This window comes from Coregonus clupeaformis, chromosome 21 (genome assembly GCF_020615455.1).
Source record: "Coregonus clupeaformis isolate EN_2021a chromosome 21, ASM2061545v1, whole genome shotgun sequence".
Lineage (NCBI taxonomy): Eukaryota > Metazoa > Chordata > Actinopteri > Salmoniformes > Salmonidae > Coregonus > Coregonus clupeaformis.
In genome coordinates, this window is record NC_059212.1 from 46,030,254 (window position 1) to 46,097,566 (window position 67,313).

A 67,313-nucleotide genomic window follows, 5' to 3' on the forward strand; every position below is an offset into this window, starting at 1 on the left:
TTTAGTAGCCTAAATTAACTGTAGAAATGCTCATGACAGTTGATTTAGTAGCCTAGATTCTCATGACAGTTGATTTAGTAGCCTATATTCTCATGACAGTTGATTTAGTAGCCTAGATTCTCATGACAGTTGATTTAGTAACCTATATTCTCATGACAGTTGATTTAGTAGCCTATATTCTCATGACAGTTGATTTAGTAACCTATATTCTCATGACAGTTGATTTAGTAGCCTAGATTCTACTGTTATTTGAAATGCTCATGACAGTTGGTTTAGTAGCCTAGATTCTCATGACAGTTGATTTAGTAGCCTAGATTCTCATGACAGTTGATTTATTAACCTATATTCTCATGACAGTTGATTTAGTAACCTATATTCTACTAATGACAGTTGATTTAGTAGCCTAGATTCTCATGACAGTTGATTATTTGAGATTCTCATGACAGTTGATTTAGTAGCCTAGATTCTCATGACAGTTGATTTAGTAACCTAGATTCTCATGACAGTTGATTTAGTAGCCTAGAATCTCATGACAGTTGATTTAGTAACCTATATTCTCATGACAGTTGATTTAGTAACCTATATTCTCATGACAGTTGATTTAGTAGCCTAGATTCCCATGACAGTTGATTTAGTAGCCTAAATTCATATACTGTTATTTGAAATGCTCATAACAGTCGGTTTAGTAACCTAGATTCTCATGACAGTTGATTTAGTAGCCTAGAATCTCATGACAGTTGATTTAGTAGCCTAGATTCTCATGACAGTTGATTTAGTAGCCTATATTCTCATGACAGTTGATTTAGTAGCCTAGATTCTCATGACAGTTGATTTAGTAGCCTAGATTCTCATGACAGTTGATTTAGTAGCCTAGATTCTCATGACAGTTGATTTAGTAGCCTAGAATCTCATGACAGTTGATTTAGTAACCTAGATTCTCATGACAGTTGATTTAGTAGCCTAGAATCTCATGACAGTTGATTTAGTAGCCTAGATTCTCATGACAGTTGATTTAGTAGCCTAGATTCTCATGACAGTTGATTTAGTAGCCTAGATTCTCATGACAGTTGATTTAGTAGCCTAGATTCTCATGACAGTTGATTTAGTAGCCTAGATTCTCATGACAGTTGATTTAGTAGCCTAGAATTCTCATGACAGTTGATTTAGTAACCTAGATTCTCATGACAGTTGATTTAGTAGCCCATGATTTGCTCATGACAGTCGATTTAGTAGCCTAGATTCTCATGACAGTTGATTTAGTAGCCTAGATTCTCATGACAGTTGATTTAGTAGCCTAGATTCTCATGACAGTTGATTTAGTAGCCTAGAATCTCATGACAGTTGATTTAGTAGCCTAGATTCTCATGACAGTTGATTTAGTAGCCTAGATTCCCATGATAGTTGATTTAGTAACCTAGATTCTCAGTGACAGTTGATTTAGTAGCCTAAATTCTTATTTGAAATGCTCATAACAGTCGGTTTAGTAGCCTATATTCTCATGACAGTTGATTTATTAACCTATATTCTCATGACAGTTGATTTAGTAACCTATATTCACATACTGTTGTTTGAAATGCTCATAACAGTCGGTTTAGTAGCCTAGATTCTCATGACAGTTGATTTAGTAGCCTAGATTCTCATGACAGTTGATTTAGTAGCCTAGATTCTCATGACAGTTGATTTAGTAGCCTAGAATTCTCATGACAGTTGATTTAGTAGCCTAGATTCTCATGACAGTTGATTTAGTAGCCTAGATTCTCATGACAGTTGATTTAGTAGCCTATATTCTCATGATAGTTGATTTAGTAGCCTAGATTCTCATGACAGTTGATTTAGTAGCCTAGATTCTCATGACAGTTGATTTATTAACCTATATTCTCATGACAGTTGATTTATTAACCTATATTCTCATGACAGTTGATTTAGTAGCCTAGATTCTCATGACAGTTGATTTAGTAACCTAGATTCTCATGATAGTTGACTTAGTAACCTAGATTCTCATGACAGTTGATTTAGTAGCCTATATTCTCATGACAGTTGATTTAGTAGCCTATATTCTCATGATAGTTGATTTAGTAGCCTAGATTCTCATGACAGTTGATTTAGTAACCTAGATTCTCATGACAGTTGATTTAGTAGCCTAGATTCTCATGACAGTTGATTTAGTAGCCTAGATTCTCATGACAGTTGATTTAGTAGCCTAGATTCTCATGACAGTTGATTTAGTAGCCTATATTCTCATGACAGTTGATTTAGTAGCCTATATTCTCATGACAGTTGATTTAGTAGCCTAGATTCTCATGACAGTTGATTTAGTAACCTAGATTCTCATGACAGTTGATTTATTAACCTATATTCTCATGACAGTTGATTTAGTAGTCTAGATTCTCATGATAGTTGACTTAGTAACCTAGATTCTCATGACAGTTGATTTATTAACCTATATTCTCATGACAGTTGATTTAGTAACCTAGATTCTCATGACAGTTGATTTATTAACCTATATTCTCATGACAGTTGATTTAGTAACCTAGATTCTCATGACAGTTGATTTATTAACCTATATTCTCATGACAGTTGATTTAGTAACCTATATTCTCATGACAGTTGATTTAGTAGCCTATATTCTCATGACAGTTGATTTAGTAGCCTATATTCTCATGACAGTTGATTTAGTAACCTAGATTCTCATGACAGTTGATTTAGTAGCCTATATTCTCATGACAGTTGATTTAGTAACCTATATTCTCATGACAGTTGATTTGGTAACCTAGATTCTCATGACAGTTGATTTAGTAACCTATATTCTCATGACAGTTGATTTAGTAGCCTAGATTCTCATGACAGTTGATTTAGTAGCCTATATTCTCATGACAGTTGATTTAGTAACCTATATTCTCATGACAGTTGATTTAGTAGCCTAGATTCTCATGACAGTTGATTTAGTAACCTAGATTCTCATGACAGTTGATTTAGTAGCCTAGATTCTCATGACAGTTGATTTAGTAACCTATATTCTCATGACAGTTGATTTATTAACCTATATTCTCATGACAGTTGATTTAGTAACCTATATTCATGTACTGGTATTTGAATTGCTAATGACAGTTGATTTAGTAGCCTAGATTCTCATGACAGTTGATTTAGTAACCTATATTCTCATGACAGTTGATTTAGTAACCTAGATTCTCATGACAGTTGATTTAGTAACCTAGATTCTCATGACAGTTGATTTATTAACCTATATTCTCATGACAGTTGATTTAGTAACCTAGATTCTCATGACAGTTGATTTAGTAACCTAGATTCTCATGACAGTTGATTTAGTAGCCTAGATTCTCATGACAGTTGATTTAGTAGCCTAGAATCTCATGACAGTTGATTTAGTAGCCTAGATTCTCATGACAGTTGATTTATTAACCTATATTCTCATGACAGTTGATTTAGTAGTCTAGATTCTCATGACAGTTGATTTATTAACCTATATTCTCATGACAGTTGATTTAGTAACCTAGATTCTCATGACAGTTGATTTAGTAACCTAGATTCTCATGACAGTTGATTTAGTAGCCTAGATTCTCATGACAGTTGATTTAGTAGCCTAGATTCTCATGACAGTTGATTTAGTAGCCTAGATTCTCATGACAGTTGATTTAGTAGCCTAGATTCTCATGACAGTTGATTTAGTAACCTAGATTCTCATGACAGTTGATTTAATAGCCTAGATTCTAATGACAGTTGATTTAGTAGCCTAGATTCTCATGACAGTTGATTTAGTAGCCTAGATTCTCATGACAGTTGATTTAGTAGCCTAGAATCTCATGACAGTTGATTTAGTAACCTATATTCTCATGACAGTTGATTTAGTAACCTATATTCTCATGACAGTTGATTTAGTAGCCTAGATTCCCATGACAGTTGATTTAGTAGCCTAAATTCATATACTGTTATTTGAAATGCTCATAACAGTCGGTTTAGTAACCTAGATTCTCATGACAGTTGATTTAGTAGCCTAGAATCTCATGACAGTTGATTTAGTAGCCTAGATTCTCATGACAGTTGATTTAGTAGCCTATATTCTCATGACAGTTGATTTAGTAGCCTATATTCTCATGACAGTTGATTTAGTAGCCTAGATTCTCATGACAGTTGATTTAGTAGCCTAGATTCTCATGACAGTTGATTTAGTAGCCTAGATTCTCATGACAGTTGATTTAGTAACCTATATTCTCATGACAGTTGATTTAGTAACCTAGATTCTCATGACAGTTGATTTAGTAGCCTAGATTCTCATGACAGTTGATTTATTAACCTATATTCTCATGACAGTTGATTTAGTAACCTAGATTCTCATGACAGTTGATTTAGTAACCTAGATTCTCATGACAGTTGATTTAGTAGCCTAGATTCTCATGACAGTTGATTTAGTAGCCTAGAATCTCATGACAGTTGATTTAGTAGCCTAGATTCTCATGACAGTTGATTTATTAACCTATATTCTCATGACAGTTGATTTAGTAGTCTAGATTCTCATGACAGTTGATTTATTAACCTATATTCTCATGACAGTTGATTTAGTAACCTAGATTCTCATGACAGTTGATTTAGTAACCTAGATTCTCATGACAGTTGATTTAGTAGCCTAGATTCTCATGACAGTTGATTTAGTAGCCTAGATTCTCATGACAGTTGATTTAGTAGCCTAGATTCTCATGACAGTTGATTTATTAACCTATATTCTCATGACAGTTGATTTAGTAGTCTAGATTCTCATGATAGTTGACTTAGTAACCTAGATTCTCATGACAGTTGATTTATTAACCTATATTCTCATGACAGTTGATTTAGTAACCTAGATTCTCATGACAGTTGATTTATTAACCTATATTCTCATGACAGTTGATTTAGTAACCTAGATTCTCATGACAGTTGATTTATTAACCTATATTCTCATGACAGTTGATTTAGTAGCCTATATTCTCATGACAGTTGATTTAGTAGCCTATATTCTCATGACAGTTGATTTAGTAGCCTAGATTCTCATGACAGTTGATTTAGTAGCCTAGATTCTCATGACAGTTGATTTAGTAACCTAGATTCTCATGACAGTTGATTTAGTAGCCTATATTCTCATGACAGTTGATTTAGTAGCCTAGATTCTCATGACAGTTGATTTAGTAACCTAGATTCTCATGACAGTTGATTTATTAACCTATATTCTCATGACAGTTGATTTAGTAGTCTAGATTCTCATGATAGTTGACTTAGTAACCTAGATTCTCATGACAGTTGATTTATTAACCTATATTCTCATGACAGTTGATTTAGTAACCTAGATTCTCATGACAGTTGATTTATTAACCTATATTCTCATGACAGTTGATTTAGTAACCTAGATTCTCATGACAGTTGATTTATTAACCTATATTCTCATGACAGTTGATTTAGTAACCTATATTCTCATGACAGTTGATTTAGTAGCCTATATTCTCATGACAGTTGATTTAGTAGCCTATATTCTCATGACAGTTGATTTAGTAACCTAGATTCTCATGACAGTTGATTTAGTAGCCTATATTCTCATGACAGTTGATTTAGTAACCTATATTCTCATGACAGTTGATTTGGTAACCTAGATTCTCATGACAGTTGATTTAGTAACCTATATTCTCATGACAGTTGATTTAGTAGCCTAGATTCTCATGACAGTTGATTTAGTAGCCTATATTCTCATGACAGTTGATTTAGTAACCTAGATTCTCATGACAGTTGATTTAGTAGCCTAGATTCTCATGACAGTTGATTTAGTAACCTAGATTCTCATGACAGTTGATTTAGTAGCCTAGATTCTCATGACAGTTGATTTAGTAACCTATATTCTCATGACAGTTGATTTATTAACCTATATTCTCATGACAGTTGATTTAGTAACCTATATTCATGTACTGGTATTTGAATTGCTAATGACAGTTGATTTAGTAGCCTAGATTCTCATGACAGTTGATTTAGTAACCTATATTCTCATGACAGTTGATTTAGTAACCTAGATTCTCATGACAGTTGATTTAGTAACCTAGATTCTCATGACAGTTGATTTATTAACCTATATTCTCATGACAGTTGATTTAGTAACCTAGATTCTCATGACAGTTGATTTAGTAACCTAGATTCTCATGACAGTTGATTTAGTAGCCTAGATTCTCATGACAGTTGATTTAGTAGCCTAGAATCTCATGACAGTTGATTTAGTAGCCTAGATTCTCATGACAGTTGATTTATTAACCTATATTCTCATGACAGTTGATTTAGTAGTCTAGATTCTCATGACAGTTGATTTATTAACCTATATTCTCATGACAGTTGATTTAGTAGCCTAGAATCTCATGACAGTTGATTTAGTAGCCTAGATTCTCATGACAGTTGATTTATTAACCTATATTCTCATGACAGTTGATTTAGTAGCCTAGATTCTCATGACAGTTGATTTAGTAGCCTATATTCTCATGACAGTTGATTTAGTAACCTAGATTCTCATGACAGTTGATTTAGTAACCTAGATTCTCATGACAGTTGATTTAGTAGCCTAGATTCTCATGACAGTTGATTTAGTAGCCTAGATTCTCATGACAGTTGATTTAGTAGCCTAGATTCTCATGACAGTTGATTTATTAACCTATATTCTCATGACAGTTGATTTAGTAGTCTAGATTCTCATGATAGTTGACTTAGTAACCTAGATTCTCATGACAGTTGATTTATTAACCTATATTCTCATGACAGTTGATTTAGTAACCTAGATTCTCATGACAGTTGATTTAGTAACCTATATTCTCATGACAGTTGATTTAGTAACCTAGATTCTCATGACAGTTGATTTATTAACCTATATTCTCATGACAGTTGATTTAGTAACCTATATTCTCATGACAGTTGATTTAGTAGCCTATATTCTCATGACAGTTGATTTAGTAGCCTAGATTCTCATGACAGTTGATTTAGTAGCCTAGATTCTCATGACAGTTGATTTAGTAGCCTATATTCTCATGACAGTTGATTTAGTAGCCTATATTCTCATGACAGTTGATTTAGTAGCCTAGATTCTCATGACAGTTGATTTAGTAACCTAGATTCTCATGACAGTTGATTTAGTAGCCTATATTCTCATGACAGTTGATTTAGTAGCCTAGATTCTCATGACAGTTGATTTAGTAACCTAGATTCTCATGACAGTTGATTTATTAGCCTATATTCTCATGACAGTTGATTTAGTAACCTAGATTCTCATGACAGTTGATTTAGTAGCCTAGATTCTCATGACAGTTGATTTAGTAGCCTAGATTCTCATGACAGTTGATTTAGTAACCTAGATTCTCATGACAGTTGATTTAGTAGCCTATATTCTCATGACAGTTGATTTGTCCTAAATTCTCATGACAGTTGATTTAGTAGCCTATATTCTCATGACAGTTGATTTAGTAACCTATATTCTCATGACAGTTGATTTAGTAACCTATATTCACGTAGATGCTCATGACAGTTGGTTTAGTAGCCTAGATTCTCATGACAGTTGATTTAGTAGCCTAGATTCTCATGACAGTTGATTTAGTAGCCTAGATTCTCATGACAGTTGATTTAGTAGCCTAGATTCTCATGACAGTTGATTTAGTAGCCTAGATTCTCATGACAGTTGATTTAGTAGCCTAGATTCTCATGACAGTTGATTTAGTAGCCTATATTCTCATGATAGTTGATTTAGTAGCCTAGATTCTCATGACAGTTGATTTAGTAACCTAGATTCTCATGACAGTTGATTTATTAACCTATATTCTCATGACAGTTGATTTATTAACCTATATTCTCATGACAGTTGATTTAGTAGCCTAGATTCTCATGACAGTTGATTTAGTAACCTAGATTCTCATGATAGTTGACTTAGTAACCTAGATTCTCATGACAGTTGATTTAGTAGCCTAGATTCTCATGACAGTTGATTTAGTAGCCTATATTCTCATGATAGTTGATTTAGTAGCCTAGATTCTCATGACAGTTGATTTAGTAACCTAGATTCTCATGACAGTTGATTTAGTAGCCTAGATTCTCATGACAGTTGATTTAGTAGCCTAGATTCTCATGACAGTTGATTTAGTAGCCTATATTCTCATGACAGTTGATTTAGTAGCCTATATTCTCATGACAGTTGATTTAGTAGCCTATATTCTCATGACAGTTGATTTAGTAGCCTAGATTCTCATGACAGTTGATTTAGTAACCTAGATTCTCATGACAGTTGATTTATTAACCTATATTCTCATGACAGTTGATTTAGTAGTCTAGATTCTCATGATAGTTGACTTAGTAGCCTAGATTCTCATGACAGTTGATTTATTAACCTATATTCTCATGACAGTTGATTTAGTAACCTAGATTCTCATGACAGTTGATTTATTAACCTATATTCTCATGACAGTTGATTTAGTAACCTATATTCTCATGACAGTTGATTTATTAACCTATATTCTCATGACAGTTGATTTAGTAGCCTATATTCTCATGACAGTTGATTTAGTAGCCTATATTCTCATGACAGTTGATTTAGTAGCCTATATTCTCATGACAGTTGATTTAGTAACCTAGATTCTCATGACAGTTGATTTAGTAGCCTATATTCTCATGACAGTTGATTTAGTAACCTATATTCTCATGACAGTTGATTTAGTAACCTAGATTCTCATGACAGTTGATTTAGTAGCCTATAATCTCATGACAGTTGATTTAGTAGCCTATATTCTCGTGACAGTTGATTTAGTAGCCTATATTCTCATGACAGTTGATTTAGTAACCTATATTCTCATGACAGTTGATTTAGTAGCCTAGATTCTCATGACAGTTGATTTAGTAACCTAGATTCTCATGACAGTTGATTTAGTAGCCTAGATTCTCATGACAGTTGATTTAGTAACCTATATTCTCATGACAGTTGATTTATTAACCTAAATTCTCATGACAGTTGATTTAGTAACCTATATTCATGTACTGGTATTTGAATTGCTAATGACAGTTGATTTAGTAGCCTAGATTCTCATGACAGTTGATTTAGTAACCTATATTCTCATGACAGTTGATTTAGTAACCTAGATTCTCATGACAGTTGATTTAGTAACCTAGATTCTCATGACAGTTGATTGATTAACCTATATTCTCATGACAGTTGATTTAGTAACCTAGATTCTCATGACAGTTGATTTAGTAACCTAGATTCTCATGACAGTTGATTTAGTAGCCTAGATTCTCATGACAGTTGATTTAGTAGCCTAGAAATCTCATGACAGTTGATTTAGTAGCCTAGATTCTCATGACAGTTGATTTATTAACCTATATTCTCATGACAGTTGATTTAGTAGTCTAGATTCTCATGACAGTTGATTTATTAACCTATATTCTCATGACAGTTGATTTAGTAACCTAGATTCTCATGACAGTTGATTTAGTAACCTAGATTCTCATGACAGTTGATTTAGTAGCCTAGATTCTCATGACAGTTGATTTAGTAGCCTAGATTCTCATGACAGTTGATTTAGTAGCCTAGATTCTCATGACAGTTGATTTAGTAGCCTATATTCTCATGACAGTTGATTTAGTAGCCTAGATTCTCATGACAGTTGATTTAGTAACCTATATTCTCATGACAGTTGATTTAGTAGCCTAGATTCTCATGACAGTTGATTTAGTAACCTAGATTCTCATGACAGTTGATTTAGTAGCCTAGATTCTCATGACAGTTGATTTAGTAGCCTATATTCTCATGACAGTTGATTTATTAGCCTAGATTCTCATAGACAGTTGATTTAGTAGCCTAGATTCTCATGACAGTTGATTTAGTAACCTAGATTCTCATGACAGTTGATTTGGAACATATTCTAGAAGTTGATTTAGTAACCTAGATTCTCATGACAGTTGATTTAGTAACCTATATTCTCATGACAGTTGATTTAGTAGCCTAGATTCTCATGACAGTTGATTTAGTAGCCTATATTCTCATGACAGTTGATTTAGTAGCCTATATTCTCATGACAGTTGATTTAGTAGCCTAGATTCTCATGACAGTTGATTTAGTAGCCTAGATTCTCATGACAGTTGATTTAGTAACCTAGATTCTCATAGACAGTTGATTTAGTAGCCTATATTCTCATGACAGTTGATTTAGTAACCTAGATTCTCATGACAGTTGATTTAGTAGCCTAGATTCTCATGACAGTTGATTTAGTAGCCTATATTCTCATGACAGTTGATTTAGTAGCCTAGATTCTCATGACAGTTGATTTAGTAGCCTAGATTCTCATGACAGTTGATTTAGTAGCCTAGATTCTCATGACAGTTGATTTAGTAGCCTAGATTCTCATGACAGTTGATTTAGTAGCCTATATTCTCATGACAGTTGATTTAGTAACCTAGATTCTCATGACAGTTGATTTAGTAGCCTAGATTCTCATGACAGTTGATTTAGTAGCCTAGATTCTCATGACAGTTGATTTAGTAACCTAGATTCTCATGACAGTTGATTTAGTAGCCTAGATTCTCATGACAGTTGATTTAGTAGCCTATATTCTCATGACAGTTGATTTAGTAGCCTAGATTCTCATGACAGTTGATTTAGTAGCCTAGATTCTCATGACAGTTGATTTAGTAGCCTAGATTCTCATGACAGTTGATTTAGTAGCCTAGATTCTCATGACAGTTGATTTAGTAGCCTAGATTCTCATGACAGTTGATTTAGTAGCCTAGATTCTCATGACAGTTGATTTAGTAACCTATATTCTCATGACAGTTGATTTATTAACCTATATTCTCATGACAGTTGATTTAGTAACCTAGATTCTCATGACAGTTGATTTAGTAGCCTAGATTCTCATGACAGTTGATTTAGTAACCTATATTCTCATGACAGTTGATTTAGTAACCTATATTCTCATGACAGTTGATTTAGTAACCTAGATTCTCATGACAGTTGATTTAGTAACCTAGATTCTCATGACAGTTGATTTAGTAGACTATATTCATGTGTATTCTAGCAAATACCTGAGAATGTTCAATCAGCAAAGTCAGTTAGAAAAGACACGTGTCTTTACATGGCGGTTCCTATACACCAGGAGATGGATGATGGTCTAGCCTACAGTAATAACACTATTGACCACTGAGTGAACATTACATTATAATGTTCCTGTAGTGCTTGTTACCGACCTAATGCAAATGTAATGTAAATGTACCTAATGCACACCCAATCCAATTACGTTTTATGTCATTAATAGAGATGTGATAAGAGACATTAATGGAATGTGCTTCCAAGACTCAGCAAAAAACCAAGGGTACATCCAAAATGGCACCCTATTCCATATAGTGAACTACTTTTGACCAGAACCCTATGGGCCCTAGTCAAAAGTAGTGCACTACATAGGGAATAGGGTGTCCTTTGGGACTCGAGCCTTGATCGGAGTAGATGAGTTGATGCTCCCATTTACCTAAAGCCATAAGAGCTTTGTAGTAACCATATTAGCTGTGTATTAGCTGTGTATGTGTCACGATCGTTGAGAGACGGGTCAGACCAAGGTGCAGCGCGGTGTGCGAACATGTTTATTAAATCAAATAAACATTAAACAAAAACAAGCAACAACGTAACGTGAAGTCCTCAGGCTAAACACATACGAGCCTAACACGGAACAAGATCCCACAACTAAGGTAGGCAAACAGGCTACTTAAGTATGATCCCCAATCAGAGACAACGAGCGACAGCTGTCTCTGATTGGGAATCACACCCGGCCAAACATAGAAATACTGTCACGGTTCAGACAGGCGACAAGAGGACCAATTAGTCCACCAGAAAGTTTCCATTTAAACTTAAGGGGGAAAGGGATGTGGAGTGAGTGAAGGCTCCAGGGGTTATCCCGTCCGATGTGCTGGGTCTGTGCCTCCCCCAGTGGCAGCGATCGTCCCGATGACGCCGGTGGTTGGTGGTCCAGAAGTCCTGGGGGAGGAAACACAGACACACGGGGCGAAATGAAACCAGGCAGCAGTACAGTTCAAGGGAAATCCAAAATACGTAGTAGCAAGGCAGAAGGCTGGTCAGAGTTACCGGGATAGAAGAGTAGTCAGGAGTCGTAATGGCAGAAGCAGGTCTGGATCTCCTGAGGCAGAAGAGTATCCAAAAACCAGGCAGGTCCCGGGGGTCACAAAACCAGGGTGAGCCAGAGCGCGAGCAAACAGGTTCCCGGGTGTGAGCTTTGCAGACGATCTGACTACAGGAGAGCTGAAAGACAGGGCTATAAATACTGGGAGAGGTTAGTGGGTAATGCAGCGCAGCTGGCAGAGTAATTAGAGCCGAGCAGAGCAGGGACAGGTGGAGCTAGTTAGGCTGAGTAGAGAGAGAGAGTGGTGAGCAGAGTGGAAACAACTTAAGGTGGTAACCCAGTGGAGTGAGAGGGCTCATGACAGAACCCCCCAAGGGACGGCCCCAGAAGTCCCAAGAGCAACACCACGCCGGGCGGGAGGAGGGGAGCCGGAGGAGGGCTAGAACTCCTCCGAACGGTCCGAGCGAACGTCCTCATCCTCGGAGGAAGCCGGAGGGCCGTGGTCGGGAGATGGGACAGGTCCCGAGACAGGATCAGGCACAGGACAGGAAGCCGAGGCGGGCAGGACGGTTAGAGACCCTCTGGGGCGGCCCCTACGGATTGCAGGTTGATCAGGATGCCGTTGGTGGAAAGCGGTGATGGAGTCCTATCCACAATCCGACTAGCTGGCACCCAGGTCCTTTCTTCAGGTCCATAGCCCTCCCAGTCAATGAGGTACTGGAGACCCCTACCCCTCCGTCTGGACCGAAGCAGGCGGCGGACGGTGTAAACCAGACCACCATCGACGAGCCGTGGAGGAGGAGGACAAGGCGCAGCAGGGACCAGCGGACTCCTGGGCACAGGCAGGGGCTGCAGCAATCCGGCTGGGGGCTGGCAGGGACGACTTGTGTTGGTTGCAGATGGGGCAGGCTCGGACGAATTCCGTACATCCTTCCTCGAGAGGGCCACCAGAACCTCTGGGCGAGCAGGTTGTAAGTGCGGGTGGAGCCAGGGTGACAAGCTAGGCGGGAGTCATGTCCCCACTGAACGACCTGGGACCTCAGGTCTTCGGGGGACAAAAGGCGGTCAGCTGGGCAAGTGCTGGGACCTGGCTGGTTACGGAGAGCCTCCAGCACCTGTTCCTCAACAGCCCAGGTCAGAGCTGCAACGATGCAGGGACTTGGCAGAATCGACACCGGGTCCTTGGAGGTCAGGAGCGGAGTTAGTAGGTACTGGCCGAGGGGTAGTGCGGCAAGCAGGCAGGTTCGGTGGCAGTCCTCTCCCCACTCCCTGATCACCCCGGTCACCCAGTCGAGCTGAGGGGTTGTGCCGGCGGAGCCATGGGTAACCCAGGACAGGGTTGGCCTGGAGAGGGGAGCAGGTGAAACTGGATAGTTTCTTGATGGTTTCGGACAGACCCATCGAGACCGGGGCCGTGACATGAGTGACCGATCCGAGTAAGTGTCCAGTCAGTGCCCGGGCAGGAATAGAGGTGTCAAACGGAGGTTCTCCAGTCCCAGTTGGCGTGCCAGCTTGATGTCCATTATGTTGGCTTCGGGCGCCAGAATCCACCAGAGCAGCCAGGGTGTGAGTTGAGTCAGGAGGCGGAGGTGAACTTGCAGCAGGGGTTTGCGGTCGGAGGACTGGATGGTCATTGAACTCAACCGGACTCCCCTATGCCCGGTGAGCTTCGGCCCTTTAAAGGGCAGGTTACCACACGATGTCCATCACCTCCCACAATAGAGGCAGAGGTTTGAGGTGAGCGTCGCTGGCGCTCTGCAGGAGTGAGAGAGGCTCGCCTAATCTCCATAGGCTCAGACTGATCAAGCTGAACTGGGTGAGTGGCGTAGATGACAGGAGCCCAGTCGGATCTCTCCGAATGCCGGTAGTAGGTGGACCTTGGCGCCCCCTCTCTCACGACGACGGGTCTGTATCCCTCTGTCGATCCTGACAGTCAGTGCGATGGCTTCATCAAGAGTGAAGGCAGTTCATGGGAGACCAACTCGTCCTTGATATAGTCAGCCAAACTATGGAAGAACCGCGTCCCACCAGCGATGGTGTGTTCCCAAGAACTTCGTCTAGCCAGGGTTCGGAAGTCGGTGGAATGGTCTGCGACTATACGTCTGCCCTGTCGAATACTGAACAGTTCACTTGAGACGCCTCTGCGGTTGGTGAATCCAGGTCAAATCACCTTCAGCATCTCCTCAGCAAACCGGTCAGAAGGTTGACATGCGGGGGTTTGACGTTCGAACTCTGCTGTTCCCAGAGTCGAGCTCGGCCGTCAGGTGAGTGATGGCATACCCAACCTTAGCCCCCTCCGTGGCGAGGTCCTTGGCTGCAAGGAGAACTGAAGTCGAGCAGCTGGTCAGGAATGGCCGGACCTGGGTAGAATCGCCGTTGAACCGCTCGGGGTTTCCAATCTTGGGGTTCGGAGCAGCGGCTGCAATGACCGGGGCAGGTAACTCGGGGGCAGGGCTGGTGGGCAGACTGGCTGGGGTCAGGTTGGTGAAGAGTTGAATGATCATGGCGAGTTGTTGTTGCTGCTGCTGGGACTGCTGCTGGTGCTGCTGGAACTGCTGATGCTGTTGGTAGATTCGGCCTGAAGCAGAGAGGGTGATGTCGCCGCTCATGCGGCAATCTCTCTCAGTGTGTTCCAGGCGTAGCATGGCGGTGGGTTGCTCAGGTTCTTCGGTTTCCATGTGAGGAAGTGTGCGCTGAGTCCATAATGGTCAGATCGTACTGTCACGGTTCAGACAGACGACAAGAGGACCACAATTACGTCACACCAGAAAGTTTATTTAAACTTAAGGGGAAAGGGATGTAGGGAGTGAGTGAAGGCTCCAGGGGTTATCCCGTCCGATGTGCTGGGTCTGTGCCTCCCCCAGTGGCAGCGATGCGTCCGATGAGCGGTGGTTGGTGGTCCAGAAGTCCTGGGGAGGAAACACAGACACCAACGGCGAAATGAAACCAGGCAGCAGTACAGTTCAAGGAAATCCAAAATACGTAGTAGCAAGGCAGAAGGCTGGTCAGAGTTACCGGGAGGTGAAGAGTAGTCAGGAGTCGTAATGGCAGAAGCAGGTCTGGATCTCCTGAGGCAGAAGAGTATCCAAAAACCAGGCAGGTCCGGGGGTCACAAAACCAGGGTGAGCCAGAAGCGCGAGCAAACAGGTTCCGGTGTGAGCTTTGCAGACGATCTGACACAGGAGAGCTGAAAGACAGGGCTATAAATACTGGGAGAGGTTAGTGGGTAATGCAGGCGCAGCTGTTGCAGAGTAATTAGAGCCGGGAGCAGAGCAGGGACAGGTGGAGCTAGTTAGGCTGAGTAGAGAGAGAGTGGTGAGCAGAGTGGAAACAACTTAAGGTGGTAACCCAGTGGAGTGAGAGGGCTCATGACAAAATACAATACCTAGATCACAAACATAGAATTTCCAGCAAAGATTATTCACGCCCTGATCAAACCAACTATAGACAACAGGCCTCTCAGGGCCAGGGCGTGACAGTATTATCCATGCAAACCTCACAGTGATCACTTCTATTGAGTTAACTGGTACCTTGGTCACCCAGGCAGTGGAACAGAATGTGTATAATAATGTATAACGGTGGATTACATAGTCAACATCAGGTTATGGACTCATTCAAAACTTTTTCTGATGAGTTTGCAGAATCTGTGGGCTTACAGTGACCTCACAAGTTTGTTGGAGAGGAGTGTGTTTAACTGGACTGCTGGACACTTGTACAGCTGGCGAGAGAGGGATATTGCAAATATAGTGATGTTTCAGCCCTCCTTATCAATGGCAGCTTCTTCTACACCTCTGAAGCTAAACATAGTCTCCTGTTGGTACAGTGATAGACTACATTAGTAGTCCGAATACTGTCAGTGTTTTCATCTTCTGGCCTCTGCAGCAGACCATGTAGGTTAGGTTATCTGACCTTGTCTCAATGAAACTAAACTGTAGTGGTAGTCTGTAATATGATGATGATGATGATGATGATGATGATGATGATGATTACAGAAGCAGTGGTGGAAAAAAGTACTTGTGTAAACGTAAAGACACCTTAATAGAAAATATGACTCAAGTAAAAGTGAAAGTCACCCAGTGAAATACTGCTTGAGTAAAAGTCTAAAAGTATTTGGTTTTAAATATACTTAAGTAAGTGTGGTCCTCTGTAGCTCAATTGGTAGAGCATGGTGCTTGTAACGCCAGGGTAGTGGGTTCGATCCCCGGGACCACACATACGTAAAAATGTATGCACACATGACTGTAAGTCGCTTTGGATAAAAGCATCTGCTAAATGGCATATTATATTATAAGTATCAAAAGTAAATGTAATTGCAAAAATATACTTAAGTATCAAAAGTAAAAGTATAAATCATTTCAAATTGCTTATATTAAGCAAACCAGACGGCACCATTTTATTGTTTTTATTTATTTACAGATAGCCAGGGGCACACTCCAACACTCAGACATAATTTACAAACGAAGCATTTGTGTTTAGTGAGTCCACCAGATCAGAGGCAGTAGGGATGACCAGGGATGTTCTCTTGATAAGTGCTTGAATTTGACAATTTTCCTGTCCTGCTAAGCATTCAAAATGTGATGAGTACTTTTGGGTGTCAGGGAAAATGTATTGAGGAAAAATTACATTATTTTCTTTAGGAATGTAGTGAAGTAAAAGTAAAAGTAGTCAAAAATAGAAATAGTAAAATAAAGTACAGATACCCCAAAAAACGACTTAAGTAATACTTTAAAGTATTTTTATTTAAGTACTTTACACCACTGTACATAAGCAATGAGCGGTGTATAATAATAATAATAATATGCCATTTAGCAGACTCTTTTATCCAAAGCGACTTACAGTCATGCGTGCATAAATTTTTTTTTTGTGTGTATGGGTGGTCCCGGGGATCGAACCCACTACCTTGGCGTTACAAGCGCCGTGCTCTACCAGCTGAGCTACAGAGGACCACAGACTATATTGTAAAAGGCTAGTAAAAGAAAATACTGTAAAAGGCTAGTGAACAGTAATAGCGCACTAAAGACCTGAATGAGTTTGGTTATAGTTACATGCCGTGACGCTAGGTGGCAACCGTTCGCATTTACAGCACAGAGCGCGCATTGAACATATCAAGGAAGAAGACGTCAAGGACGAAGAAGAAGTAAAGCAACATGGCGTCTGCTATTCCAATGTTTTTGTTGTCAAATGTATTTTTCATTTTGGAGGCAGCGGATAGCGATCTGATGCTAGGCGCATGCTACAAACCTATCCGGGACGGTAGACCTACATCTGTCAAGTAAGCTGTCGTTGATCAGATAAACTTTTAGAAGAAGAAAATCACCTCAAAGATTTTCTCAGTAGACTACGGTGAAGTTACATAAGGGGGGGGGGTGAATGTTATTTATAATAAGGGTTACATGGAGAAAATCGGACCTCTTCAATTAAAATGGATGGCCATCCCTTTAGCAAAATATATATTGAACAAAAAATATAAATGCAACATTTTAAAAGTGTTGGTCCCATGTTTCATGAGCTGAAATAAAAGATCCCAGAAATGTTCCATACACGCAAAGTTTATTTCTCTGAAATGTTGTGAATTTTTTTTTACATCCCTGTAAGTGAACATTTCTCCTTTGCCAAGATAATCCATCCTCCTGACAGGTGTGGCATATCAAGAAGCTAATTAAACACCATGATCATTACACAGGTGCACCTTGTGCTGGGGACAATAAAAGGCCACTCTAAAATGTACAGTTTTGTCACAACAAAATGCCACAGATGTCTACATATTTGAGGGAGCGTGCAATTGGCATGCTGACTGCAGGAATGTCCACCAGAGCTGTTGCCAGATAATTGAATGTTCATTTCTCTGCTATAAGACGCCTCCAACGTCGTTTTAGAGAATCTGGCAGTATGTCCAACCGGCCTCACAACCGCATACCACGTGTAACCACGCCAGCCCAGGACCTCCACATCCGGCTTCTTCACCTGCGGGATCGTCTGAGACCAGCCACTCCTTGACAGCTGATGAAACTGATGAGTATTTCTGTCTGTAATAAAGCCCTTTTGTGGGGGGAAAACTCATTCTAATTGGCTGGGCCTGGCTCCCAAGTCGGTGTGCCCTGCCCAGTCATGTGAAATCCATAGATTAGGGCCTAATGAATTTATTTCAATTGACTGATTTCCTTATATGAACTGTAACTCAATAAAATCGTTGAAATTGGCGCATGTTGCTTTGGATAAAAGCATCTGCTAAATGGCATATTATATTATAAGTATCAAAAGTAAATGTAATTGCAAAAATATACTTAAGTATCAAAAGTAAAAGTATAAATCATTTCAAATTGCTTATATTAAGCAAACCAGACGGCACCATTTTATTGTTTTTATTTATTTACAGATAGCCAGGGGCACACTCCAACACTCAGACATAATTTACAAACGAAGCATTTGTGTTTAGTGAGTCCACCAGATCAGAGGCAGTAGGGATGACCAGGGATGTTCTCTTGATAAGTGCTTGAATTTGACAATTTTCCTGTCCTGCTAAGCATTCAAAATGTGATGAGTACTTTTGGGTGTCAGGGAAAATGTATTGAGGAAAAATTACATTATTTTCTTTAGGAATGTAGTGAAGTAAAAGTAAAAGTAGTCAAAAATAGAAATAGTAAAATAAAGTACAGATACCCCAAAAAACGACTTAAGTAATACTTTAAAGTATTTTTATTTAAGTACTTTACACCACTGTACATAAGCAATGAGCGGTGTATAATAATAATAATAATATGCCATTTAGCAGACTCTTTTATCCAAAGCGACTTACAGTCATGCGTGCATAAATTTTTTTTTTGTGTGTATGGGTGGTCCCGGGGATCGAACCCACTACCTTGGCGTTACAAGCGCCGTGCTCTACCAGCTGAGCTACAGAGGACCACAGACTATATTGTAAAAGGCTAGTAAAAGAAAATACTGTAAAAGGCTAGTGAACAGTAATAGCGCACTAAAGACCTGAATGAGTTTGGTTATAGTTACATGCCGTGACGCTAGGTGGCAACCGTTCGCATTTACAGCACAGAGCGCGCATTGAACATATCAAGGAAGAAGACGTCAAGGACGAAGAAGAAGTAAAGCAACATGGCGTCTGCTATTCCAATGTTTTTGTTGTCAAATGTATTTTTTCATTTTGGAGGCAGCGGATAGCGATCTGATGCTAGGCGCATGCTACAAACCTATCCGGGACGGTAGACCTACATCTGTCAAGTAAGCTGTCGTTGATCAGATAAACTTTTAGAAGAAGAAAATCACCTCAAAGATTTTCTCAGTAGACTACGGTGAAGTTACATAAGGGGGGGGGGTGAATGTTATTTATAATAAGGGTTACATGGAGAAAATCGGACCTCTTCAATTAAAATGGATGGCCATCCCTTTAGCAAAATATATATTGAACAAAAAATATAAATGCAACATTTTAAAAGTGTTGGTCCCATGTTTCATGAGCTGAAATAAAAGATCCCAGAAATGTTCCATACACGCAAAGTTTATTTCTCTGAAATGTTGTGAATTTTTTTTTTTACATCCCTGTAAGTGAACATTTCTCCTTTGCCAAGATAATCCATCCTCCTGACAGGTGTGGCATATCAAGAAGCTAATTAAACACCATGATCATTACACAGGTGCACCTTGTGCTGGGGACAATAAAAGGCCACTCTAAAATGTACAGTTTTGTCACAACAAAATGCCACAGATGTCTACATATTTGAGGGAGCGTGCAATTGGCATGCTGACTGCAGGAATGTCCACCAGAGCTGTTGCCAGATAATTGAATGTTCATTTCTCTGCTATAAGACGCCTCCAACGTCGTTTTAGAGAATCTGGCAGTATGTCCAACCGGCCTCACAACCGCATACCACGTGTAACCACGCCAGCCCAGGACCTCCACATCCGGCTTCTTCACCTGCGGGATCGTCTGAGACCAGCCACTCCTTGACAGCTGATGAAACTGATGAGTATTTCTGTCTGTAATAAAGCCCTTTTGTGGGGGAAAACTCATTCTAATTGGCTGGGCCTGGCTCCCAAGTCGGTGTGCCCCTGCCCAGTCATGTGAAATCCATAGATTAGGGCCTAATGAATTTATTTCAATTGACTGATTTCCTTATATGAACTGTAACTCAATAAAATCGTTGAAATTGGCGCATGTTGCGTTTCTATTTCTGTTCAGTATATTTGAGCAAACCCTGAACGGTTGAAAAAAACAAACACATGACCCTCCCCTATACTCAAAATAATAATTAAAACATGAAGTGGATAGCAGAGAACATGCCTACTGTTTACCCTCACTTCTTGGACCGCGAAGTGATAGGCCACACAAGCTCACAGAACGGCACCGCCCATTGCTGAAGCGCGTAATGCGTAAAAACCGTCTGTCCTCGGTTGCAACACACGAGTTCCAAACTGCCTCTGAAAGCAACATCAGCACAAGAACTGAAATGGGTTTCCATGGCCGAGCAGCCGCACACAAGCCTAAGATCACCGTGCGCAATGCCAAGTGGTGTAAAGCTCACCGCCGTTGGACTCTGGAGTAGTGGAAACGCGTTCTCTGGAGTGATGACTCACGCTTCACCATCTGGCAGTCCGAAGGACGAATCTGGGTTTGGCGGATGCCAGGAGAACGCTACCTGCCCCAATGCATAGTGCCGACTGTAGAGTTTGGTGGAGGAGGAATAATGGTCTGGGGCTGTTTTTCATGGTTCGGGCTAGGCCCCTTAGTTCCAGTGAAGGGAAATCTTAACGCTACAGCATACAATGACATTCTAGACGATTCTGTGCTTCCAACTTTGTGGCAACAGTTTGGGGAAGTCCCTTTCCTGTTTCAGCATGACAATGCCCCCGTGCACAAAGCGATGTCCATACAGAAATGGTTTGTCGAGATAGGTGTGGAAGAACTTGACTGCCCTGCACAGAGCCCTGACCTCAACCTCATCGAACACCTTTGTGATGAATTGGAACGCATCGCCCAACATCAGTGCCCGACCTCACTAATGCTCCTGTGGCTGAATGGAAGCAAGTCCCCGCAGCAATGTTCCAACATCTAGTGGAAAGCCTTCCCAGAAGAGTGGAGGCAGTTATAGCAGCAAAGGGGGGACCAACTCCATGTTAATGAGATGTTTGACGAGCAGGTGTCCACATACAGTCCTGGTTTGAACTTAACAGCCCTTCACTGACACGGAGGTAGGCTATTTAAATAGTGCATGGTGGGTGGAGGAATTGACAGACACATCTATGGATATAGCAGCCTATAGCCTCATTTCCTCTGTCAAACAGGAAGGCCTACCTCTTATTTCTTAAATAGGAAGAAATAGGCTCGAAATAGGCTCCAACACAAAGCCCTCTTGTTAGTAGAGTCTTATTAAAATGAAGACTGTTTAAATGAATTATGCCTACTCGAATTTGCCTACTTTCAGCACCTTGAGCTGTCAATTTTCGATTGATTGTGGCTGCTGCTTCAAGTTTCAGCACCACAATACTAGACTCTGGCTTATTGTGAGGACAATAACTCTGATAAATGCATCATGGACAATAAACATATTTTTATTTAAATCAATTATAGTAGTAGAAAGCTATCAAAGTTGACCTCCAGTCCTCCTTCTCATCTTGGCGCTCTCCTTCTCTAACTAAACAGAACATAGGCTATAGGTTAGTCCGTGCGCAAGATAGTGCAGTTTTTGGGACTAGGCCTAATCATAAATTATTTTCTGAAGAAGCCTTTGACTCTCCTCCTGAACTACCACCGTAGCCCCACACAGCACAGCCATTGGTTAGGCATCACACAAAAACGTTTTTATTAGCAAGAGCAGAGCAGGTCAGGGGCTCAGGGTTGGAATATCCATTGCAGTTTGTAATGCAGCCTAGTTTTATTTACACCATCCCAGCAGCGCAAAAGACTCAGGAAGGAAGTTAATTTTCTTAGAACTATAACTTTGCTATGTGCCTCTATGAGAATGCACTGTATAGCCTATTGTTAGATTAATTTGTATTTTAAGAATAATGACTAAAGGATTTCACCCCAAATACAGTATAAATGTGTGAACGGTGTTAATTGTTATAATGTAGTGGCAACCCACGAACAGAGGGGGGCGGGAGAAAGCATTCCAGGGTGAAGGGGACTGAGAAGCTGTGAAAAGGTGGGCGGAGCAAAGTGCCTTTGTGTGTTAAAGGGATATAAAAGCTGTATGTATGTTTTTTGGCGCCAGAGCTCTCCACGAATAAAAATACAGATCATTCTTGCTGGTTGTGGACCTTGAATCATTTATGATTAAAACCAGAGCCTTACAACCTCTGGTAATGATTCAAGCTTAGGTTGAATTAGAGATAGAAATTCTCGTGACACCAATAGGCTATGGATCATTTGATTGAGACCACACTAAATAGCCTGTAAGCGCATTTGATATTGCGCGCCCAGCGGAGAATCAGAGATGAGGGGCGGCATCAGAGATGAGGTGTGGCATCGGGCACACATCCATATATAGCCTAATAAGCTACTAATTCTAAAACACTGAGAAATATAGAAATTACATCAATTACAAATTACATAACCCTCCCCTGGACTAGATTTAAAAAAAATACTAAATCCTCCCCTTGACTGAAATGGCAAAAGCATGACCCTCCCCCATTTTCCTCCAGGTCCCCATTCTGTAAATTTCGATCCATCCCTAAACAGTGTTTGTCAACCAACTCCAATACTTTGAATCTGTATCTGTTAAGGGATGAGACATGTTATTCTTCTCCATTTCCCAGGACATATCCCCGACCCCATGAATACCTTAATGTGTCTGAGCTGCCAGCGTTTTGGGACTGGAGGAACATTGAGGGGAAAAACTATGCGAGCATCACGCGGAACCAGCACATTCCACAGTACTGCGGCTCGTGCTGGGCCATGGGAGCTAGCAGTGCGATTGCCGGTAATTTCCCTCCACAATCATATACAATGTTGCCAAATTAAACTCCTCCAATAATACGCATTTTACTATTTTTTGGACTGGTATAACTCATTCCAACTTGTTACATTTGTAACAACATTGTAACAATTAACTTAACATGAACAATTAACTTGTTACAATGTAACAAATCACAAGCTGTCGTTACATTGTTACAAATGTCTCTCAGTCAGCTCTTTGTGTTGACATTTGTGTGTAAGCTAGCTAGTTCCTCATGGAGTATTATATTTTTTTGCATAAGAAAAATGTATTTTTACAGGCTAAACCTTTTTATCATAAGTGATCTAATAGATGTATGTCAAGTTCTGATCAATAATGTGCCTCTATCATATCAATACATTTGATGAAGTTTTTTTTTTTTTTTTTTTCAGACCGTATCAACATCAAGCGTGGTGGCATGTGGCCGTCAGCCTACCTGTCTGTCCAGAACGTGATAGACTGTGGCCATGCTGGGTCCTGCTACGGAGGAGACCACACATTGGTGTACCAATACGCTCACCAGAAGGGCATCCCTGACGAGACATGCAACAACTATCAGGCTAAGAACCAAAGTAGGGCCCTATAACATGGAATTTTAACATTATCCTGCGTTTCTATTGCAATGTTATGCATCTTGTTGTGGTTTGTGCTAGTCCCTCATAACAGCTGATTTGGTTCTGGGTGATTAGAGTTTAGTTTTGCTAACAATGTTTCTGTAGGCACTAGTTCAAAGCAGTGCACTATGGGGAATAGGGTGCATGGATTGTTCATAGCATCGTCACTCATCCATGTGCATAATTTCCATTTCACAAATACTCTTTGGCAGTTTACATTACATTATCCATCACTCACCCTGTTCAACCAGTTTACAATACATGATCCATCACTCACCCTGTTCAACCAGTTTACATTACATTATCCATCACTCACCCTGTTCAACCAGTTTACATTACATTATCCATCACTCACCCTGTTCAACCAGTTTACATTACATTATCCATCACTCACCCTGTTCAACCAGTTTACAATACATGATCCATCACTCACCCTGTTCAACCAGTTTACAATACATTATCCATCACTCACCCTGTTCAACCAGTTTACATTACATTATCCATCACTTACCCTGTTCAATCAGTTTACATTATCCATCACTCACCTTTGTGATCTCTATGTTCTACAATGTGAGCTGTTCAAAGATTGATCTCTATGTTCTACAGTATGAGGTGTTCAACCAGTGATCTCAATGTTCTACATAGTGTGAGATGTTCAACCAGTGATCTCTATGTTCTACAGAATGTCAGCTGTTCAACCAGTGATCTCTATGTTCTACAGAGTGTCAGCTGTTCAACCAGTGATCTCTATGTTCTACAGAGTGAGCTGTTCAACCAGTGATCTCTATGTTCTACAGAGTGAGCTGTTCAACCAGTGATCTCTATGTTCTACAGTGTCAGCTGTTCAACCAGTGATCTCTATGTTCTACAGTGTCAGCTGTTCAACCAGTGATCTCTATGTTCTACAGAGTGTCAGCTGTTCAACCAGTGATCTCTATGTTCTACAGTGTCAGCTGTTCAACCAGTGATCTCTATGTTCTACAGAGTGTCAGCTGTTCAACCAGTGATCTCTATGTTCTACAGCGTGTCAGCTGTTCAACCAGTGATCTCTATGTTCTACATAGTGTGAGATGTTCAACCAGTGATCTCTATGTTCTACAGTGTCAGCTGTTCAACCAGTGATCTCTATGTTCTACAGTGTCAGCTGTTCAACCAGTGATCTCTATGTTCTACAGTGTCAGCTGTTCAACCAGTGATCTCTATGTTCTACAGAGTGTCAGCTGTTCAACCAGTGATCTCTATGTTCTACATAGTGTGAGATGTTCAACCAGTGATCTCTATGTTCTACAGAGTGTCAGCTGTTCAACCAGTGATCTCTATGTTCTACAGAGTGTCAGCTGTTCAACCAGTGATCTCTATGTTCTACAGTGTCAGCTGTTCAACCAGTGATCTCTATGTTCTACAGAGTGTCAGCTGTTCAACCAGTGATCTCTATGTTCTACAGAGTGTCAGCTGTTCAACCAGTGATCTCTATGTTCTACAGAGTGTCAGCTGTTCAACCAGTGATCTCTATGTTCTACAGAGTGTCAGCTGTTCAACCAGTGATCTCTATGTTCTACAGAGTGTCAGCTGTTCAACCAGTGATCTCTATGTTCTACAGAGTGTCAGCTGTTCAACCAGTGATCTCTATGTTCTACAGAGTGTCAGCTGTTCAACCAGTGATCTCTATGTTCTACAGTGTCAGCTGTTCAACCAGTGATCTCTATGTTCTACAGAGTGTCAGCTGTTCAACCAGTGATCTCTATGTTCTACAGAGTGTCAGCTGTTCAACCAGTGTGGGACGTGTTCCTCTGATGCGTGTGCTGTGGTGCAGAACTACACCCTGTGGAAGGTAGGAGACTACGGGGAGGTGTCAGGACGAAACAAGATGAAGGCGGAGATATACACCAACGGACCAATCAGGTGAGTAGAGATCAGTGATCTTCGGTTAGTCACGTTAACATGTCTGTCAATCAGAAGAACAAAATCCTAAGCAAAAGTTATTTAAATAGTCATGAAGAAGAACATTTTTGAAAATAGCAGTTTCCCTTTTTGAATCTCAAAATGATACAATCTTTTTTGATATCAACAAAACGGCAGCGTCCGATTTAGCCTTGAGTTAGAGATCCGGTAGGGGACTGTGCTTGAATGTATAATGTTACTAATACGTATGTGTATCACATGTAGTAAAATATAACTTGTTTTGAATAGTTTTTCCTCACATTGTGTCCCCCTCCTCAGCTGTGGTGTGATGGCTACGAAGGGTCTGGAGGCGTATAGTGGTGGTGTGTTTGCTGAGTTCCACCCCCTGTCTCTAATGAACCATATCATCTCAGTAGCAGGCTGGGGGGTGACGGAGGACGGGACAGAGTACTGGGTGGTCCGCAACTCCTGGGGAGAGCCTTGGGTTAGTCTCTCTTGGACAATACATTCATTATCCATTCATTGTTACACTTGTATGGAATATCTACACATTGAAAGACTGGACAACATACACAATATATACAAAAGTATGTGGACACCCCTTCAGATTAGTGGATTCGGGCTATTTCAGCCACACCCGTTGCTGACAGGTGTATAAAATCGAGCACGCAGCCATGCAATCTCCATAGACAAACATTGGCAGTGGAATGGCCTTACTGAAGAGCTCAGTGACTTTCAACGTTCCCAAAAAGATGTCTGGGTTTAAACATCTTCTATTGTACAGAAAGTGAATAGCTTATTCAATTGATAGTGACATAATTAGATTACTTCCCAAGCAAAGTCACATGTTTGTCTCCTCGGCTATAGAAGGTTGTAGCTCCGCCTCTGAACATCAAAGAAACGAAACAATGATCTCTGTCCTCGGTTGCAACACTCACTTCCGAGTTCCAAACTTCCTCTGGAAGCAATGTCAGCACAATAACTGTTCGTCAGGAGCTTCATGAAATGGGTTTCCATGGCCGAGGAGCTGCACACAAGCCTAAGATCACGATGCACAATGCCAAGCGTTGGCTGGAGTGGTGTAAAGCTCGCCGCCATTGGACTCTGGAGCAGTGGAAAAGCGTTCTCAGGAGTGATAAATCACGCATCACCATCTGGTAGTCCGACGGACTAATCTGGGTTTGGCGGATGCCAGGAGAACGCTACCTGCCCCAATGCATAGTGCCAACTGTAAAGTTTGGTGGAGGAGAAATCAAATCAAATGTATTGGTCACATACACATGGTTAGCAGATGTTATTGCGAGTGTAGCGAAATGCTTGTGCTTCTAGTTCCAACAGTGCAGAAATATCTAGCAAGTAATATCTAACAGTTCCACAACAAATACCTAATACACACAAATCTAAGTAAAGGAATGGAATAAGAATATATAAATATATGGATGAGCAAAGTCATTATCAGAGCAGCATAGGCTAAGATGCAATAGATAGTATAGAATACAGTATATACATATGAGATGGGTAATGCAAGATATGTAAACATTAGTAAAGTGACTAGTGTTCAATTTATTAAAGTGGCCAGTGATTTTCAAGTCTGTATGTAGGTAGCAGCCTCTCTGTGCTAGTGATGGCTGTTTAACAGTCTTGAGATAGAAACTGTTTTTCAGTCTCTCGGTCCCAGCTTTGATGCACCTGTACTGACCTCACCTTCTGGATGATAGCGGGGTGAACAGGCAGTGACTCGGGTGGTAGTTGTCCTTGATTCTCTTTTTGGCCTTCCTGTGACGTCGGGTGCTGTAGGTGTCCTGGAGGGCGGGTAGTTTGCCCCCGGTAATGCGTTCGGCAGACCGCACCACCCTCTGGAGAGCCCTGTGGTTGTGGGCGGTGCAGTTGCCGTACCAGGCGGTGATACAGCCCGACAGGATGCTCTCAATTGTGCATCTGTAAACGTTTGTGGGTTTTAGGTGGACAGGCCACATTTCTTCAGCCTCCTGAGGTTGAAGAGACGCTGTTGCACCTTCTTCACCACACTGTCTGTGTGGGTGGACCATTTCAGATTGTCAGGGATGTGTACGCCAAGGAACTTGAAGCTTTCCACCTTCTCCACTGCGGTCCCGTCGATGTGGATAGGGGGGTGCACCCTCTGCTGTTTCCTGAAGTCCACGATCATCTCCTTTGTTTTGTTGATGTTGAGTGAGAGGTTATTTTCCTGGCACCACACTCCCAGAGCCCTCACCTCCTCCCTGTAGGCGGTCTCGTCATTGTTGGTAATCAAGCCTACTACTGTTGTGTTTCCTACCTTCACCACCTGGGGGCGGCCCGTTAGGAAGTCCAGGACCCAGTTGCACAGGGCAGGGTTGAGACCCAGGGCCTCAAGCTTGATGATGAGCTTGGAGGGTACTATGGTGTTGAATGCTGAGCTATAGTCAATGAACAGCATTCTTACATAGATATTCCTCTTGTCCAGATGGGATAGGGCAGTGTGCAGTGTGATGGCGATTGCATCGTCTGTGGACCTATTGGGGCGGTATGCAAATGTAGGTGGTTCTAGGGTGACAGGTAAGGTAGAGGTGATATGATCCTTAACTAGCCTCTCAAAGCACTTCATGATGACAGAGGTGAGTGCTACGGGGCGATAGTCATTTAGTTCAGTTACCTTTGCATTCTTGGGTACAGGAACAATGGTGGCCATCTTGAAGCATGTGGGAACAGCAGACTGGGATAGGGAGAGATTGAATATGTTGGTAAACACACCAGTCAGCTGGTCTGCGCATGCTCTGAGGACGCGGCTAGGAATGCCGTCTGGGCCGGCAGCCTTGCTCACGTCGTCCACGGAGAAGGAGAGCCCACAGTCCTTGGTAGCGTGCCGCGTCGGTGGCACTGTGTTATCCTCAAAGCGGGCGAAGAAGGTGTTTAGCTTGTCTGGCAGCAAGATGTCGGTGTCCGCGATGTGGCTGGTTTTCCTATTGTAGTCCGTGATTGTCTGTAAACCCGGACACATACACTACCGGTCAAACGTTTTAGAACACCTACTCATTCAAGGGTTTTTCTTTATTTTTACTATTTTCTACATTGTAGAATAATAGTGAAGACATCAAAACTAGGAAATAATTGTGACTCCACTTTGTCTCGATATTGACGTTTTGCCTGTTTGATTGCCTTGCGGAGGGAACGACCACTCTGTTTGTATTCTGCCATATTCCCCGTCACCTTGCCATGGTTAAATGCGGTGGTTCGCTTCCTTATAAACCCATTCACCGAATCAGCGTATACGTCTATATTATTCTCAGAGGCTACCCGGAACATATCCCAGTCCGCGTGAAAACAATCTTGAAGCGTGGATTCCGATTGGTCAGACCAGCGTTGAATAGTCCTAAGCACAGGTGCTTCCTGTTTGAGTTTCTGCCTATAGGAAGGGAGGAGCAAAATGGAGTCGTGGTCAGATTTGCCGAAAGGAGGGCGGGGGAGGGCCTTGTATGCATAGCGGAAATGAGTGTAACAATGGTCCAGCGTTTTTCCAGCGCTAGTACTACAGTCAATATGCTGATAGAATTTAGGTAGCCTTTTTCTCAAATTTGCTTTGTTAAAATCCCCAGCTACAATAAATGCAGCCTCAGGATATGTGGTTTCCAGTTTGCATAAGGTCCAGTGAAGTTCCTTGAGGGCCGTCGTGGTATCGGCTTGAGGGGGGATATACACGGCCGTGACTATAACCGAAGAGAATTCTCTTGGGAGGTAATACGGTCGGCATTTGATTGTGAGGAATTCTAGGTCAGGTGAACAAAATTACTTGAGTTCCTGTATGTTGTTACAATTACACAATGAGTCGTTAGTCATGAAACGTACCCCCCCACCCCTCTTCTTCCTGGAGAGATGTTTATTCCTGTCTGCGCGATGTACTGAGAACCCAGCTGGCTGTATGGACGGGGACAGTATATCCCAGATCGAGGGAGATTATCAGTGGTCTTGTATGTCTTCCATTTCCTAATAATTGCTCCCACAGTTGATTTCTTCAAACCAAGCTGCTTACCTATTGCAGATTCAGTCTTCCCAGCCTGGTGCAGGTCTACAATTTTGTTTCTGGTGTCCTTTGACAGCTCTTTGGTCTTGGCCATAGTGGAGTTTGGAGTGTGACTGTTTGAGGTTGTGGACAGGTGTCTTTTATACTGATAACAAGTTCAAACAGGTGCCATTAATACAGGTAACGAGTGGAGGACAGAAGAGCCTCTTAAAGAAGAAGTCACAGGTCTGTGAGAGCCAGAAATCTTGCTTGTTTGTAGGTGACCAAATACTTATTTTCCACCATCATTTGCAAATAAATTCATTAAAAATCCTACAATGTGATTTTCTGGATAGTTTTTTCTTAATTTGTCTGTCATAGTTGACGTGTACCTATGATGAAAATTACAGACCTCTTTCATCTTTTTAAGTGGGAGAACTTGCACAATTGGTGGCTGACTAAATACTTTTTTTCCCCCACTGTACATCTATACATCTATACATCTATATCTATACATCTATACATGTGTAACAGTGTAACATGTAGGGTAACAGTGTTTGTTTTGTGTTTGCAGGGAGAGTACGGCTGGGCGAGGATCGTGACCAGTGCTTATAAAGGAGGGAAAGGCAACTGGTACAACCTGGCCATTGAGAAGAGCTGTGCCTACGGAGACCCCATCATTACCTAGAGGAAAGGAGGAAGGAAGGAACTGAGTCTGATTTCTGTGGTATCATAACAATCAGCTGGCTGACCGGAGGGTTGGACCTGATCATTACTGAACATTAATATTGGAGAATAATGTGTGTCACTCAAACAGTTGACCAGTTCTGCAGTTCTGGTGTCAAATGGTGTCACATAGTAGGAGATTGGAGTTGATGGGGAGAACGTTAGGAAGATCTGGGCTCGTATTAGAGTTGGAGCGCTGATCTGGGATCAGTATTGCCTTTTAGATCGTAATGAATAAGATTACATGGACAGTGGGAACTGTTCCTCAGATCAGCACTCCTGCTCTGAAATGCTTTATGAATACGGCAAGGCCTTGGCTTTCAGCTCAACTCATGGGTCCTGCGACAGACTACTTTCAGCTCAACTCAGTGTAAACATATGAAGGTCCTGTGACAGCACTGAAACGCTGTCAAACACAACTACACTGAACCACACTGCACACTAATTCTGGCCTATTTGAATGATGTTATTAACACATTTTTTTTTGAAAGAATAAACAATGATTTAGCCTTTTCATTTGGTTTGTAGTTTGTACAGCAAAACATGGATCTAACAAACCGGATAATCTGGATAATCTGGTTAGGTACATTACGCTCCTGATCTTTTCTTAGATTGGCTAGTTTGTCAATCTGAGAGGCCAAGTCCTGATGGTCAAATCCCAGATTCAAACTAATCTGTAGGTCGAGGCTGTTGTCGTTAGTTTAGCAAATTAGACAGCCGCTCTAAAGACGTTAATCTCATTTAAAGGCCCAGTGCATTCAGAAACGTGATTTTCCTGTGTTTTATATATATATTTCCACACTATGAGGTTGGAATAATACTGTGAAATTAAGAAAATTATGATCATGTCCTTTTAGTGTAAGAGCTGTTTGAAAAGGCCGCCTGAAATTTCTGCCTGTTTTGGTGGGATGGAGTTTTGGCCTGCCTGGTGACCCCACCTGGCAGTATATTTGTTAAAAGACCAATAAGAAAGACAGTTCCAAACCTCTCTGCCAATAACAGGTAGTTTTCAGCTTTCACTTCCTCACTCAGACCACTCCCAGACAGTCCTAGCAAAAATTATTGTTTGAGAAATTGCTCTTTGCAAAGAAGCTATTTCTGTTTCTTTTTGACCATTTTAGCTGATAATCACAGTAAGGTACTTAATTGTTACCCAGAAATGATTTGATATTGAGATAAAAACACCTGCATTGGACCTTTAATTGGTTAGATGGAGTTCTCCATCACAATACCATAACAGCATTATAGCCTTACATGCTGACCAAACCTGCCAAGTTGCATGCGCAAGCGTTGCAAAAATAAATCTACACATACATGCTATTCAATAGTTTCATCCAAACTGCTCGCGAGCATCAACGGACATCTGCGTAGCCAGGTCTAAAATAGAACTTGGTTCAATTTTAGAGGCTTGAGATGCTGCAAGTCTTGTTTGTTTAATTTAGCAGCGAAACCGAAGGTGCGCAACTATAGGGGCAAAACAGACGCGGTTGGCTTAGATTGTTGAATACATGTAAACTATATTTATTCTCCAATGTTTATTGAAAACATAAATAAAGTTGCACAATGAGCAGTTGTCTCTCAAATACATAGTTACAGCTGTTGGTTAGCTAGCTAGCGAAATTTTGCCATATTAGCATTGACACGAAATCAGTCAAAACACCTCAAAACAAGACATGGTATCAAGAACAAGATGAAACTAGCTGAGATGAGCCACTTATGATTCCCCACACGGCAGTTTCTTGTCATTCTTGGTAGCTATCTGGCCGTCCAGAATCACAACAACTCACGGATGTCTACGCTAGCTATCTGGCCGTCCAGAATCACAGCAACTCACGGATGTCTACGCTAGTTATCTGGCCGTCCAGAATCACAACAACTCACGGATGTCTGCCCCACTGAAGCTTGCCATCGTTTTCCTGATGATGTCAGGTAACCCATCTACTGGTTTCTAGGCACATATACCCACGTGGGTGATTGAATGGTGAACAAGGTCCTTAAAGGTGGTTGCCAATTGCCATATACAATTCACAGAAGAAGAAAGATGAAGAGGAGAGATTAATAAAGGAAACTAAATAGGTTTCCACTTTTTATCTGTGGATTAATTGTTGGAGTAGAGAACACACGATTTTGTATGAATCAAAATGGGGCAAAATTCTATAATGATCCAGCTAAAAAAAAGGACCATATACATTTCAGGTCAAATAAAAACACAATGTTTAGCAACAGCAAGTTAGCTAAATGTCCATGAATGTTTCATGTGTTTCTACCGGTCCCCTAATTAATATAGTTGGTTCATAGTTAGTTTTGGTATTTTAACCTGCGTGTCATGAGGATAGCCAAAATCAACATGCGCACAATGGCACACGCAGACGCAAAGAGGGGAGGCGGTTTAGTCAGCATGTTACAGTAGGCCTATGTTGACTGTTTACAGTAGTCCTATGTTGACTGTCTACAGTAGGCCTATGTTGACTGTATACAGTTTACAGTAGTTCTATGTTGACTGTCTACAGTAGGCCTATGTTGACTGTCTACAGTTTACAGTAGGCCTATGTTGACTGTCTACAGTAGGCCTATGTTGACTGTATACAGTTTACAGTAGGCCTATGTTGACTGTCTACAGTAGGCCTATGTTGACTGTCTACAGTAGGCCTATGTTGACTGTATACAGTAGGCCTATGTTGACTGTATACAGTTTACAGTAGGCCTGTTGACTATCTACAGTTTACAGTAGGCCTATGTTGACTGTCTACAGTAGGCCTATGTTGACTGTATACAGTTTACAGTAGGCCTGTTGACTATCTACAGTTTACAGTAGGCCTGTTGACTATCTACAGTTTACAGTAGGCCTATGTTGACTGTTTACAGTAGGCCTGTGTTGACTGTCTACAGTAGGCCTATGTTGACTGTATACAGTAGGCCTATGTTGACTGTATACAGTTTACAGTAGGCCTGTTGACTATCTACAGTTTACAGTAGGCCTATGTTGACTGTCTACAGTTTACAGTAGTCCTATGTTGACTGTCTACAGTAGGCCTATGTTGATTGTCTACAGTTTACAGTAGGCCTATGTTGACTGTCTACAGTAGGCCTATGTTGACTGTCTACAGTTTACAGTAGGCCTATGTTGATTGTCTACAGTTTACAGTAGGCCTATGTTGATTGTCTACAGTTTACAGTAGTCATATGTTGACTGTCTACAGTAGGCCTATGTTGACTGTATACAGTTTACAGTAGGCCTGTTGACTGTCTACAGTTTACAGTAGGCCTATGTTGACTGTCTACAGTTTACAGTAGTCCTATGTTGACTGTCTACAGTAGGCCTATGTTGACTGTAACAGTAGGCCTATGTTGACTGTCTACAGTAGGCCTATGTTGACTGTGTACAGTAGGCCTACGTTGACTGTCTACACTTTACAGTAGTCCTATGTTGACTGTCTACAGTTTACTGTAGTCCTATGTTGACTGTCTACAGTAGGCCTATGTTGACTGTCTACACTAGGCCTACGTTGACTGTCTACAGTTTACAGTAGTCCTATGTTGACTATCTACAGTTTACAGTAGGCCGTATCATTGGCCTGCACAATAGCTGCCAAATGTGTGTTCTCAAAACCTTTGTTTATTGACCCTATTGACCAAAAATGAATTGAAGTATGTGTAGGCTATATTATTATTATTAGCCTACTATCAAGGAGTCATTATTATGTAATTAGGCCAGTGTGATGTAAATGAAGGAAACACATCCTCCGGAATTATATAAGAAATTATATTATTGAATGAACCCCGTGATTATTCCATTTAAAGGGCCACAGAATCCACTAAGTCTCCCGTCAATTATCTCCCCGGAAGTGGTGAAAAGATACCCTTTATAGAGCCCCGACAGCTCAGCTGCTCACCAATCGACCGTTTGATTGGGGAGATAAGGTTATCGGCCGTGGTCGGATCTTTGAATTTATTTATTTTTAAATGATATACGGTATTTATATTAAATTGTGCACAATGCGATGAGAACGTCACGCAGACATTGATATTTAGGTTTGAATAAAAAAAAAAAAAAGACTATGCCTGGTGAAGCACGGCTACATCAGTGCGCCTCTACTGCAGGTCATCTGAAAACCACAACAATAGAGATATCATGTCGGGCTTGAGCGTCGCGTGCAGCGCCGTTATCGTCCTGTTCGGAGCGGTTTGCAGCGTTTTCATATTCTGTGAGTATCTGATTTATTACGCCGCGATATTACAGTGCGGTTGGCCGGGGATCGACCATGGTGCGCCGGCGAGTGAGAAGAGCGCAGACGGCGAGCCAGAGCCGGCGGTTCTACGCGCTATGGTTCTCTCAGACACGCACCTCCTCGGCGCTGTCGGAGGACACTGGTTCGACAAACTGCGAAGGTAATTGATCCTCATAAATATGTTGTTATTATGCATTTTATTTAATTGTGAAAAATAAATGTATGTTTTGCATAGTTTTTTTTATTTTTTTATCTGTGATGAAGTGTTTTATTATAAGGGAATGCACGAGACGCTCTGTGTCAGCCTATATCCATGCTGTCTCTAAGCAGATTAGAGCAGTTCAGTCGTCAGCAATAACAATGGACAGGGTAATGCATGGTGCGCTGAGCTGGAGGATAAACTGACTGATGTGTGTGTCGGTCTGTCTCTGTGCCACCCAGGGAATGGCAGATGGAACGAGCTTTCCAGACCGCACTGGCCCTGCTCCAACCCGAGGTAGTTTTTATTCTGGGGGATGTGTTCGATGAGGGGAAATGGAGCTCTCCAAAGGTATGTGGCCATAAAGCCCCTGATAGGCCGACTGTGGTAAATGGGGGGTGGGGGGGAACCCCATGTCAAAAATGTTATAAATTGATTTGCATTTTAATGAGGGAAATAAGTATTTGACCCCCTCTCAATCAGAAAGATTTCTGGCTCCCAGGTGTCTTTTATACAGGTAACGAGCTGAGATTAGGAGCACACTCTTAAAGGGAGTGCTCCTAATCTCAGTTTGTTACCTGTATAAAAGACACCTGTCCACAGAAGCAATCAATCAATCAGATTCCAAACTCTCCACCATGGCCAAGACCAAAGAGCTCTCCAATGATGTCAGGGACAAGATTGTAGACCTACACAAGGCTGGAATGGGCTACAAGACCATCGCCAAGCAGCTTGGTGAGAAGGTGACAACAGTTGGTGCGATAATTTGCAAATGGAAGAAACACAAAAGAACTGTCCATCTCCCTCGGCCTGGGGCTCCATGCTAGATCTCACCTCGTGGAGTTGCAATGATCATGAGAACGGTGAGGAATCAGCCCAGAACTACACGGGAGGATCTTGTCAATGATCTCAAGGCAGCTGGGACCATAGTCACCAAGAAAACAATTGGTAACACACTACGCCGTGAAGGACTGAAATCCTGCAGCGCCCGCAAGGTCCCCCTGCTCAAGAAAGCACATATACAGGGCCGTCTGAAGTTTGCCAATGAACATCTGAATGATTCAGAGGAGAACTGGATGAAAGTGTTGTGGTCAGATGAGATCAAAATCGAGCTCTTTGGCATCAACTCAACTCGCCGTGTTTGGAGGAGGAGGAATGCTGCCTATGACCCCAAGAACACCATCCCCACCGTCAAACATGGAGGTGGAAACATTATGCTTTGGGGGTGTTTTTCTGCTAAGGGGACAGGACAACTTCACCGCATCAAAGGGACGATGGACGGGCCATGTAGCGTCAAATCTTGGGTGAGAACCTCCTTCCCTCAGCCAGGGCATTGAAAATGGGTTGTGGATGGGTATTCCAGCATGACAATGACCCAAGGCAACAAAGGAGTGGCTCAAGAAGAAGCACATTAAGGTCCTGGAGTGGCCTAGCCAGTCTCCAGACCTTAATCCCATAGAAAATCTGTGGAGGGAGCTGAAGGTTCGAGTTGCCAAACATCAGCCTCGAAACCTTAATGACTTGGAGAAGATCTGCAAAGAGGAGTGGGACAAAATCCCTCCTGAGATGTGTGCAAACATGGTGGCCAACTACAAGAAACGTCTGACCTCTGTGATTGCCAACAAGGGTTTTGCCACCAAGTACTAAGTAATGTTTTGCAGAGGGGTCAAATACTTATTTCCCTCATTGAAATGCAAATCAATTTATAACATTTTTGACATTCATTTTTCTGGATTTTTTGTTGTTATTCTGTCTCTCACTGTTCAAATAAACCTACCATTAAAATTATAGACTGATCATGTCTTTGTCAGTGGGCAAACGTACAAAATCAGCAGGGGATCAAATACTTTTTTCCTTCACTGTATAAGATGGAAGTACACTGCTCAAAAAAATTAAGGGAACACTTAAACAACACAATGTAACTCCAAGTCAATCACACTTCTGTGAAATCAAACTGTCCACTTAGGAAGCAACACTGATTGACAATAAATGTCACATGCTGTTGTGCAAATGGAATAGACAACAGGTGGAAATTATAGGCAATTAGCAAGACACCCCCAAAAAAGAAGTGGTTCTGCAGGTGGTGACCACAGACCACTTCTCAGTTCCTATGCTTCCTGGCTGATGTTTTGGTTACTTTTGAATGCTGGCGGTGCTTTCACTCTAGTGGTAGCATGAGACGGAGTCTACAACCCACACAAGTGCGAGCTGTGGCAAGAAGGTTTGCTGTGTCTGTCAGCGTAGTGTCCAGAGCATGGAGGCGCTACCAGGAGACAGGCCAGTACATCAGGAGACGTGGAGGAGGCCGTAGGAGGGCAACAACCCAGCAGCAGGACCGCTATCTCCGCCTTTGTGCAAGGAGGAGCAGGAGGAGCACTGCCAGAGCCCTGCAAAATGACCTCCAGCAGGCCACAAATGTGCATGTGTCTGCTCAAACGGTCAGAAACAGACTCCATGAGGGTGGTATGAGGGCCCGACGTCCACAGGTGGGGGTTGTGCTTACAGCCCAACACCGTGCAGGACGTTGGCATTTGCCAGAGAACACCAAGATTGGCAAATTCGCCACTGGCGCCCTGTGCTCTTCACAGATGAAAGCAGGTTCACACTGAGCACGTGACAGACGTGACAGAGTCTGGAGACGCCCGTGGAGAACGTTCTGCTGCCTGCAACATCCTCCAGCATGACCGGTTTGGCGGTGGGTCAGTCATGGTGTGGGGTGGCATTTCTTTGGGGGGGGCAGCACAGCCCTCCATGTGCTCGCCAGAGGTAGCCTGACTGCCATTAGGTACCGAGATGAGATCCTCAGACCCCTTGTGAGACCATATGCTGGTGCGGTTGGCCCTGGGTTCCTCCTAATGCAAGACAATGCTAGACCTCATGTGGCTGGAGTGTGTCAGCAGTTCCTGCAAGAGGAAGGCATTGATGCTATGGACTGGCCCGCTCGTTCCCCAGACCTGAATCCAATTGAGCACATCTGGGACATCATGTCTCACTCCATCCACCAATGCCACATTGCACCACAGACTGTCCAGGAGTTGGCGGATGCTTTAGTCCAGGTCTGGGAGGAGATCCCTCAGGAGACCATCCGCCACCTCATCAGGAGCATGCCCAGGCGTTGTAGGCAGGTCATACAGGCACGTGGAGGCCACACACACTACTGAGCCTCATTTTGACTTGTTTTAAGGACATTACATCAAAGTTGGATCAGCCTGTAGTGTGGTTTTCCACTTTAATTTTGAGGGTGACTCCAAATCCAGACCTCCATGGGTTGATAAATTTGATTTCCATTGATAATTTTTGTGTGATTTTGTTGTCAGCACATTAAACTATGTAAAGAAAAAAAGTATTTAATAAGATTATTTCATTCATTCAGATCTAGGATGTGCTGTTTAAGTGTTACCTTTTATTTATTTGAGCAGTGTATATAAAATAAAATGTTTCCAAGTTTGAGCAGTGTAGAAGCCTGGGTGTTGTTGTTCATTAGTTTGCTCCAATTAGGGGAGGAGTGGTAGGGTTTGTGGAAAATAATAAAGGAAAATATAATTTAAAAAGATGTATAAGGTAAAAGAGTTTGGACATCTACTCATTCAAGGTTTTTTCTTTATTTTTACTATTTTCTACATTGTAGAATAATAGTGAAGACATCAAAACTATGAAATAACACATGGAATCATGTAGTAACCAAAAAAGTGTTAAACAATTCCAAATATATTCTACAGTGGCTTGCGAAAGTATTCACCCCCCTTGGCATTTTTCCTATTTTGTTATAAATTAAATTGGTCATTTAGCAGACGCTCTTATCCAGAGCGACTTACAGGAGCAATTAGGGTTAAGTGCCTTGCTCAAGGGCACAGCGACAGATTTTTCACCTAGTTGGCTCGGGGATTAGAACCAGCGACCTTTCGGTTACTGGCACAATGCTCTTAACCACTAAGCTACCTGCCGCCCCAAGTGTCTGCTCAAACGGTCAGAAACCTGGAATTCAAATTGATTTATGGGGGGTTTGTATCATTTGATTTACACAACATGCCTACCACTTTGATGATGCAAAATATGTTTTATTGTGAAACAAACAAGAAATAAGACAAAAAACAGACTATTCACCCCCCCTTTGACTAGGCCATTCCAAGACATTTAAATGTTTCCCCTTAAACCACTCAAGTATTGCTTTAGCAGTATGCTTAGGGTCATTGTCCTGCTGGAAGGTGAACCGCCGTCCCAATCTCAAATCTCTGGAAGACTGAAACAGGTTTCCCTCAAGAATTTCCCTGTATTTAGCGCCATCATTCCTTCAATTCTGACCAGTTTCCCAGTCCCTGCCGATGGGGGAAAAAACATCCCCACAGCATGATGCTGCCACCACCATGCTTCACTGTGGAGATGGTGTTCTCGGGGTGATGAGAGGTGTTGGGTTTGCGCCAGACATAGCGTTTTCCATGATGGCCAAAAAGCTCAATTTTAGTCTCATCTGACCAGAGTACCTTCTTCCATATGTTTGGGGAGTCTCCCACATGCCTTTTGGCGAACACCAAATGTGTTTGCTTATTTTTTTTCTTTAAGCAATGACTTTTTTCTGGCCACCCTTCCGTAAAGCCCAGCTCTGTGGAGTGTACAGCTTAAAGTGGTCCTATGGACAGATACTCCAATCTCTGCTGTGGAGCTTTGCAGCTCCGTCAGGGTTATCTTTGGTCTCTGTTGCCTCTCTGATTAATGCCCTCCTTGCCTGGTCAGTGAGTTTGGTGGGCGGCCCTCTCTTGGCAGGTTTGTTGTGGTGCCATATTCTTTCCATTATTTAATAATGGATCTAATGGTGTGCCGTGGGATGTTCAAAGTTTCTGATATTTTTTTTTATAACCCAACAATGATCTGTACTTCTCCACAACTTTGTCCCTGACCTGTTTGGAGAGCTCCTTGGTCTTCATGGTGCTGCTTGCTTGGTGGTGCCCCTTGCTTAGTGGTGTTGCAGACTCTGGGGCCTTTCAGAACAGGTTTATATATACTGAGATCATGTGACACTTAGATTGCACACAGGTGGACTTTATTTAACTAATTATGTGACTTCTGAAGGTAATTGGTTGCACCAGATCTTATTTAGGGGCTTCATAGTAAAGGGGGTGAATACATATGCACGCACTACTTTTCAGTTATTTAATTTCACTTCACCAATTTGGACTATTTTGTGTGTCCATTACATGAAATCCAAATAAAGATCAATTTAAATTACAGGTTGTAATGCAACAAAATAGGAAAAACGCCAAGGGGGATGAATACTTTTGCAAGGCGCTGTATATTTGAGAATCTTCAAAGTAGCAACCCTTTGCCTTGATGACAGCTTTGCACATTCTTGGCATTCTCTCAACCAGCTTCATGAGGTAGTCACCTGGAATGCATTTCAATTAACAGGTGTGCCTTCTTAAAAGTTAATTTGTGGAATTTCTTTCCTTCTCAATGCGTTTGAGCCAATCAGTTGTGTTGTGACAAGGTAGAGGTGGTATACAGAAGATAGCCCTATTTGGTAAAAGACCAAGTCCATATTATGGCAGGAACAGCTCAAATAAGCAAAGAGAAACGACAGTCCATCATTACTTTAAGACATGAAGGTCAGTCAAGACGGAACATTTCAAGAACTTTGAAAGTTTCTTCAAGTGCCGCAAAAACCATCAAGTGCTATGATGAAACTGGCTCTCATTAGGACCGCCACAGGAATGGAAGACCCAGCGTTACCTCTGCTGCAGAGGATAAGTTCATTAGAGTTACCAGCCTCAGAAATTACAGCCCAAATAAATGCTTCACAGAGTTCAAGTAACAGACACATCTCAATATCAACTGTTCAGAGGAGACTGAGTGAATTAGGCGTTCTTGGTTGAATTGATGCTAAGAAACCACTACTAAAGGACACCAATAATTAGAAGAGACTTGCTTGGGCCAAGAAACACGAGCAATGGACATTAGACTGGTGAAAATCTGTCCTTTGGTCTGGAGTCTAAATTTGGTTCCAACCGTCGCGGATTATCTCCTTATGTGTGGTTCCCACCGTGAAGCATGGAGGAGGTGGTGTGGGGGTGCTTTTCTGGTGACACTGTCAGTGATTTATTTAGAATTCAAGGCACACTTAACCAGCATGGCTACCACAGCATTCTGCAGCGATACGCCATCCCATCTGGTTTGGGCATAGTGGGACTATCATTTGTTTTTCAACAGGACAATGACCCAACACACCTCCAGGCTGTGTAAGGGATATTTTACCAAGAAGGAGAGTGATGGAGTGCTGCATCAGATGACCTGGCCTCGACTTCAACCCAATTGAGATGGTTTGGGATGAGTTGGACCGCAGAATGAAGGAAAAGCAGCCAACAAGTGCTCAGCATATGTGGGAACTCCTTCAAGACTGTTGGAAAAGCATTCCAGGTGAAGCTGGTTGAGAGAATGCCAAGAGTGTGCAAAGCTGTCATCAAGGCAAAGGGTGGCTATTTTAAAGAATCTCAAATATATTTTGATTTGATTAACACTTTTTTGGTTACTACATGATTCCATATGTGTTATTTAATAGTTTTGATGTCTTCACTATTATTCTACAATGTAGAAAACAGGAAAAATAAAAACCCTTGAATGAGTAGTTGTGTCCAAACTTTTGACTGATAGTGTGTGTGTGTGTGTGTGTGAGATATATTACACTGAGTGTACAAAAGATTAGGAACACCTGCTCTTTCCATGACATGGAATGACCAGGGGAAAGCTATGATCCCTTATTGATGTCACTTGTTAAATCCACTTCAATCAGTGTAGATGAAGGGGAGGAGACAGGTTAAATAAGGATTTTTAAGCCTTGAGACAATTGAGACATGGATTGTGTATGTGTGCCCTTCAGAGAGTGAACGGGCAAGACATATTTAAGTGCTTTGAACGGGGTATGGTAGTAGGTGCCAGGCGCACCAGTTTGAGTTGTTCAAGCTCAACAGTTTCCCGTGTGTATCAAGAATGGTCCACCACCCAAAGGACATCCAGCCAACTTGACACAACTGTGGGAAGCATTGGAGTCGACGTGGAGCCAGCATCCCTGTGGAACGCTTTCGACACCTTGTGGACTAATTGAGGCTGTTCTGGGGGTGAAAGGGGGTGCGACTCAACATTAGAAAGGTGTTCAGTGTATCTCTGCATGCTCTTATATCCCCCAACATGCAACAGAACTGGGAGGATGATGTTTGTCGTTTCCAGAAGATGTTCAGACACCCCAGTGACACAGAGCTGGTAGTGCTGGTTGGAAACCACGACATCGGCTTCCACTATGAGTACGTTTACATCAATCAGCATATACTGTAGACTCTATACTGAACGTACAGTATACTGTATCCCATATAGCATATACTGTAGACTCTATACTGAACGTACAGTATACTGTATCCCATATAGCATATACTGTAGACTCTATACTGAACGTACAGTATACTGTATCCCATATAGCATATACTGTAGACTCTATACTGAACGTACAGTATACTGTATCCCATATAGCATATACTGTAGACTCTATACTGAACGTACAGTATACTGTATCCCATATAGCATATACTGTAGACTCTATACTGAACGTACAGTATACTGTATCCCATATAGCATATACTGTAGACTCTATACTGAACGTACAGTATACTGTATCCCATATAGCATATACTGTAGACTCTATACTGAATGTACAGTATACTGTATCCCATATAACATATACTGTAGACTCCCAATTTGGTATGGCCAATTCAAAATCTATGTTTTTGCCTTCTCGATTACGGAATGGCCAAAGCATACTCTAGAATAATGAAATACTTCAATGTATAGGCCTAGTACGGTACAGTAGCCTCTCTGTTTGTGAACATTCTTGATAAATGATGTCATGCAGTAGGCTACTTCTCTTTTGCAAACTGTATTGAGACCTTCAAAAGAAGCTTGTAGTGGCTTATAAAGTCTCACAAATAATCCACACAGCAGTTTGGACTTGGACTGAAGTCTAACTGGCTTGGTTCTTTGTCCTCCTGAAGAATGGACTGGTTCAAGTTACAGCGCTTTGAGAAGGCCTTCAATACCACCTCCACCAGAATGGTCACCAAGAAAGGAGTGAAGTAAGTCAGGTGACACTGAGCTGTGTAAATCTCTCTCCATCCCCCTCTCTATCATCATCACCACCCCCCCCGTCTCTCTCTCTCTCTCATCTGTCTTGCTTGCTCTCTTCTCTCTCTCTCTCTCCCTCGCTCCCCAAACTGTCTCTTCCTCTTTCTTTCTCTCTTTTCTGTTTATTCAACCCACAGGCTGTATGTATTCTATGACATCATGTTGTCTCTCTCTCTCCTGTATAAACCCTAAGGTGTTGTCTCTCTCTCTCTACTGTTTAAACCAGGACTGCCCAACCCTGTTGCTGGAGAGCTACCGTCCTGTAGGTTTTTGCTCCATCCCTAATCTAGCACAACTGATTCTAATAATTAGCAGGTTGATAAGATGAACCAGGTTAGTAACACCTGGGGTTGGAGCGAAAACCTTCAGGAGGGTAGCTCTCCAGGAACAGGGTTGGGCAACCCTGGTATAAACCCTAAGGTGTTGTCTCTCTCTCTCCTGTATAAACCCTAAGGTGTTGTCTCTCTCTCTTGTATAAACCCTAAGGTGTTGTCTCTCTCTCTACTATATAAACCCTAAGGTGTTGTCTCCCTCTCCTGTATAAACCCTAAGGTGTTGTCTCTCTCTCTCCTGTATAAACCCTAAGGTGTTGTCTCTCTCTCTCCTGTATAAACCCTAAGGTGTTGTCTCTCTCTCCTGTATAAACCCTAAGGTGTTGTCTCTCTCTCTCCTGTATAAACCCTAAGGTGTTGTCTCTCTCTCTCTACTACAGTGGGGGGAAAAAGTATTTAGTCAGCCACCAATTGTGAAAGTTCTCCCACTTAAAAAGATGAGAGGCCTGTAATTTTCATCATAGGTACACGTCAACTATGACAGACAAATTGAGAAATATCCAGAAAATCACATTGTAGGATTTTTAATGAATTTATTTGCAATTTTTTGTGGAAAATAAGTATTTGGTCACCTACAAACAAGCAAGATTTCTGGCTCTCACAGACCTGTAACTTCTTCTTTAAGAGGCTCCTCTGTCCTCCACTCGTTACCTGTATTAATGGCACCTGTTTGAACTTGCTATCAGAATAAAAGACACCTGTCCACAACCTCAAACAGTCACACTCCAAACTCCACTATGGCCAAGACCAAAGAGCTGTTTTTTATTTATTGCACCTTTATTTAACCAGGTAAACCAGTTGAGAACAAGTTCTCATTTACAACTGCGACCTGGCCAAGATGAAGCAAAGCAGTGCGATAAAAACAACAACACAGAGTTACATATGGGGTAAAACAAAACAAAGTCAAAAATACAACAGAAATACATATATATACAGTGTGTGCGAATGTAGTAAATTATGGAGGTAAGGCAATAAATAGGCTATAGTGCAAAATAATTACAATTAGTATTAACACTGGAATGATAGATGTGCAAGAGATGATGTGCAAATAGAGATACTGGGGTACAAATGGGGTACAAATGAGCAAAATAAATAACAATATAGGGATGAGGTAGTTGGGCGGGCTAATTTCAGATGGGCTGTGTACAGGTGCAGTGATCGGTAAGGTGCTCTGACAACTGATGCTTAAAGTTAGTGAGGGAGATAAATGTCTCCAGCTTCAGAGATTTTTGCAATTTGTTCCAGTCATTGGCAGCAGCTGTCAAAGGACACCAGAAACAAAATTGTAGACCTGCACCAGGCTGAGAAGACTGAATCTGCAATAGGTAAGCGACTTGGTTTGAAGAAATCAACTGTGGGAGCAATTATTAGGAAATGGAAGACATACAAGACCACTGATAATCTCCCTCGATCTGGGGCTCCACGCAAGATCTCATCCCGTGGGGTCAAAATGATCACAAGAACGGTGAGCAAAAATCCCAGAACCACACGGGGGGACCTAGTGAATGACCTGCAGAGAGCTGGGACCAAAGTAACAAAGCCTACCATCAGTAACACACTACGCCGCCAGGGACTCAAATCCTGCAGTGCCAGACGTGTCCCCCTGCTTAAGCCAGTACATGTCCAGGCCCTTCTGAAGTTTGCTAGAGTGCATTTGGATGATCCAGAAGAGGATTGGGAGAATGTCAGATGAAACCAAAATATAACGTTTTGGTAAAAACTCAACTCGTCGTGTTTGGAGGACAAAGAATGCTGAGTTGCATCCAAAGAACACCATACCTACTGTAAAGCATTGGGGTGGAAACATCATGCTTTGGGGCTGTTTTTCTGCAAAGGGACCAGGACGACTGATCCGTGTAAAGGAAAGAATGAATGGGGCCATGTATCGTGAGATTTTGAGTGAAAACCTCCTTCCATCAGCAAGGGCATTGAAGATGAAACGTGGCTGGGTCTTTCAGCATGACAATGATCCCAAACACACCGCCCAGGCAACGAAGGAGTGGCTTCGTAAGAAGCATTTCAAGGTCCTGGAGTGGCCTAGCCAGTCTCCAGATCTCAACCCCATAGAAAATCTTTAGAGGGAGTTGAAAGTCCCTGTTGCCCAGCGACAGCCCCAAAACATCACTGCTCTAGAGGAGATCTGCATGGAGGAATGGGCCAAAATACCAGCAACAGTGTGTGAAAACCTTGTGAAGACTTACAGAAAACGTTTGACCTGTGTCATTGCCAACAAAGGGTATATAACAAAGTATTGAGAAACTTTTGTTATTGACCAAATACTTATTTTCCACCATAATTTGCAAATAAATTCATTAAAAATCCTACAATGTGATTTTCTGGAATTTTTTCCTCATTTTGTCTGTCATAGTTGACGTGTACCTATGATGAAAATTACAGGCCTCTCTCATCTGTTTAAGTGGGAGAACTTGCACAATTGGTGGCTGACTAAATACTTTTTTTCCCCCCACTGTATAAACCCTAAGGTGTTGTCTCCCTCTCCTGTATAAACCTTAAGGTGTTGTCTCTCTCTCCTGTATAAACCCTAAGGTGTTGTCTCTCTCTCCTGTATAAACCCTAAGGTGTTGTCTCCCTCTCCTGTATAAACCCTAAGGTGTTCTCTCTCTCTACTGTATAAACCCTAAGGTGTTGTCTCCCTCTCCTGTATAAACCCTAAGGTGTTGTCTCCCTCTCCTGTATAAACCCTAAGGTGTTGTCTCCCTCTCTCCTGTATAAACCCTAAGGTGTTGTCTCCCTCTCTCCTGTATAAACCCTAAGGTGTTGTCTCCCTCTCCTGTATAAACCCTAAGGTGTTGTCTCCCTCTCTACTGTATAAACCTTAAGGTGTTGTCTCCCTCTCTCCTGTATAAACCCTAAGGTGTTGTCTCCCTCTCTACTGTATAAACCTTAAGGTGTTGTCTCCCTCTCCTGTATAAACCCTAAGGTGTTGTCTCCCTCTCCTGTATAAACCCTAAGGTGTTGTCTCCCTCTCCTGTATAAACCCTAAGGTGTTGTCTCCCTCTCCTGTATAAACCTTAAGGTGTTGTCTCTCTCTCCTGTATAAACCCTAAGGTGTTGTCTCCCTCTCTACTGTATAAACCTTAAGGTGTTGTCTCTCTCTCCTGTATAAACCTTAAGGTGTTGTCTCTCTCTCCTGTATAAACCCTAAGGTGTTGTCTCTCTCTCCTGTATAAACCTTAAGGTGTTGTCTCTCTCTCCTGTATAAACCCTAAGGTGTTGTCTCTCTCTCCTGTATAAACCCGAAGGTGTTGTCTCTCTCTCTACTGTATAAACCCTAAGGTGTTGTCTCCCTCTCCTGTATAAACCCTAAGGTGTTGTCTCCCTCTCCTGTATAAACCCTAAGGTGTTGTCTCCCTCTCTCCTGTATAAACCCTAAGGTGTTGTCTCCCTCTCTACTGTATAAACCTTAAGGTGTTGTCTCCCTCTCTCCTGTATAAACCCTAAGGTGTTGTCTCCCTCTCTACTGTATAAACCTTAAGGTGTTGTCTCTCTCTCCTGTATAAACCTTAAGGTGTTGTCTCTCTCTCCTGTATAAACCTTAAGGTGTTGTCTCCCTCTCCTGTATAAACCCTAAGGTGTTGTCTCTCTCTCCTGTATAAACCTTAAGGTGTTGTCTCTCTCTCCTGTATAAACCCTAAGGTGTTGTCTCTCTCTCCTGTATAAACCTTAAGGTGTTGTCTCTCTCTCCTGTATAACCCTTAAGGTGTTGTCTCTCTCTCCTGTATAAACCCTAAGGTGTTGTCTCTCTCTCCTGTATAAACCTTAAGGTGTTGTCTCCCTCTCCTGTATAAACCCTAAGGTGTTGTCTCTCTCTCTCCTGTATAAACCCTAAGGTGTTGTCTCCCTCTCCTGTATAAACCCTAAGGTGTTGTCTCTCTCTCTCCTGTATAAACCCTAAGGTGTTGTCTCTCTCTCCTGTATAAACCTTAAGGTGTTGTCTCCCTCTCCTGTATAAACCCTAAGGTGTTGTCTCCCTCTCCTGTATAAACCCTAAGGTGTTGTCTCTCTCTCTACTGTATAAACCCTAAGGTGTTGTCTCCCTCTCCTGTATAAACCCTAAGGTGTTGTCTCTCTCTCCTGTATAAACCTTAAGGTGTTGTCTCCCTCTCCTGTATAAACCCTAAGGTGTTGTCTCTCTCTCCTGTATAAACCTTAAGGTGTTGTCTCCCTCTCCTGTATAAACCCTAAGGTGTTGTCTCTCTCTCTCCTGTATAAACCCTAAGGTGTTGTCTCCCTCTCCTGTATAAACCCTAAGGTGTTGTCTCTCTCTCTCCTGTATAAACCCTAAGGTGTTGTCTCCCTCTCCTGTATAAACCCTAAGGTGTTGTCTCCCTCTCCTGTATAAACCTTAAGGTGTTGTCTCCCTCTCCTGTATAAACCCTAAGGTGTTGTCTCCCTCTCCTGTATAAACCCTAAGGTGTTGTCTCCCTCTCCTGTATAAACCCTAAGGTGTTGTCTCCCTCTCCTATATAAACCCTAAGGTGTTGTCTCCCTCTCCTGTATAAACCCTAAGGTGTTGTCTCCCTCTCCTGTATAAACCCTAAGGTGTTGTCTCCCTCTCCTGTATAAACCCTAAGGTGTTGTCTCCCTCTCCTGTATAAACCCTAAGGTGTTGTCTCTCTCTCCTGTATAAACCTTAAGGTGTTGTCTCCCTCTCCTGTATAAACCCTAAGGTGTTGTCTCCCTCTCCTGTATAAACCCTAAGGTGTTGTCTCTACTGTAGCTTCCTTTTGGTGAACAGGTGTGTTTTTTTTCTCACTGTTTTTTCTCTAGCTTTCTATTGGTCAACAGCGTGGCGTTGCATGGTGACGGTTGTCCTATCTGCCAATCAGTGGAGAAACAGCTGTACACAATATCCAGAGACCTCAACTGTTCTCTACTACAGGTGGGTCTTCTACAACCCCAAAAGAACTCTCTGGGAAGAAGAAAAGCGGTGGTTTCATGATTAACTACTCATGGTGTGATTGTGATAATGTACAGGAACTCAAGTCCTTTTGTTCACCCGACCTAGAATACCACAATCAAATGCCGACCATATGACCTCCCAAGAGAATTCTCTTCAGTTGTAGTCACAGCCGTGTATATTCCCCCTCAAGCCGATACCACGACGGCCCTCAACGAACTACACTGGACTTTATGCAAACTGGAAACCACATATCCTGAGGCCGCATTTATTGTAGCTGGGGATTTTAACAAAACAAATTTGAGGAAAACGCTACTGAAGTTCTATCAACACATTGCCTGTAGTACTCGCTCTTCAAAAACTCTCGACCATTGTTACTCACCCTTCTGGGATGGCTACAAGGTCCTCCCCCTCCCTCCCTTCGGCAAATCATATCACGACTCCATTCTGCTCCTCCCTTCCTATAGGCAGAAACTAAAACAGGAAGTACCTGTGCTAAGGTCTACAAAATGCTGGTCTGACCAATCGGAATCCATGCTTCAAGATTATTTTGATCATGCGGACTGGGATATGTTCCGGGTTGCCTCTAAGAATAACATTGACGTGTACACGGACACGGTGACTGAGTTCAGCAGGAAGTGTATACTGTTACTAATAAAACCAACCCAAACCAAAAGCCGTGGATAGATGGCAGCATTTGCGCAAAACTGAAAGCTAGGACCACCGCATTTAATCACGGCAAGGTGACTGGGAATATGGCAGAATACAAACAGTGTAGTTATTCCCTCCGTAAGGCAATCAAACAGGCAAAACGTCAGTACAGAGACAAAGTGGAGTCGCAATTCAACGGCTCAGACACGAGACGTATGTGGCATGGGTCTACAGACAATCACGGACTACAAAGGGAAAACCAGCCACGTCTCAGACACCAACGTCTTGCTTCCAGACAAGCTAAACACCTTCTTCGCCCTCTGAGGATAATACAGTGCCACCGACGCGGCCCGCTACCAAGGACTGTGGGCTCTCCTTCTCCGTGGACGACGTGAGTAAGCCATTTAAGTGTGTTAACCCTCGCAAGGCTGCTGGCCCAGACGGCATCCCTAGCCGTGTCCTCAGAGCATGCTGGCTGGAGTGTTTACAGACATATCCAATCTCTCCCTATCCCAGTCTGCTGTCCCCACTTGCTTCAAGATGTCCAACATTGTTCCTGTACCCAAGAAAGCAAAGGTAACTGAACTAAATGACTATTGCCCCGTAGCACTCACTTCTGTCATCATGAAGTGCTTTGAGAGGCTAGTTAACCTCTACCGGATCGGTGTCCCGTATACGGGACGGTTGAGCTAACGTGTGCTAATGTGATTAGCATGACTGTTGTAAGTAACAGCAAACTTTTCAGGACATAGACATCTCTTATATGGGCAGAAAGCTTAAATTATTGTTAATCTAACTGCACTGTCCAATTTACAGGAGCTATTACAGTGAAAAAATACTATGCTATTGTTTGAGGAGAGTGCACAACAACAGAAAACTTAGCACGGCAACTGGTTTGATACATTCACCTCTGAAGGTAAATAATGTACTTACATTCAGTAATCTTGCTCTGATTTGTCATCCTAAGGGTCCCAGAGATAAAATGTTGCATAGTTTTGTTTGATAAAATCAATTTTTACATTCAAATGTAGGAACTGGGTTCTACAGTTTGAACCCCTGCTGTCTCTGGCTCCACACCCACCCCGCCCGGCCATCTAGATGTGTGAAAGTTTAAGATGTGTATAAGCTAGATGTGTATAAGCTAATGATCCATCATGTATGACATTCCTGGCAGTATGTAAACTTATTTTTTTGTATTACCATATCATTTTTGTATGTTCTCTATAGTTATGTACTTGAAAATGTATCAACTGACCAATTCGGCACATTTGGGCAGACTTGATACAAAATAGTCCAGTATTGCAATGCTTCACTGGATCAATCTGAAACTTTGCACACACACTGCTGCCATCTAGTGGCAAAAATCTAAATTGTGCCTAAACTGCAATGTTATGTTATATTGTGGCCTTTCTCTTGCATTCCAAAGATGATGGAAGAAAATAGAATTTGTTTGTTTGTATTATCTTTTACCAGATCTAATGTGTTATATTCTCCTACATTAATTGTAGTGTTAAGTGTTTCCTTTAAAATGGAATCAAGAATGTGCATATCCTTGCTTCAGGTCCTGAACTACAGACAGTTAGATTTGGGGATGTCATTTTAGGCGAAAATTGAAAAAAAGGGTCCGATCCTTAAGAGGTTAAGGATCATATCACCTCCACCTTACCTGACACCCTAGACCCACTTCAATTTGCATACCGCCCCAATAGATCCACAGATGATGCAATCGCCATCGCACTGCCCTATCCCATCTGGACAAGAGGAATACCTATGTAAGAATGCTGTTCATTGACTATAGCTCAGCCTTCAACACCATAGTACCCTCCAAGCTCATCATCAAGCTCGGGCCCCTGGGTCTGAACCCCAAACTGTAGAACTGGGTCCTGGACTTCCTGACGGGCCGCCCCCAGGTGGTGAAGGTAGGAAACAACATCTCCACTACGCTGATCCTCAACACAGGGGCCCCACAAGGGTGTGTGCTCAGCCCCCTCCTGTACTCCCTGTTCACCCATGACTGCGTGGCCAAGCACGCCTCCAACTCAATCATCAAGTTTGCAGACGAAACAACAGTAGTAGGCTTGATTACCAACAATGATGAGACAGCCTACAGGGAGGAGGTGAGGGCCCTGGCGGAGTGGTGCCAGGAAAATAACCTCTCCCTCAACATCAACAAAACAAAGGAGCTGATCGTGGACTTCAGGAGACAGCAGAGGGAGCACGCCCCTATCCACATCGACAGGACCGCAGTGGAGAAGGTGGAAAGCCTCAAGTTCCTCAGAGTTCATATCACTGACAATCTGAAATGGTCCACCCACGCAGACTTCTTCAACCTCAGGAGGCTGAAGAAATTCAGCTTGGCCCCTAAGACCCTCACAAACTTTTACAGATGCACCATTGAGAGCATCCTGTCGGGCTGTATCACCGCCTGGTACGGCAACTGCACCGCCCGCAACCGCAGGGCTCCACCAGACGGTGGTGCGGTCTGCCCAACGCATCACCACAGGACAACTACAGCACCCGATGTCACAGCCACGGCCTGTTCACCCCGCTATCATCCAGAAGGCGAGGTCAGTACAGGTGCATCAAAGCTGGGACCGAGAGACTGAAAAACAGCTTCTATCTCAAGGCCATCGGACTGTTAAATATCCATCACTAGGCGGCTTACACCCGGTTACTCAACCCTGCACCTTGGAGGCTGCTGCCCTGTGTACATAGACATGGAATAACTGGTCACTTTAATAATGTTTACATACTGTTTTACTAATTTCATATGTACAGAGCCTTCAGAAAGTATTCAGACCCCTTGATTTATTCCACCTTTTGTTACATTACAGCCTTATTCTAAAATGGATTAAATAAATGTTTTTCCTCATCAATCTACACACAATAACCAATAATGAGAAAGCGAAATCAGGTTGAGATTTTTTAGCAAATTTATTAAAAATAAAAAACTTATTTACATAAGTATTCAGACCCTTTGCTATGAGACTCGAAATTGAGCTCATCCTTGAGATGTTTCTACAACTTGATTGGAGTCCACCTGTGGTAAATTCAATTGATTGGACATGATTTGGAAAGGAACACACCTGTCTATATAAACTCCCACAGTTGACAGTGCATGTCAGAGCAAAAACCAAGCCATGAGGTCAAAGGAATTGTCCGTAGAGTAAGGATTGTGTCGAGGCACAGATCTGGGGAAGGGTACCAAAACATTTCTGCAGCATTGAAGGTCCTCAAGAACACAGTAGCCTCCATCATTCTTAAATGGAAAAAGTTTGGAACCACCAAGACTCTTCCTAGAGCTGGCCGCCCCGGCCAAACTGAGCAATTGGGGATGGCACTCTGACAGACCTCCGGAGTTCCTCTGTGGAGATGGGAAAACCTTCCAGAAGGACAACCATCTCTGCAGCACTCCACAAAATCAGGCCTTTATGGTAGAGTGGCCAGACGGAAGCCACTCCTCAGTAAAAGGCACATGACAGCCCGCTTGGAGTTTGCCAAAAGGCACCTAAAGGACACTCAGGCCTTGAGAAACAAGATTCTCTGGCCTGACGAAACCAAGATTGAACTCTTTGGCCTGAATGCCAAGCGTCACGTCTGGAGGAAACCTGGCACCATCCCTACGGTGAAACTTGGTGGTGTCAGCATCATGCTGTGGGGATGTTTTTCAGCGGCAGGAACTGGGAGACTAGAAGGATGAAGGGAAAGATGAACAGAGCAAAGTACAGAGAGATCCTTGATGAAAACCTGCTCCAGAGCGCTCAGGACCTCAGACTGGGGCGACGGTTCACCTTCCAACAGGACAATGACCCTAAGCACACAGCCAAGACAACGCAGGAGTGGCTTCGGGACAAGTCTCTGAATGTCCTTGAGTGGCCCAGCCAGAGCCCGGACTTGAACCCGATCAAACATCTCCGGAGAGACCTGAAAATAGCTGTGCAGTGACTCTCCCCATCCAACCTGACAGAGCTTGAGAGGATCTGCAGAGAAGAATGGGAGAAACACCCCAAATACAGGTGTGCCAAGCTTGTGGCATCATACCCAAGAAGACTCTAGGCTGTAATTGCTGCAAAAAGTGCTTCAACAAAGTACTGAGTAAATGGTCTGAATACTTATGTAAATGTTATATATTTTTGCAAAAATGTCTAAACCTGTTTTTGCTTTGTCATTATGGGGTATTGTGTGTAGATTGATAAGGGGGGGGAAACTATTTAGTCCATTTTAGAATAAGGCTGTAACGTAACAAACTAGAAAAAGTCAAGGGGTCTGAATACTTTTTGAATGCACTGTATATGTAGATGTTTATTTGTACACACGTATATACTGTATTCTACTGTATTTTGGTCAATGCCACTCCGACATTGCTCGTCGTAATATTTATATATTTCTTAATTCCATTATTTTGCTTTTAGATTTGTGTGTATTGTTGTGGAAACACAAGCATTTCGCTACACCCTTAATAACATCTGCTAAATATGTGTATGTGACCAATAAAATGTGATTTGAACTGCCACGTCCGGTTGTGATATTACAACAACAAATAATTTACTTCAAACAATATTTTTTTACCCCTCGGAAATCATTGCACGCGCGATAAAACAGCAGCGTGTGTGTTGCGAATGTTTTTACCACGATGCTGGATTCTCCTCTCCTCCCGTTTCATAAACAAAACAAAAACCATAACAAATGTACTGGGGCGAACAGTGGTGCTGTTTCCCCTAATGGGGATTCCAGCTTTAACAAATGCACTCAAAAACAATCAAATATTACATAGAAATAACCACTATTACCACTCAAAAACAATCTAATTGATTCAGAACATTGTTACTTGTTGTGTTTTGTTACCTGCCAGAATTCTGAGTCCAGCGTTATAAAAGAATACTGCCAAGACGCATGGACCTACCCTTCTACCCCACCCATCATCCTGCAGGTAGATACTCTCTCTTTATTACATAGTAATAACCACAACTCTTATATGTAATAACCACTTACATACTAATAACCACTATTACATACTAATAACCACTATTATAGTAACCACTACACTATTACATAGTAGTAACCACTATTACACAGTAATAACAAGTATTACACAGTAATAACAAGTATTACATAGTAATAAGGCTAGAACTGAGATACGGAAACAATATTTTTCCCATAATGCCCCTTCATCCTGGAACATGCTTCAAAAGACAGGGAAGTTAGTGTCCTTGCCTGCTTTTAAGACTCTGATCGACGACGCTGATCAGTTGTTTCTGATCTTGAAATATATCTGGAACTTGTGACTGTCTTTTGTGTGTGTTTTTTTTGTATTTGTTTTGTAATATTTTATGTACAGGCTGCTATTTTCCTGTTACGCCTTCTTGCCAGGTCGCCCTTGCAAAATAGGTTTTTTTCTTTACCTCAATGGGTCTTACCTGGTTAAGACTATTACACAGTAATAACCACTATTACACAGTAATAACCACTATTACACAGTAATAACCATACGGTCCTAATAGCTACTGAGAGACGAGGTAGAAGAGCTGGTTTTACTTCCTTTGTCCTCAGAGTTGCTGAGTGTCTAACAGTTTTCTCATCTATCCATTTGAGGTTGGAAAGCCAGGTGTACTGTATTCAACAGCTGTTCAGCTTTCTCCTCTGTCTCTCCCCTCAGCATTACCCTCTTTACCGGGTGAGCGATGCGGGCTGTACGGGGCGGGACGCTGCTCCTACTGAAGAGCGCCACCTGCTGTTCAGAGAGAAGTACGACGTGCTGTCTCGGGAGGCCTCTCACAGGGTACGTGGACCAATGACAGCCTGGTCCCTGATCAGTTTGTGCTCCACCGCTGTCATTGGTCAAGCCCAACATGTTTTTCTATAATAACTGACAGGGGGAGATGACATGACAACACTAACAGACTGGCAGACACTTTGCAACGCGATGGATGTGGCCAGTGGTCATCATGTTATCTTTCACCATCTATAACGTGGCCAGTGGTCATCATGCAGCTCTCTCTTACCTTTCACCAACAGAGGATATTTTATGAGCGGCTTTGTTATCCAGTAATGATTATCTTGTGGAGGGCCACCCGTACTATAGGATACACAGCGCATTCGGAAAGTATTCAGACCCCTTGACCTTTTTCGACATTTTGTTACGTTACAGCCTTATTCTAAAAATGAATTCAATCGTTTTTTTCCCCCTCATCGATCTACACACAATACCCCATAATGACAAAGAAAAAACAGGTTTTTAGAAATGTTTGCAAATGTATTAAAAAACGGAAATATTTTATTTACACAAGTATTCAGACCCTTTACTCAGTACTTTGTTGAAGCACCTTTGGTAGCGATTACAGCCTCGAGTCTTCTTGGGTATGACGCTACAAGCTTGGCACACCTGTATTTGGGAAGTTTCTTCCATTCTTCTCTGCAGATCCTCTCAAGCTCTGTCAGGTTGGATGGGGAGCGTCGCTGCACAGCTATTTTCAGGTCTCTGGGCTCTGGCTGGGCCACTCAAGGACATTCAGAGACTTGTCCCAAAGCCACTCCTGCATTGTCTTGGCTGTGTGCTTAGGGTTGTTGTCCTGTTGGAAGGTGAACCTTCGCCCCAGTCTGAGGTCCTGAGCGTTCTGGAGCAGCTGTACTTTGCTCCGTTCATCTTTCCCTCGATCAAGACTAGTCTCGCAGTCCCTGCAGCTGAAAAACATCCCCACAGTATGATGCTGCCACCACCATGCTTCACCGTAGGGATGGTGCCAGGTTTCTTCCAGACGTGACGCTTGGCATTCAAGCCAAAGAGTTCAATCTTGGTTTCATCAGACCAGAGAATCTTGTTTCTCAAGGCCTGAGAGTCCTTTAGGTGCCTTTTGGCAAACACCAAGCGGGCTGTCATGTGCCTTTTACTGAGGAGTGGCTTCCGTCTGGCCACTCTACCATAAAGGCCTGATTGGTGGAGTGCTGCAGAGATGGTTGTCCTTCTGGAAGGTTCTCCCATCTCCACAGAGAAACTCTGGAGCTCTGTCAGAGTGACCATCGGGTTCTTGGTCACCTCCCTGACCAAGGCCCTTCTCTCCTGATTGCTCAGTTTGCTCAGATGTTTTGGTACCCTTCCCCAGATCTGTGCCTCGACACAATCCTGTCTCGGAGCTCTACGGACAATTCCTTCGACCTCATGGCTTGGTTTTTGCTCTGACATGCACTGTCAACTGTGGGACCTTATATAGACAGGTGTGTGCCTTTCCAAATCATGTCCAGTCAATTGAATTTACCACTGGTGGACTCCAATCAAGTTGTAGAAACATCTCAAGAATGATCAATGGAAACAGGATGCACCGGAGCTCAATTTCGAGTCTCATAGCAAAGGGTTTGAATACTTGTGTAAATAAGGTATCGATTTTTTATTTTATTTGTAATACATTTGCAAACATTTTTAAAAAAACTGTTTTCGCTTTGTAATTATGGGGTATTGTGTGTAGATTGATGAGGGGAAAAATTAGTTTTATCAATTTTAGAATAAGACTGTAACGTAACTTTCAAAGCACTGTAATGTCAGAATTGCCATTATTGTGGTGATCTAAACACAGGTAACAGGAACTGGTTACACTGACCTGCCCTCCTTCCTCCTCCCAGCTGCTGCAGTGGTTTAAGCCCCGCCTGGTTCTCAGTGGCCACACCCACAGCGGCTGTCAGGTTCTCCATGACAACCAGTACCCAGAGATCAGTGTTCCATCCTTCAACTGGAGGAACCGCAACAACCCCAGTTTTATCCTAGTAAGTCACTAACTAACAAATAAATAAACTTACTAACTAATTACACATACCTCAAGTCTAAAATTGCCTTGGTACCTCTTAGCCTGATCCCAGATCAGTTTGTGCTTCAGCCATCCTATAGTTCCCATGATGTACCCTTTCTCTCTCCCTCTCTCTCTCTCCTCTCCCAGGGTTCGTTCTCCCCCGGCGGCTACGGCCTGTCTAAGTGTTTCCTCCCAGAGGAGAGCACAGTGATAGCCCTCTACTGTTCTACCGGAGCCAGTCTCCTCCTCCTCCCTCTGGTCCACTGCCTGTGGATGAGAGGTCTCCTGCGGTGCCTCAGCCTCTGTCCCATCAGCAAGCACAAGTCTCTCTGATCGTCTCAGGTAGAGGTTGTCCCTGACTGCTGAATGATACAGGGTCAGATATGGGCTACATCTTCGTCCCAAATGGCACCCTATTCCCTATTTAGTGCACTACTTCACTACTGTTTGACCCGGGTTAACCCACAGGGCTCTGGTCAAATGTAGTGCACTATGTAGGGAATAGGGTGCCATTTTAGACGCAGCCATGCTGTCCTCCCACTAAAGCAGGGGTGGCTAATGCTCCTACCGGGGGGAGCTATCGTGGGTTTGCAGGGTTTCGCTCCGCCACAGCACTGACTGACTTGTTCATCTCAGCACACAGAACCAAGTCTTGCTGAACTAATCATGGTCTGCTGACAGGTATTGTTAGAGTAGGACTGAAACAAAAGCCTGCAGACCCAGTAGCCCTCCAAAAGGAGAATTGGCCATCCTATTGGGAGGTAAATTAATCTGACTCTGGATCTGTAGTTAAGGACAGCTTCTACCTGGAGAGAACCTGTGTGACCCCCCACTCCACAGGCCTGAGCCAGTGCATTCATACCTCATCTTGTACAGAGACTGAACGTTCTTGAAATTCAGTGTTTTTCTTTTCCCCGGGATAGTGAACAGTGGTCAGGATGGTGGATCAGGGTAGAGAACAGTGGTCAGGATAGTGAATCGGGGTAAGGCCAGAGGCCTGAGCCAGTGCATTCATACCCTCACCTTGTACAGAGACCGGTCGTTGTCCTTGTTCGGGTGGTGGAAATGGACCGTTCTACTACGGTGAAGGACGTCTAGATCTTCCTCTCTTCACACCGGGACATATGGTGACCCCTGAAAGTGTTAAGGTTCACAGTCTCCCATCTCCCTCTGGGCCTGTATTCATGAAGCATCTCAGATTCATGAAGCATCTCAGAGCAGGAGCGCTGATCTAGGATCGGGCTATTCCGGTCCATGGAATCTCATTCATTACGATCTAAAAGGCAAAACTGATCCCAGATCTGCAGTCCTACTCTGAGAGGCTTTGTGGATACATTTACATTAGAGTCATTTAGCAGACGCTCTTATCCAGAGAAGACTTACATGAGAAATTAGGGTTAAGTGCCTTGCTCAAGGGCACATCGGCAGATATTTCACCATAGTCGGCTCGGGGATTAGAACCAGCGACCTTTCGGTCACTGGCACAACGCTCTTAACCACTGAGCCACCTGCCGCCCCACATACATGCCCTGATCTCTACTGTATAGACTGTATGGTATTCTGATACCAGAAGTAGAAGTGCATGTCTTCAAGCAGCGTTTGACGTCTAAAGACGCACACAGATCTTGTGGCCCTACAGTGGTAACGTACTTTTATGACCGTTGTCTTACACCTGTGATATTGTTTTCATTCTTAAAATGCAGCTGTTTTTTCTGAGCCAAATGTATGTAAATTCCTGATGTAAATGACAATAAAGCAGATTATGTCAACAGTAACAGTGTTCAGGTGAATTTGTTGTGAGTGTAGATCAATGCGGCAGAACCATATTTATCTAGTGGTGGAAACACTTTCTATTGTAGAGGTTTGATACCAGTTAACCAGGAATTAACTAGACATGAACTGTCACTGAGTTTCAATAGTTAAACTGCTATTATTACCACCGTAATGACACTAACTCAGTAAAGAACATGAGCAGATTTGTTGTTAAAAGGTGAAAAGTGGCCTGGGATCCATAGCAACCTATTTATGAAAGTGGCACCATCTATACATCACACTGCATATGAAGTGACTTACCTAAAAGAGCTGAAGTTTAAAATAGATGGGCTTAAAGGGGTAAACATATGCTGCTTCAACCTAGACCACATTATAACTCAACATACAGAGAGGGGGAAAAAGGTATTTGATCCCCTGCTGTTTTTGTACGTTTGCCCACTGACAAAGACATGATCAGTCTATACTTTTAATGGTAGGTTTATTTGAACCGTGAGAGACAGAATAACAACAACAAAAATCCAGAAAAACCCATGTCAAAAATGTTATAAATTGATTTGCATTTTAATGAGGGAAATAAGTATTTGACCCCCTCTCAATCAGAAAGATTTCTGGCTCCCATGTATCTTTTATACAGGTAACGAGCTGAGATTAGGAGCACACTCTTAAAGGGAGTGCTCCTAATCTCAGTTTGTTACCTGTATAAAAGACACCTGTCCACAGAAGCAATCAATCAATCAGATTCCAAACTCTCCACCATGGCCAAGACCAAAGAGCTCTCCAAGGATGTCAGGGACAAGATTGTAGACCTACACAAGGCTGGAATGGGCTACAAAGACCATTGCCAAGCAGCTTGGTGAGAAGGTGACAACAGTTGGTGCGATTATTCGCAAATGTTAGAAACACAAAAGACCTGTCAATCTCCCTCGGCCTGGGGCTCCATGCAAGATCTCACCTCGTGAAGTTGCAATGATCATGAGAACGGTGAGGAATCAGCCCAGAACTACACGGGACGATCTTGTCAATGATCTCAAGGCAGCTGGGACCATAGTCACCAAGAAAACAATTGGTAACACACTACGCCGTGAAGGACTGAAATCCTGCAGCGCCCGCAAGGTCCCCCTGCTCAAGAAAGCACATATACAGGGCCGTCTGAAGTTTGCCAATGAACATCTGAATGATTCAGAGGAGAACTGGATGAAAGTGTTGTGGTCAGATGAGACCAAAATCGAGCTCTTTGGCATCAACTCAACTCGCCGTGTTTGGAGGAGGAGGAATGCTACCTATGACCCCAAGAACACCATCCCCACCGTCAAACATGGAGGTGGAAACATTATGCTTTGGGGGTGTTTTTCTGCTAAGGGGACAGGACAACTTCACCGCATCAAAGGGACGATGGACAGGGCCAGGTACCGTCAAATCTTGGGTGAGAACCTCCTTCCCTCAGCCAGGGCATTGAAAATGGGTTGTGGATGGGTATTCCATCATGACAATGACCCAAAACACACGGCCAAGGCAATAAAGGAGTGGCTCAAGAAGAAGCACATTAAGGTCCTGGAGTGGCCTAGCCAGTCTCCAGACCTTAATCCCATAGAAAATCTGTGGAGGGAGCTGAAGGTTCGAGTTGCCAAACGTCAGGCTCGAAACCTTAATGACTTGGAGAAGATCTGCAAAGAGGAGTGGGACAAAATCCCTCCTGAGATGTGTGCACACCTGGTGGCCAACTACAAGAAACGTCTGACCTCTGTGATTGCCAACAAGGGTTTTGCCACCAAGTACTTGGTCATGTTTTGCAGAGGGGTCAAATACTTATTTCCCTCATTAAAATGCAAATCAATTTATTATTATTTTTGACATGCGTTTTTCTGGATTTTTTTGTTGTTATTCTGTCTCTCACTGTTCAAATAAACCTACCATTAAAATTATAGACTGATCATGTCTTTGTCAGTGGGCAAATGTACAAAATCAGTAGGGGATCAAATACTTTTTTCCCTCACTGTAGGAGAAATACAACATAACTGACTAGAGAAATAGTCACACATGAACACTGGCTGGGTCTGAAATGGCACCCATAGGGGTCTGGTCAAAAGTAGTGCACTATATAGGGAATAGGGTGCCATTCTCTGGTCTAAAGTAGTGCACTATATAGGGAATAGGGTGCCATTCTCTGGTCTAAAGTAGTGCACTATATAGGGAATAGGGTGCCATTCTCTGGTCTAAAGTAGTGCACTATATAGGGAATAGGGTGCCATTCTCTGGTCTAAAGTAGTGCACTATATAGGGAATAGGGTGCCATTCTCTGGTCTAAAGTAGTGCACTATATAGGGAATAGGGTGCCATTCTCTGGTCTAAAGTAGTGCACTATATAGGGAATAGGGAGCCATTCGGGACTGAACCACTAACAACCAAGGATCATCAACTAGATTCAGCCGCCGGCCATTTTATTTTTTTCTTGAGTGGATGGTCAGGGGGCCGGAACATAATTACAAATAATTTGTAGACTGCAAATTGACTGCAAGAAGCCCAAACCGATATATTTGACAAACACATAATAATTTCAAACCTGGCTTACGTTTGTACATGATCACATAATGTATTTCTCTCAATAGAGCCCCACAGTGGACGTGTCATAATACCCATAAAACCTAGCGGTCAAACATGGAAATGGTTCTAATAGTTTTTTCACCGATAATTTCAAATCAAATCAAATCAAATCAAATTGTATTGGTCACATGCGCCGAATACAACAGGTGCAGACATTACAGTGAAATGCTTACTTACAGCCCTTAACCAACAGTGCATTTATTTTTAACAAAAAAAGTCAAAAATAAAAAATAAAACAACAACAAAAAAAGTGTTGAGAAAAAAAGAGCAGAAGTAAAATAAAATAACAGTAGGGAGGCTATATATACAGGGGGGTACCGGTACAGAGTCAATGTGCGGGGGCACCGGAAACACTTCCCATAGTTTTTCCCATAGGGGATTTTAGAACCACTTCAAAAAAGGTCTGTGTTTCGTGTAGGCTTACCCTGGTGTGACGTTTAGATAACCGTGTAAATCCCTCTCTGACAAGGTGACTTTTATCAATATATTCGGCTCTATTTAGTCTAAGATTCGAAAATGCTAATTAGCATCAAAGTAGACAATATGCAACACTTCATTTTCATTTATTGTTCCATATTTTAACTAATATTTGTCTTATTTACGTGTCTTGTACAGAATACTATCCAGTAGCAGTCAGATATTTACAATGTGCCGTGAATACTAGGCTATTATTTTGCAAAGAAGCTAGCTAGCTACCTAGATGAGTATTAGCAACCCCCTTATTTTACCAGATCCTCTTCTCATTCAGCCGGTGGAGGTCTATATTTAATCCCTTATCATTTCTGGCAACTGTATGAACGAGGTGAAATCTATTTCAATTCATGGTGTCAGAATGCGCTGCTGTATTAAAGCAATTCAGAACTAACTGGTTGACGCGTGCTGTAGCAGATTCAAAGCCAGATTAACTCATTGCAGAATGTATCCATAATCAGGAATGAATAAGCATATTTATGTGACAAGAATGCACCTAGTCACCCATCAATCACGTCAAACACCTGAACTCCCACAATTACATTGATTTAAAGATATCAAAATAGTGAACAACGCATGCATATGCCTTTTCTAGAGGACATAAAAACATCTGACTTGGAGTAGAGATTAAATGATTCATTCATCAATGCCACAAACCTGGGACATATTAACTATTCAAATCAAATCAAATCAAATTTTATTGGTCACATGCGCCGAATACAACAGGTGCAGACATTGCAGTGAAATGCTTACTTACAGCCCTTAACCAACAGTGCATTTATTTTAAACAAAAAAAGTAAGAATAAAACAACAACAACAAAAAAGTGTTGAGAAAAAAAGAGCAGAAGTAAAATAAAGTGACAGTAGGGAGGCTATATATACAGGGGGGTACCGTTGCAGAGTCAATGTGCGGGGGCACCGGCTAGTTGAGGTAGTTGAGGTAATATGTACATGTGGGTAGAGTTAAAGTGACTATGCATAAATACTTAACAGAGTAGCAGCAGCGTAAAAAGGATGGGGTGGGGGCAGTGCAAATAGTCCGGGTAGCCATTATTAGCTGTTCAGGAGTCTTATGGCTTGGGGGTAGAAGCTGTTGAGAAGTCTTTTGGACCTAGACTTGGCACTCCGGTACCGCTTGCCGTGCGGTAGCAGAGAGAACAGTCTATGACTAGGGGTGGCTGGAGTCTTTGACAATTTTGAGGGCCTTCCTCTGACACCGCCTGGTATAGAGGTCCTGGATGGCAGGGAGCTTTGCCCCAGTGATGTACTGGGCTGTACGCACTACCCTCTGTAGTGCCTTGCGGTCAGAGGCCAAGCAGTTGCCATACCAGGCGGTGATGCAACCAGTCAGGATGCTCTCGATGGTGCAGCTGTAGAATTTTTTGAGGATCTGAGGACCCATGCCAAATCTTTTTAGTCTCCTGAGGGGGAATAGGCTTTGTCGTGCCCTCTTCACGACTGTCTTGGTGTGTTTGGACCATGATAGTTCGTTGGTGATGTGGACACCAAGGAACTTGAAGCTCTCAACCTGTTCCACTACAGCCCCGTCGATGAGAACTATTATTACTAACCTGGGACATAGAGCACCATATGAACTATTATTACTAACCTGGGACATAGAGCACCATATGAACTATTATTACTAACCTGGGACATAGAGCACCATAATAACTATTATTACTAACCTGGGACATAGAGCACCATATTAACTATTATTACTAACCTGGGACATAGAGCACCATATTAACTATTATTACTAACCTGGGACATAGAGCACCATATGAACTATTATTACTAACCTGGGACATAGAGCACCATATTAACTATTATTACTAACCTGGGACATAGAGCACCATGTGAACTATTATTACTAACCTGGGACATAGAGCACCATGTGAACTATTATTACTAACCTGGGACATAGAGCACCATATTAACTATTATTACTAACCTGGGACATAGAGCACCATATTAACTATTATTACTAACCTGGGACATAGAGCACCATATTAACTATTATTACTAACCTGGGACATAGAGCACCATATTAACTATTATTACTAACCTGGGACATAGAGCACCATATTAACTATTATTACTAACCTGGGACATAGAGCACCATGTGAACTATTATTACTAACCTGGGACATAGAGCACCATATGAACTATTATTACTAACCTGGGACATAGAGCACCATATGAACTATTATTACTAACCTGGGACATAGAGCACCATGTGAACTATTATTACTAACCTGGGACATAGAGCACCATGTGAACTATTATTACTAACCTGGGACATAGAGCACCATATGAACTATTATTACTAACCTGGGACATAGAGCACCATATTAACATTATTACTAACCTGGGACATAGAGCACCATGTGAACTATTATTACTAACCTGGGACATAGAGCACCATGTGAACTATTATTACTAACCTGGGACATAGAGCACCATATTAACTATTATTACTAACCTGGGACATAGAGCACCATATGAACTATTATTACTAACCTGGGACATAGAGCACCATGTGAACTATTATTACTAACCTGGGACATAGAGCACCATATTAACTATTATTACTAACCTGGGACATAGAGCACCATATTAACTATTATTACTAACCTGGGACATAGAGCACCATATGAACTATTATTACTAACCTGGGACATAGAGCACCATATTAACTATTATTACTAACCTGGGACATGGAGCACCATGTGAACTATTATTACTATCAGAGCCCACAGATTCTTCTGTTTTTCCATTGTAGGGATTTCTGGTGAGTGAGTTACAAATGGAGAAACAACTGGATGATTAAGGCAGGTTTAATATAAAATATCAGGTCAGCTCAGGCAGAATGAGAGACACACTTAACAGACTCAAAACAAGGAAGCCATGTCTAAACGCAGTTATATCAACACCCTTCTTGTCAATTTAACAGGTCAATTGTGAGCAGCACATTTACCACAGCATTCCGTCTGAACCCCAGAATAAGCAGGACAGCATTACACAGATAATTGTTTTGTTTGTTGCAAAAAACCGTACACCACAACAGTTTTAAAAGTGTTACTGAGTCTAGATGTTATCCAATCACAAGAAGAACAAGTGAAGGAAAATGGACGAAGGTAGGGTGGGTTAATAGTAGGGCCGGGACGATACCAGTATCCCAATATGTTTTCCCTGGCAAAAATGATAACACGAAGCAGACAACTCTTTGGTCCTTTAAAAAACCTGCTGTATGTAATATATTGTGTGCTACAGCTCGGAAAATAAATACATGTGACTCTGGATGACAACATTACATTTACATTTTACAACATAATGATGTTTGTTTCCAACATTAGGGCTGTTTTACAAAATAAGTGAAATCCGCTTTGTGTTTTGTTTCCTGCTATTGTCCCGTCCCTAATTTATATAGATAAGATGGAGAGTTCCAAAGTGTCCAAAGTTGAGGGACCATGGGACATAAAAGGCATAGTGTGGAATAAGGGGTTGCTAGACGGATGGTTGGCCATGGAATAAACATAACATGGGGTTCTGCACCCCTTTTTTAGGTCGTTGTCACAAATATCCGGCCCCATGTCCAGTCATACTCGGGTCTTAGCGTGTGTCCCTCGGCATCATTCCGTCTCAGTTGCAGCATTCAAATCGTGGTCATCGTGTGTCTGTGAATCACAACATTAAAAGACGGTGAGTGATCACAGCATTTCCACAAATTGAGCCATACACAATAGAACTTAAGCATTGAGGACAGCATTTTGTTGACAACATGGTGGTTTCCGCTATGTCTACTGTGTGTGAATGATGGAGGAATCTTAGCCCAGCTGTAGGTCCATTTGAGTGTGTGGTCACTTAGGCCTGAACATCAACCAGTACTGGGACCATTGGAGACTAGGGACGCCTGTACAGTGCCTTGCAAAAGTATTCATCCCCCTTGGTGTTTTTCCTATTTTTGTTGCATTACAACCTGTAATTTAAATTGATTTTTATTTGGATTTCATGTAATGGACATACACAAAATAGTCCAAATTGGTGAAGTGAAATGAAAAAAAATAACTTGTTTCAAAAAATTCTAAAAAATAAATAACAGAAAAGTGGTGCGTGCATATGTATTCACCCCCTTTGCATATGAAAGACTACCACACAGGCCAGTCCAATTGCCTACACATGGAGAATAACCTAAAGGCCCATACAGTACCAACCAGTACTACTCACCTGACAGACAGGGCAGGTGTGGACCAGTGCTGCCTTGGCTGCAGTCGTCTGGTCCCCAGCTACTCCCTCCTTAGCAGCCGCCGCCTTGGCACCGGTCAACAAGTTCAACTTCAACTTTAAGAGTGGAGCATGCGTTATATATGGAGTGGCTACCTACCCCTCACCTATAGACACAAACATGATCAATAACGTCTAGCCCTAGCTTCACCATCTAAGTTAGCTAGCTAGCAAGCTAGACTGTTGGTTTACAAAAGCCAAAAGAAAGCTAAACTCGTTTTTATGAAATTTCTAGCTAGACAAATAGACAGCTAATGTAGCCATCTAGCCAGGCTAATGTTGCTAACTAGCTAACCGTGAGCTAGCTAGCTAGACAACAGTTATTGTGTCAATTAAAAAATTGCCCAAGACAGTTCACAGAATCGTCAAGTCATTTTTTTGGGCCAATTTATTCATTACAAAATGTAGCTAAAACTAGATAGTTAATCCAGAGATTCTTACCTTTGCCTCGATTCGGCAGTCTTGTCCAGATCATCATGGTCCTGGTGAGTGACGTGAAGCTCGAGACAGGCATTTGTAGTTCTTTATGATTAGCAGTTAATTAGAACTTCATTTTTGGAGGGTAAATATAGGCGAATATATTGATAAAAGTCACCTTGTCCGAGCGATATCTGCATGGTTATCAAAACCTACCCACATCTGAAGACAGAGCCGGTCCTTGCCTTTTGGAGTTAAAAAATAACTCTAGACCACCTTTACTCCACACACAGAGACGCGTACAAAGCTCTCCCTCTCCCTCCATTTGGCAAATCTGACCATAACTCTATCCTCCGGATGCCTGCTTACAACCAAAAACGAAAGCAGGAAGCACCAGTGACTGTAAAAAAGTGGTCAGATGAAGCAGATGCTAAGCTACAGGACTGTTTTGCTGCACAGACTGGAATATGTTCTGGGATTCTTCCGATGGCATTGAGGAGTACACCACATCAGTCACTGGCTTCATCAATAAGTGCATCGATAAGGCACTGCATCGCAGTGCTAGCTGTGCCACTAGAGATCCTGGTTCGAGTCCAGGCTCTGTCGCAGCCGGCCGCGACCAGGAGACCCGGCAGGGATGTTCTTGTCCCATCGTGCACTAGCGACTCCTGTGGCGGGCCGGGCGCAGTGCAAGCTGACTCGGTCGCCAGGTGTACGGTGTTTCCTCCAACACTTTGGTGCGGCTGGCTTCCGGGTTAAGCGGGCACCGTGTCAAGAAGCAGTGCGGCTCGGTTGGGTTGTGTTTCGGAGGACGCACGACTCTCGACCTTCACCTCTCCCGTGTCCGTACGGGAGTTGCAGCGATGGGACAAGACTGTAACTACCAATTGGATACCACGAAATTGGGGAGAAAAAGGGGGTAAAATACCAACAAAACTAAAAAATAAGTGCATTGATGACGTTGTCCCCACAGTGACCGTACGTACATACCCCAACCAGAAGCCATGGATTACAGGCAACATCCGCACTGAGCTAAAGGGTAGAACTGCCGCTTTCAAGGAGCGGGACGCTTATAAGAAATCCCGCTATGCCCTCAGACAAACTTTTTTTTCCTTCAGCATATTCACAAGGTCCTTTGCTGTTGTTCTGGGATTGATTTGCACTTTTCGCACCAAAGTACGTTCATCTCT

General features: G+C 42.4%; 2 protein-coding genes across 4 annotated transcripts; both read left to right on the forward strand.

Moving 5' to 3' along the window:
• Positions 1 to 17,214: 17,214 nt before the first annotated feature.
• On the forward strand, positions 17,215 to 30,823 carry LOC121534515 (cathepsin Z). 2 transcript variants are annotated; one of them, XM_041841100.2, is made up of 6 exons: positions 17,215 to 17,394; positions 22,890 to 23,053; positions 23,461 to 23,640; positions 25,437 to 25,584; positions 25,903 to 26,068; positions 30,156 to 30,823. In XM_041841100.2, the coding sequence occupies exons 1-6, from the start codon at positions 17,270 to 17,272 to the stop codon at positions 30,267 to 30,269; spliced, it is 897 nt and encodes a 298-aa protein (XP_041697034.2). In that variant the 5' UTR covers positions 17,215 to 17,269; the 3' UTR covers positions 30,270 to 30,823. The 2 variants fall into 2 exon arrangements, with proteins under 2 accessions (XP_041697034.2, XP_045061875.1); XM_045205940.1 differs by lacking the exon at positions 17,215 to 17,394 and adding an exon at positions 19,252 to 19,355.
• Positions 30,824 to 34,186: 3,363 nt separating this feature from the next.
• Positions 34,187 to 57,407, forward strand: LOC121535713 (metallophosphoesterase 1). 2 transcript variants are annotated; one of them, XM_041842973.2, is made up of 9 exons: positions 34,187 to 34,696; positions 34,978 to 35,086; positions 41,921 to 42,024; positions 42,766 to 42,846; positions 48,019 to 48,130; positions 53,652 to 53,729; positions 54,456 to 54,578; positions 56,414 to 56,554; positions 56,725 to 57,407. In XM_041842973.2, the coding sequence occupies exons 1-9, from the start codon at positions 34,440 to 34,442 to the stop codon at positions 56,908 to 56,910; spliced, it is 1,191 nt and encodes a 396-aa protein (XP_041698907.1). In that variant the 5' UTR covers positions 34,187 to 34,439; the 3' UTR covers positions 56,911 to 57,407. The 2 variants fall into 2 exon arrangements, with proteins under 2 accessions (XP_041698907.1, XP_041698908.1); XM_041842974.2 differs by having other exon boundaries at positions 34,978 to 35,032.
• The last annotated feature ends 9,906 nt before the right edge of the window (positions 57,408 to 67,313 follow it).

Bases quoted from the DNA above. Each gene is read 5' to 3' on its own strand.
- LOC121534515 (XM_041841100.2), top strand. From the start codon at position 17,270: ATGGCGTCTGCTATTCCAATGTTTTTGTTGTCAAATGTATTTTTCATT. The intron at 23,641-25,436 runs GTAGGGCCCTAT...TATGTTCTACAG, and splicing joins CTATCAGGCTAAGAACCAAA to AGTGTCAGCTGTTCAACCAG. The intron at 25,585-25,902 runs GTGAGTAGAGAT...CCCCCTCCTCAG, and splicing joins TACACCAACGGACCAATCAG to CTGTGGTGTGATGGCTACGA.
- LOC121535713 (XM_041842973.2), top strand. From the start codon at position 34,440: ATGTCGGGCTTGAGCGTCGCGTGCAGCGCCGTTATCGTCCTGTTCGGA. The intron at 53,730-54,455 runs GTAGATACTCTC...CTCTCCCCTCAG, and splicing joins CCCCACCCATCATCCTGCAG to CATTACCCTCTTTACCGGGT. The intron at 54,579-56,413 runs GTACGTGGACCA...TCCTCCTCCCAG, and splicing joins CTCGGGAGGCCTCTCACAGG to CTGCTGCAGTGGTTTAAGCC.